This window comes from Equus asinus, chromosome 20 (assembly GCF_041296235.1).
Source record: "Equus asinus isolate D_3611 breed Donkey chromosome 20, EquAss-T2T_v2, whole genome shotgun sequence".
NCBI classification, from domain to species: Eukaryota; Metazoa; Chordata; class Mammalia; order Perissodactyla; family Equidae; genus Equus; species Equus asinus.
Window position 1 is genome coordinate 86,334,407 of NC_091809.1, and position 60,948 is coordinate 86,395,354.

Sequence of the window (60,948 nt, forward strand, 5' to 3'; positions counted from 1 at the left end):
CAGCCAATTACACTTATCTCCAACTAATCAAAGTAAGAGATATTATTGTATGCATTTCACTTTCAAACACAGGATTATGAATACACAGAGGAAATCATTATGCATGTCCGGGAAGGCTGTAACAAGATGATACTTGAACATGACTCTGAAATTGACTAGTTTATCATAAAGTGAAGAATGAAAAGAGAAGGGAAGCAGCATAAGAAAAGGTGAATATACAGATCGATGCACAGGATGTTCATGAATCATTTCCAGGGTAGGGTGACGGGGCATAGAGAGTGCATAAGCAGTGGTACAGGCAGATTTTCCTGATTATGAAGGGCCTTGATCACCATTTCACACTTAGACTCCATCCTTTACACAGGGGGCAGCCAACAGATGTCTTGAAGCTGGTAGGTTAGAACAATTATTCTAGTTTAGAATGATTACCTGTGGAGGTTTATTGGAGCAGTAAGTGACTGAAAAGACAGGATGCTAAAAGGCCAGTCATGTTCCAGGAATAGAAATGGACCTGAACGTAATATAGTCAATTAAACTAATATTTATTAGCATTGTTTTATTGAAGGGATTGTAGCATGCGCATTGCATGTAGCATTTTATATACTCTTCACGTAGAGAGTAGACATCCACCCTAGTAAGTGGGTATTATCTCCATTTCACACCTAAGGGAAGTGAGACTCGGAGAATATGAAGCACATGTCCAATTTCACAACCAGTAAATGATAAAAAAGAGTTTGAAATCTCTCTGACTTCACCATACAGAGTTTGCTCACCTGTGAAGACAGTCAAGGGACCTTTCGGAAGTAACGTCAACAGGGCTTGTGTGCCTGCGGTGAGGCACTCCTTATGCTCACAGTTAGGGAGCTAAGCTGGAAATGACTGGAATTGGACAATGAAAGGCATTACGCTGGAGTGGGGGTGTTGCAGTACTTGATATTTGGAAGATTCTTCTGCTGATTGAAATTAATGTGTAACTTCATCATTTATTTCCGAGTATACTTTTCTTTATTTGTTCACTTAATCATTCACAAGCACATTTCAAGCGGTGACCAATTTCAGGCATCATGCCATGTGCCTGTGTCCTAACTGGGCTTGTGATTTGAGAGAATGGTGGATATGTAAACAGAAGAGTTTTGTAAAATGTTCCAGGTGAAATGGTCTCAGAGGACACCTTCTGAGAAGACAGCCGTGTCCAATCCCATTTTCATTGGAATGAAGAGATGGAGACAGATTATAAAAAACTCTCTTCAAGTGGTTTCTGAGGATATTAAATGAAGGGGCATCTTAATGCATCTAGTTCAGTGGCTAAAATGTATCTTATGCTCATTGACGTTATTTCTTCCACTCCAGTCACCCTCTTGGTGCCCCAGATTTTTCTTTCTGGGGAGGAAAATGGACTCCTAGTTGTCACATCTGTCGAGATGCCCTGGCTGCCTCCCAAAGCACCCTCTAATGTCTGGCTCGGGGCAGGTGACCACAATTCCCTGCCATTCTTAGGACTCCTTTCATGTTTTTCAAGAGGGATCTGTAATCTAACTAAACATGTTTTCTGTTTTCTTATCTCTAGTCTGATTAAGGCACTTTCCATTTATTGGATCCTGTCTCTTTATTTACCACCCTTCTGTAACCTCCATCCAGCCCGTATACTCTCAACCTCCCTTCCCGGACCTCACTCTCCACATCTGCTATAACTAATCAGATTGGTGCCTGCCGTCTTCACCATTCTTTGTCCACACGTATCAATAGCCTCCAAGAATCCTGTCCCCTCTGGCCTGTCTGAGACATAACACTAGCCCAGTTCTCACCTTGATTCTGAAACCACGCCACCTGCAGATGTGTAATTCACTCACCAGTCTTAGACTGAGTTTTCAAGAACAGACATGAGATTGGTGATGAAAGTCAGCTTGCTGCAGGCCAGGAATTGGGCTATTTATCCTCTGTCGTGAGAGCCCTCGGGGGAACCACTTACACCGGGGCTCCAGGGACAGAGCTGTCTCCACCAGACTTGCCCTCTTCCCAAATTGGCTGAGTCTCTAAGACCATTTCCCCCCTCACTTCCTCCTGTTCCTTTTCTCCCTTGCTTCTCTCCAGAAGATCTCATACAAAAACCATCCACCACCTAAACTAGCCTTGCTACAGCCCTATTTTAATAGAAAGGGAATACAAATGCTTACAATTAATACAGACTCGTGGTTTCTAAAGTTTTATTTTTCATGAGAAGGGTCATGTTGAAATTATATGATCTCCGGGGCTCACATGAATTTCAAGTTCCAGAGTCATGAATCATGATGTTTAACTCTGTTATCTAAGGGTATATTAATGTACAAGCCTAACAGTTAGTAGAAGACATGTGAATCTGGATTCTCTTCTATTTCATTTGCCTGGCTTCTTTGGTTGCATTCAAGATTTTTTTCTTAATCTTAATTTTCAGTTTGATTTGGATGGGCCTAGGCAATACTTTCCTTGTTTTTATCCTCCTTTAAGTTCACTGAGACTTTCGAATCTGTAAATTTATTGTTTTTACCTCATTTAGATATATTCAGAAAGTGTTTCTTAGAAAACATTTTTCTGTCCCCTTCTCTCATTTCATTTTTTGAAACCCCAACAACATATATGCTAGACCTTTGACGTCATTGCATCAGTACCTGGGGGTCTTTTGCTTTATTATATTCTTTTTTCTTCTTCTTTAGCGAGATAATTCTATTGATAGATCTCATGGTCAATTTCTAGAAGCAGGATTACGTTGGTCAAAGGGTAAATGCATTTATAGTTTTGTTATATATTGAAAGAGTCCTTTCATAGAGGCTATACCAGTTTCATTACTGCCAGCAATGTATGGAAGTACTTTTTCCTCACAACCTGTCAGCAAAATATTTGTCAAACTTTTGAATGTTTGTTAATCTGATAGTTTGTCAAGTGTGGTTGACCATCTGCAAAAATGGCTGCCAGTAACTCTTCCCTCTGCTGCACACAAGCAAATTCTCCTATGAAGTGCAGTCTATTACCCATTCCCTTGCATCTCTGTGGCCTCATGACTTGCTTTGACCAATGGAACGACGTTGCAGTATTATATCCTCTGCCCGGTGGCTCTAGAGTGGAGTGAAGGCAGGAACAGTCAGAAGGTGATTATATAACCAAGAGGCAACATTGGGGTAGATTGGACATGGCAAATGAGGAATAGGAAACAAAATAATTACAAATAAAGCTATTGACATATTCATAATCTTAGGTTGCTGCCTCTTGGACTATAAAGTATTTCATTTTGGGCATTTAAAAAAATTTGTTATTGTAAAGAAAAAATAGAAACACAAATATAGAAAACAAAACAAAAAAAAAGCCAAACGGTTTGATGAATTATTATAAGGTCAACCTCACTTAGGTCAAGAAATAAAAGGGGCTGGCCTGGTGAGGTAGTGGTTAGTTTGCACTCTCCGCTTCTGTGGCCAGGTTTTCAGAGGTTGGGATCCCAGGCATGGACCTACACACTGCTCGTCAGGCCACACTGTAGCCGTGTCCCACATACAAAATAGAGGAAGATTGGCACAGATGTTAGCTCAGCGGCAATCTTCTTCACCAAAAAAAAAAGAAAGAAAGAAAGAAAGAAAGAAAATTTGTCAGCCACACCTGTAGTGATGTCCCAGTCACAATGCCCTTCTTTTTGGCATCACTAACTCTTGTAATTACATTTATATTCAAGTGTTTTAGCAATTTGCCACCAAATGCTGTTGGTTTTCGTCTTCAACAATGTTGTGAACATTTCATTCTCCTCTTAACTGAAACTGTCACTGTCTACTCAAGAAACCACTATATATCCAATATAGCAAAACTACATCTAAATCTAAAGCTCCCACTCCTTATAGTACACGGGCGAGCTATTAATTGAACAGATAATATTAGATTTTAGAAATAATATGCAGCCTATTATCTACTTTGGGTTTCTACTGAAGTTGGCAGTAGTAAAAGAGATATAATTTAAAAGCAAAGACATTTATAAGTTCAAAATACAATATAATTCTTTGTCATTAAAGAAAAAAGTGTTTTTAATTAATATACATAAAATGAGCAAAAAGAAATTATTTTAAAATGATGGGCTAGACAGTGTTATTTTCTTGTTGAATATCCTAAGAGAAATCATTTTTCCAGCCCTCCATTATAAGCTTTGATTGCTCATCTGCAAAATGGAGTCCTTGGTGGTAACTTCCTTGCAAAGCAATGTGAGCACTGAGTTACTTCCTCCATGCAAAGTACCTAGAACAAATCCCCCATATTTGGAGTGTTTTCATGACTATTAGTAGTCCTTGTCCTCATTTCCCATAAAATGCTTTTCTTGCTCATATCTCTTCCCTGGTGGACACCTAAAAATCACACAAACAGTATTTAGTGGAAAGGGCTGTAGAGACACTTCTCACAGAAAATACAGGCTAGTCAAAAACTTCACGCACAAGTTCTTACAGACCCAGGAGCCAAAACCAGCCCAGCTCTGCAACAGAAGCAGCCCCCGTGAAGAAATTTCTTTCCTCTTTTCTCCTCCACTGCAAGGAGCAGTTTAGCCAGACTGTCTTCCATGTCGTCCGTGTGCTGGAGGCACTGGCAGAGCTCACAGATGAGCAGAGCTCCAAGGGTGGCGTCCTCCGGGGTGTTTTGGATGTCCACGTTGATCATGTGCACAGGCTGGAAGGTCTCCTGCTCTCTGGCACATAGATCTTCCACCACTCTGTCATGGATGCTCTCCCCACAGGTAAAGATGACATCAAAGGCCTCGCGGCACTCTTGAAATCTTTCTGGCCGGGGCTTGATTCTCTCATTTCTTCCCAGGATGTGTAACATTCCATTCCTGGTATAGTGTTGTCTGTCTTTTCTGAGGAGGTCATTGTACATCTCTTTATATGTGGTTGAGAAATAGTAAGCCACGGGAAGATTGGGTGCCTCCCCTGGGAGCCTCACTCGAGATCCAGTTCTGAAAGACCAGACACTGAAGGCTTTTTTCTTGAGGATGCTGTGGGCTTCCATGTTCCTGTTCATGTTACTCACACATACCACAGCCACCTTGAGTGGGGATGAGGGCATGGTGGTGGGCCCTTGGGACTTCACTGAGACGTGTGTGCTTCAGTCACTTCAGGGGCTCTGAAGCCAGGGGAATGACCACCTGGCTACAGCTCTTCCAACTAGCAAAGTCCAAGAACAGGAATGGGGCTTAAACTGAATCACCTTCTCAGAGTGGGAGGAAACTTCCAGGAGTCTTGATTGATTGGATCATGATCAACGGAATGTAATCTAATCAGGAGCGTGTTGGAGGCGATTGAATCAACCAAACCACTAAATCGCAACAAGAGTGTGGCCACCTAATGGGAATGTTTGGAAATGTGGAGTTGGCCCTGTTGGTTCAGATGGTGAATGAGGGGTGATGTACATAGTGACCAAAACAACTACATTCACTGTAAGTAAGCTACTTGCTCTGCAACAAACTATTCATTAATTTGGGTGGAAAATCTGTTTAAAAATTTTGAACCTGCATCCAATGTAAGTATACGTATAATTACTAGTATTGTTGCATTTTAATACACATTTGGATTTTCTTGAAATGCAGTTGTGTAAATCATAGGAATATTGAATAAAGCTTTGCCCCCAAATTCACAAAATCTTTCAATAATACAAGCAAATCACATTCAGGACAATATCTTTGCTGAGAGTAAATGAGGAGTTACAACAACACAGCATTTTCTGCATTTGATATTCTTAAAATCATGATTCTCAAGGGAATTCAAGAATTGTTGCAAGCTTCTGCCTACATTTTGTGCCTTCAAGTACAGCTTTGTCTGAGCATTTCCATTCTGAAATACAATATATTTAAAATTATTTTAACTTTATGTGTCATGATTTATTATGTGAATGTTACAGACTTTAGAATTATGAACAGAATATCAAACAAAAAAGGATAAACATATGACTTTGTAATTATGCAGGGACAAAATCTATCTATGAGGCAACAGAATGTATTTTTCATGCTTCTCTTATGGGAGGTGACTGTTAATTGCAAATTTTCCTAAATGGTTATACACTCTAAGGCAGGGCTTCCCAAAGTGTGATCCCCACACCAGTAGCATCAGCATCAACTGGGAACTTGATAAACTTGCAAATTTGGACCCCAGCCCTGCTGAGTAGATACTCTGGGGATGGAGCCCGGAGATCTGTGTTTTATTTTATTTTTTTCATTTTCACTTTAAAAAAATTTAAAAAAATGTTTAAATTAAGATTCATAATACGTTACATCATTGTGAAATTTCAATTGTACGTTATTTCTTGTCTGTCACCACATAAGTGCTCTCCTTCACCCCCTGGGCCCCCCGCCTCCTTCCCCTGGTAACCACTGAACTATTTTCTTTGTCCATGTGTTTGTTTATATTCCACATATAAGTGAAATCATATGGTGTTTGTCTTTCTCTGTCTCGCTTATTTTGCTTAGCATAATACCTTCCAGGTCCGTCCATGTTGTTGCAAATGGGATGATTTTGTCTTTTTTTATGGCTGAGTAGTAGTCCCTTGTGTATACATACCACATCTTCCTTATCCAGTCATTGGTCGATGGGCACTTGGGTTGCTTCCATGTCTTGGCTATTGTGAATAGTGCTGCAATGAACATAGGGGTGCATATGTTACTTCGGATTGTTGATTTCAGGTTGTTTGGGTAGATACCCAGTAGTGGGATAGCTGGGTCATATGGTAGTTCTATTTTTGTTTTTTTGAGGAATCTCCATACTGTTTTCCATAGTGGCTGCACCATTTTGCATTTCTACTCAGAGATCTGTGTTTTAAAAAGCCCTCCAGATGACTCTGATGCACGCCAAAGTTTGAGAACAACTGCCATAAGGCAGAGGTTTCTGAAGATGTAAATCCCATCCTTACACTTGACTGTACATTAGAAGTACACTGGGAGTTGTTAAAAATCACTAGATTTAGGAAAAAAAATGTTACATTGAATCTGGGTCTCTGGTGGTGGGAACTAGATAGCAAAAGATCCTCAAACTACCTGGGTGTTTCTAATGTGCAACCGAATTTGAGAATCTTTACCCTAAAGCAGTGCTACTCAAAATACCTGCATTCAGATAACCTGAGGATCTTCTTAGCATGCAAATTCTGATTCATTAATCCAGACTGGGATCCAAGATTGAACATTTCCTACAAGCTCCCAGATGATGCCAAAGCAGCTAGGCCGAGAACTACATTCTGAGCCTAGAAGTTGTACAAAAAATAGCCGACACCAGGACAATTGAGGTCTGGGGGTAACTATGCTTCAGAATTAGATTATCTTACAGGAAATATCTTCCATCCCTCACTTTGCAAGCCTGAGATTCCCTCACATCTCTCTGCTCCTACTCTGCCCCATTACAGCCTAGGTCTCAGAGCAGATGGAGGTGTCCTTGGAAAACACAAATCTGATCAGGAGCCGTCCTTGCTGAAAGACTGCAATGGCTTCCCTTGTTTAAAGAAAAATGAGAAAGGTCCTAACTTGGCCTGTCAGAAAGACACTCTGGGATCTTTTGGTCCTCTTTAGCTCTTTTAAGTTTCCATTCTCCATCTAGCCTCAATGTCTTTGCACAGGCTGTGTGCTCTCCCTTCAAAGTTCTTCACCTCAACTCCATCCACAAACACATTGTAAATGGTCTACTCAGCCCTCAGATCGCAGCCTAAGGTCACTTCCCTCAAGGAAGCCGTTGCTCACCCCCAGGCTCAAACAGCTTTTCCTTTGAAATCCCAAAGTGCTCATGAAAGCCCGTTCACTTGTGTGATAATTTAATTATCTTTCTTTCTCACCTGATTGGAAGATCCTAACGTACTTTTGCTTGCCGTGTATCCTACTACCTGGTATAGTGTCCAGCCCACAGTAGTGGTCCAGTAAAATTTGTAGAATTAATTAATTAAAGGCAAAGACTTTAAGAGTTAAAAAAAATCCTAACTAGTTGAAGTAGCACATATGCTCTTTTTTAACAAATATTGGGAATAAATTGTCTAATAAAACTCACATACTTGAGTATCTCTATTGTTAAAAAAAAAACGAGAAAGAAATAACAGGCCCCAAATGGCCCCACGACAGCAAACCAAGACTTAACACAGTTTCAGCCCCTCCTATAATATGACCTTTAAATCGTCAGTCTGAAATTTCCGGAGCTGCAGTAGTGAAGTGATCTGCATGATAGAACCCCTGCCATTTCCTTCCCCCCCAAATAAGATGACTTGCCTGAAATAATCCTTTTCTTTTGTTAATAACTCCCTTGCCCCACCCTCCTCTCTATAAACGCCTTCCATTTTGTACAGTCCGTCAGAGCGCCTGTCTACTTGCTAGATGGGATGCTGCCTGATTCAGGGAGGACACCTTTTCATAGGAAACTGTATGGCCGGTTTTTAAGTAGAAAAGGTTAGGTCAGAGAGCCCTTCTTGCATCTGCTATTTTTCAAGGACATTCTTCTCAAAACAATCAATATTCCAAAGTGGCATATTTTGGGATGGCATGTCCTGAAGTCCTTCATATCTAAGCCCTTTCCTCGTTCTCCCCCTGCCTATCTCATAAGGACCATCTCTTGCCACTCCTCTTCCACACACTGCTTTCCTCACTTTGCCCTTCTCAGACTGGCCACTTCCTCTCCCAAGCCCTTGACCTGGCTCTCTCTTGCTGCTTGTCAATGTGCAGCACTGGAATCAGCTCCTGTAGGAGGAGTTCTCTCACTCCCAGCTGGGTGAAGTGCCTGTCCTTCATTGTTCTACATAATTTACAACAATGCATTTTAATTGCTTAACTTTTCTACTCTAGTTTATCTCTGGGAGAGGGGACTATGATTTCTATTTCTATATCCCCAGATCTTAGCTTACTCCTGTTAATTTATAACAGGCATAAATTAATGTTTGTTGAGTCACTCCTTTTATTTACAAACTTTTAGTTTAGTTTGTTTAGGATGTGTTTATTGAGAAATACATGCCTAATACATTTTAATCCTGAGAGTATTCTTATATAAATGACTTGAATCCTTTTATTCAAGTAGCTCATTCAATAGTCTGTGGTGTTGGTGGTGGCTAGTGTTGCTTCTAAGCAAGTTGGGGAGGGAGGGAAGTGGGATGACATTGGGGTTTGTGAGTGCTATTCAGGCTGCAATATGGAGTCAAAGACCCAGAGTAGGCAAAGGGGGAACACACAAGTGGGACAACTTTTTTTGGAGGGCGGGCAAGATTGGCCCTGAGCTAGCATCAGTTGCCAACCTTCCTCTTTTTGCTTGAGGAAGATTGTCACTGAGCTAACATCTGTGCCAATCCTCCTCCACTTCGTATGTGGGACACCATCACATCATGGCTTGATGAGCAGTATGTGGGTCTACGTCTGGGATCCAAACTCATGAACTCTGGGCCGCTGAAGCACAGCATGTGAACTTAACCATTACACCACCAGGCCAGCCCTGGGACAACTTGTTAAAGCAAAATTTTACTCACTGTTACTCAGGATGGCAACCTCACCATGAGCTCACATCTGTTTCCATGTTTGTCCTGCATTTGTGTTTCATAAAGGAGGCTTTGGGGGAGTTGTTTCAACTCCATCTCTATGGAACGTCTTTCCTGGGCACAATTATGTCAGTGACTTCTAAGGTAATAGTCTTGCCTTGGGCTCATGAGGTGCTTCCTGGTCACATTCCCTGTGTCTAGCGCAGACCCTATTCTACCGTCCACTGTAACATGCTGCTATAAAAGGAACTGGGGGAAATGCATGTTGTGGTTCCACCATTCAGGAACTGGCTGCAATAGGGTAGCTCCCTCGAGCATCATGAATTCTCCTTTTGCTGCCCAAGAGTCAATGTCACTCCAGAAAGATTATTCTTGGTCAAGAAGAGGAACCCCCCTCCAGGGTCCATGACCAGTGTTCTCCAAACAATCCCCCTTCCCTTTTCAGGGATCAACAGTGACCCATATTGCTCTCTCACAATTTACTGATGTAAGTCATGGACAAGTCAGGTGACAGCACATCAAAAACTGCCACTATTAATATAATTCTACTTTTCTAAATGCACAACTATGTGTGTTCTCTCCATATTTATGAATATATTCATATATATTTATTAGTTTACACAAATAAAAAAGATACAAAGAGAAAAGTATGGAAGAGTACCAAATTATTGATGAATCTAATGGTTGTATTTCAGGTGAGTTCCTTTTTTTCTCCTTTACTAGGGTATAATTGACAGAGCTTGTATATCTTTAAGATGTACAATGTGATGTTTTGATATATGAATACATTGTGAAATGATTACCACAATTGTGCTAATTAACATATTCATCATCTTTCATAGTTGCAATTTGTGTATCTGTGTGGTGAGAACACTTCAGATCAGATCTCTCAGCAAATTTCAAATATACAATACAGTATTATTAACTATAGCTACAATGCTATCCATTAGGGCTCCAGAAGTTATTCATCCTGCATAACTGAAACATTGTGTCCTTTGTATGTGATTGTCCCGGGGTGTCACACGACGTCTCAGAGGATGAGAACCTCGGTGAGGAATAGTTGAAAAAATTCCAGGACCAGAGCACTGTTCTCATTTTACCTATTATCAAAGATCAGGCTAGTGACGTGAAGGATACGTGAATTTGGAAATTTGTATGTCTGGCCACAGGTTCTGTGCAGGAGGTAGCTTGCTCCGTCAAACATGGCACTGCTCTCTCTGTTGCTTGTCCCTGGTGAACTTGCTCCAGAAACAGAATTCACTGAGCTATTTCCTAGTGTTTCAGCTTATTGCTAGTGTTTCCACCCACCACTCCCATAGACTACATCATGGATAGCCAGAGATGCTGGAAACTCTGTTCCTCTTCCAAAGTTATTTCTGCTTCGGAAACCACATGTGAGCCACCTGCTCTCGAATTTGTTTCGTCTTGATCCCATAAATCATTGGATTCATCATAGGTGGAACCAGAATGCAGACATTAGCCAACAAGATGTGGACATGAGGTGGAATGTAGTGTCCAAACCGCTGAGTAAGAGTTGTGAAGATTGCAGGCCCATAAAAGAGGATGATGATACAGACATGGGAGCCACACGTGTTGAGAGCTTTGTGGCGAGCATCTTGAGAAGGCATGTGGAAGACAGCAAGGAGAATCAGCACATAAGAAACAAAAATTAACAGGACATCTAAGACAATTGTTGACACTATGACAAAAAGTCCATACCAGATGTTCACTCGGATGTCATTACAAGCATATTTGGCCAAGCCAATGTGTTCACAAAAGGTATGTGGAATAATATTATTTTGGCAGAAAGTCAATCTTTTCAAAAGAAATATTATAGGGAAAATTGTACAATAACTCCTCAGAGATATGATAACACCAATTTTCCCAATCAGTGCATTTTTGAGAATAGTGGTGTATCTCAGTGGGTAGCATATGGCAATGTAGTGGTCAAACGCCATCACCAGCAAGATCCCTGACTCAGAGATGAAAGTGCAGTGGTTGATGAAGAACTGAGTGATGCAGCGATCCAGGGAGATCTCCCCAGCATGGAACCAGAAGATGGCCAAAGCCTGAGGTACTGTGCACGTGGAGAGGACAATGTCTGCTCCAGCCAGCATGCAGAGGAAGAGGTACATGGGTTCATGGAGGCTACTTTTTGTGAGAATAATGAAGATGAGCAGGCTGTTACCAAGCAGGGCGATGACATAGGAAACGAAGAAGGGGATGGAAATCCACATGTGCTGGTGCTCAAGACCCGGGCTTCCCAGCATGTGGAAGACTGTGTGGCTAACACCAGTGTGATTTATGGTAGTCATACCTGTGGAAATCACCAGAGACATCACTTCCTATTCACAGACAGAGATGAAAATACAGATTTTCCTTAATATTCTTTTTGAAGTCACAAAGATCTTTTGGCATATCTCACACCCTCCACCTACTTTGAACATCCAAATAATAAGAAACATAAAGGGTCAATAGGGCATGTTCTCTACTTCAATGAGTGATAGTCTAATTAAAAGATATCAATATCTACAGCTAATCAAATACACCATTATTATATGTATTTCTCTCACAAACAGAGGATTATGAATATACAAAGTAAATCATTACATGTCTCTCAGAAGGCAGTAAGAAGATGTTTCTTGAACTTGACCTTAGGGTGGGTATTTTATCACAAGAAGAAGAATGAAAAGAGGGGGAAGCTATAGAAGAAAACATGAGTATTCAAATCAAAGTATAGCATGTTCATGAACCAGTGTTTGGTCAGCTCCAGGTGGTTGCATGTTGGGAATACGGAAGAAAGCAGGGCAGGTGGTTCTACAGACAGGTTTGGCCTAATTGTTAGAAATGAGATTTGAAATTTCTCTGCCTTTACCACCTACAGTTTGCTCACTTGGGAAGAGAGTCAAGAGACCTTTAAGAGGTAACATTGACAGAGCTTGTGTGCCTGAGATGAGGCACTGCTAAGGGAACTAAGTTTATATATGACTGAATTTGGAAAATCAGGCATTATTGCTGAGAGGGGATGTGCATGATATTTCAAAGATTTTTCTGCACGTGGAATTTTTTCATTTAGTTCTTAGTGTACATTCATTCATTCATTAATTCAGTTTTAGAAAGGACTAATTATTTTTCAGGCACCATATTACAAACTGGGGATATAGAAAAAATAGGAATTTGCCTGAGTCCTGTGGGCTTATGGTTTGAGAGAAATTCAAATTTGTAAGCAGATAGGTTGAAGAATTGGAAGCAAATGTTAATTCCCCCTAATGAAGAGGTACTTAAAAATATCTAGCTCAGTAGCTAAGTTATATCTTCTGCTCATTAACAGTATTTCTTTACTCCAGTCACCCTCTTGTTGCCCCTGATTTTCCTTTCTGGAGAAGAAAATAAGCTCCAATTACCATCCTCCAGGTGCTGGGAGAAAGGGTTCTGCCATCAGAGTCACCTATCAAAGGAGTTCAGCCAGCTGGCCAAGGTCAGAGCAGTGTCTCCTGTAGAGTAAGGGCTGCTCTGTGAGAAAGTTCTTTCCAGTGAAGGGCAGCTGACCTCCTTTAGGAAAACCAGTGGGATGGCACCAGAGGGGTGTGAGGGCAGGTGTGTGCCCCACAGACCTGGCTGGGAAAGGAAAGGAGGAAAATGGCAAGAAGAGACCATGGAAGACACAATTGACAAATGCAGGGTTAGACACAATCAACAAAGGTAGGGCGAGAGAGGAGTGTAGATTATGAAAGCTGGTGATGGCCATGCATTTGGGGAAAGGAAGTAGCAGAGGAAATTTCATTAATTGGAGCCAGAGAGAGAAGCCAGGGAGCTCAGGCATTGAGGATTTACCTGTTTTATTGGTCTCCTCATCAAGTTAGACTGACTTTGGTCTGACACAAGTTCATCCTAAATGCCCCACTTAATACTCTGCCCCCACAGTTCTCTTTTCATACCTGGCTGAAATGGCGTGGTTCACTTCCCACACCCTGCGTTGGGAAGCTCGGCCCAGATCCTTGCCATTCTAAGGGATCTTCTCACAGTTTCTAAGAGGAGTCTGCTGTCTAAGTCAATATTTTTTCTGTTTTCTCATGTCCAGTCTAATTATTAGGACATTTGTTATATATTGGATTATTTCTCTTTATTTACCAACTTTCTTTAATCTCAGTTGCCTTTAACCTTTAACTCTCAACCTCCTTTCCCAGACCTCACCCTCCCCCTATGCTCTGACCAACCAGATTCGTGCCTCTGGTCTTTACCGCTCTTTGTCCACATGTGCCAATAGCTTCCAAGAGTCCTGTCCCCTCTGGCCTATCTGGGACCTGACACCAGCCCAGTCTTCACCTTGATCCTGGAACCGCCCCACCTGCAGATGTCTAATTCACTCATCAGCTTTTCCTGGGTCTTCAGGAAGCAATGTGAGATTGGAGATGAAATTGAGCTTGTTGCAGGCCAGGCAGTTGGGCCATTTATTCTCTTTCATGAGGGCCCTTGAGGGAAGCACTTACATCCGAGCCCCAGGGACACAGCTGTCTCCACCAGCCTCGCCCTCTTCCCTCATGGCCTGGATCCCAGACCCCTAAGTCCTTTTCCCCACCTCCCTGGCCTTCTCCTGACTCCTGCTCCTCCCCACATGCTCTGATCTCTATCCCACACCGAGTGTTCACATTTATGATGTTTCACTACAAAAACCCTCTCCCAGCTAATCCGGCCTTGCCACAGGCCTGTTTGAATACCTACGCTGGCATTAAATATTGAAGTAAATCACTGATTATTAAAGTTATTTTCAATCTGCAATATCAGTGCATGGAATTAGTATGTAAAGATGATTTTCAAATTTTTGTTCTTGATGCAAAGGATGATGTTGCAGTTATAGTCCTCCCTGGAGTGTCATAAGATTCATATTTTGGGGTCATAAAGAATGAGTTTTAACTCTTTCCTAAGGGTACATAAATGTCCATGCACGATTTGTAGAATACATGATTCTTGATATTTGTGACACATTTGCCAGCCTAGTTGATGATTCTGTTTAGTGCTTAGTCACCAAAAATCCACATTTATGGTTGCTGGAAAAAAAAATTCCCCTGCTTTCTTTATATTCCTTCATAAGTAATTTTTCCAGATTTTACTCATCCTGACTCTATATAGTGAACTGTTTTCACCTTGGACATGACTTTATATTCTCACTGATTTTAAAAGTAATCTTGTACATTATTTTAAAAATCAGATAATAAAGACAGAAGAATAAAGGAATCCCACTTAAAAAAAATGTGTTTTGGTATAAATATATACAGGTGTATTGTCCTGGCCAGTCCTCCATACTATATGCTCTTCTGAAAATCCTACTAGTTTTTCATTAATTAATTAGATTATATGAAATTAATGCATTTTACTTATTCATACGTCTTTGTCATAGAATTAGCCTATCCATCACTTCAGACTCGAGGCTTAGGAAGCCCGATGAGCAACTGTCAGGACAGGAGCAGGTGCAGATTCCAGAAGGGATCAGGATCGGTGGGGACCTATTGTGGTGACAGACTCAAGATAGAATCCTGGTTTTGTGCACTGCATTTCATTCACAATAGGTGGTATTTTTAAGTTTTATATTTTCTGTAAACTCTAAAATCTATTTTTAATATTTTCAAAAAGACCCATAAATGCCCAGAAATGCATTGCACCTTCTTGTAAAGATAAGCCCACCTCTCTTTTCTCCATGTCAACAGGTGTAAACGAACAGCCATAATTGTATGTGACCAGTGGACTCTTGATGACTCCTTGGCTGAAGCTAATATGTGAAAACCTTGTGCACCAAACAGTGGAGAAAAGGCTCTAAGCATTTAACATGACTATATGGATGAGGATTCTCCACACCCAGAGGGGCACCAAATATCATACATGTAAAAGCTAACCAACCGGTGTAAAATGTCAGTGATGGGAGATGAATTAGATATAGACATCCGCCGTGCACATTGTGCCTAAAAATAACAACAAACACTGTATTGTACATTTAAAAATCTTTTAAGAGGGTAGATCTCATGGTAAGTGTCTTACCACAATAAGATAAACTTTAAAAAAAAAATCACATAGAAGATGGCCTGGTGGCCTAATGGTTAAGTTCGCACACTCCACTTTGGCGGCCAGGTTCACAGGTTCAGATCCTCTGCATGACCTACAGACCATTCATCAAGCTGTGATGTGGTGGCACCCCATATACAAAAATAGAGGAAGATTGGCACAGATGTTAGCTCAGGACCAATCTTCCTCTCCAAAAAAAGGAAAAAATCACATAAAAGCTTTCCAAGCCAATGACGGTATGGCAGAAGGAGCTGAAATAGAGTGGGGCTGGAGAAGCCTCATGGTCAGAACAAGGATGTTGCAGTGTCAGGTCAGAGACCCACAATGGGAGAACTAAAATGGACAAGGTCTATTTCACAGATATCAGCAAGCATCGATGCTGATGGTCAGAAGCCACCCTGAATGCCACCACCGTGCAGATGTCCGTGTCATGAATGACTTCCTCCCCACATGTGCCGTGGCCCCATACAAGGCCCTGGAGCTAGAATCAGCCGTGGAGAGAAAGGAGGAGGGGATGCACCCTGAACTGATTGAGAAAATTCTGAATTGACAGGATTACATTACTCAAAAATGACTAGTTTCAGTTTTTGACATTAGGTAGGAAAAGGCCTGGATATAAAAACTATATATAATATGAACTATGTTCAGCCTAGTGTCTAAGCAAGCAGTTTGTGAGGTCAACTGCCCAAGTTCACATCCAGCCTCCAAATGACCAACCACAGAGCTACATTATGTAATCCCTCTATGCTTCAGTTTCCCAAGACGGAATCTGGGATAACAGAACCTACAGTAGTCCCCCCTTATCTGCAGTTTCTCTTTCTGCAGTTTCAGTTACCTGCAGTTAACTGATGTCCAGATATTAAATGGAAAATTCCAGAAATAAAGAATTTATAAGTTTTAAACTCCCTGCTGTTCTGAGTAGTGTGATGAAATGTGGAGCCATCCCCCTCCCTCCCGCCCAGGATGTGAATCATCCCTTTGTCCAGCTATCCACACTGCACATGCTACCTGCTGGTTAGCCCATTCGTTAGGAAAAGGAACAGTATGTATAGGATCCGGTACTATCTGTGTCAGGCATCCACTGGGTGTCTTGGGACATATTCCCCACAGATAAGCGGGGGCTACTGTACTGCTGAAGATTGTTGTTAGGGTTAAAAGTTAATACCTACAAAGTAATACATACATACAGGTTAACCTATAAAAATCAGGTAATAAATGTTAGCTATGTATATTGGTTCTGGAAAATAAAAATACATTTTTCACCCCAGGATTTTGATGTCTAAAAATACCATAGCTGTTAAGATGAGACCATAGTCCATAATTTTAAAAACCTGCGGTGCATTCTGCACCATAAAAATTTGTTGGCCAGAATTTTATCATGTTTCTAAGGTAAAAGTATGTGCAAAGTAGAAATAAACTCAGCAGAAAGGCCTCCCCCTTACCCTGTTCTCAATGCACTGATCTGGGCACAGGGAGAAAGACTCTGGTTGGCAAGAGGACACCAGGCTCCGTAGAAGGATAGACAATGAGCTCTGTTAGGCCCCCAGGAGAGCTGCTTAGAAACTGGGGAGTCCAATCATCTTGTTTTGGGCTTGCAGGAAAACCCAGCTGCCCATGGTAGACCTTTATGTGGAAGCTAAGGCAGACTTGGGAGTTATGGGGATACCTGCGGGCGACAACTTGTCCTTCAAGAACACGGGTTCAGTCACACCCATATCCCTGGGGCCAAAGAGCTGCAATGTCTTTCCAGGAGGGCAGGGGTTAGCCTGCTCTGTTCCCTGCTGCACCTCCAGTGCAGAGAACAGTGCCCACCACGTGGTGGGAGCTCGATAAACATTTGCTGAATGAATGCATGTATCCAGGTTGTGGATTTGAGGATCAATACATTAGAGGGAAGAAACAGGCTGTGATGGATATTAACTATCCTGGAGAAGAGTTTTTGGAATTTATCCTAAAGGCGAGAATTGAAGATTTTGAAGCAATACATACTATGATCACATCTTTATTTCAAAACTCAATTTTGACAGCCGTGTGAAAAAAAATACTGAAGGAGGGGAGATGGGAAGTAGAGAGAAAAAGAAACTAACTAATGCATTGATATATAAGGTCAGTTCATAAATTGCATTTATCATTTCTTGCTTAAGAAAAACAGTTCTGAGGTATGATAGGCTTCCTTAAAGGTTGCTATGTGACAGAGTCTATAAAGGTAAAGGCGTCTGTGAAGGAATATTATATTTATAGGCACAAGAGCCTCAATCAGGATTCAGAGTCCGAATACATCTGCTGGACTCAGTCTCCCCCTAATGACACCCGATATTGGTGTATATTTTCCAAGAGGTGATAAGTGCAAAGGGAGGGAGATTGTTAAAGCTTAAGTGTGAGCACCTGGACCATAAGATAAAGAGGAAGAGAAAGGACTAAGGGGCATCTGATCTGCAGCCCAATTCCAAGGAAACAAAGAGAAGTGAAGGTAGAAGATTACTCTTATGGTAGACTTGGTAAGATTTTGGAGCATTAACCTTAATGATGTGGGGCTACAGATGCTGAACACAGCCTGGCACAGTGAATGTAGTATCATTTGTTACCTTGCGACAACGTTGGGAGCAACCTGAGAAGGGCATTGTGGTAGTCATGGAAGTCCCTGTTTTTTGCAGTTACAGTCCCAAGGATCAGTAAAGGAGTAAAGAAGCATGGAGGAGAGCCAATACGGAGATCAGTTATCCAGCCGACCAAAATGGTTAGGGGGTCTAGAAGTTCAGTCTGCAAAACTAGCCCTTGAGAAACCATACAAATCGTGTCTCAGTGCCATCCTTTGATTCAAAGAAAGGATGAAGAATTTATTCTCTGGCTGAGGTTCCCCAGTAGAGTGTTAACTCTCCTAATTCTGGGTGTGCATGGGCACAGCCCCAGAAGGACATCTGTGGCGGTCTCAACAAAAAACCCCCGAAGTGGGAGGTTTGATGCCTCCGGAAAGGATAACCAAGAGGAAATTCATTTTGTGTCATATGGACACGCCTTGATTTGTTCTCACATAATCCGGTTAGGTAAATTTATGAACATTTTAAATACAAGATCTATTGTAGGAAGAACTATTTGTTCAGTTTAGTTGCTAAAGCTTAAAAGAACGTGGCTTAAGAGTTTGAAGATCATCCCCCAAATAGGAAAAAAATACTTCTCATCAAAATTAAATCAGTTCATTTATTTCTTTTCATTTGAGGATGTTTCTCCTTATTCATAATTCCAAGTTCTTAGCAATAATATAAAATTCATTTTCTTACTCGGGTTTTGAAGTCAGCCTTACAAAGTAGATAACAATCAATAAGTAAAGCCATCCATGAGTAAAAATGCAATATACTCCTTTTTCACTAGAAGAAACCTTTATAATTAATATACCTCTCAAAATGAACAAAAGAAAATTGTTTAAAAAAGTGATGGTCTATTCTTCTAATTTCAACACACCACTTTATTGTGTGATTAATGAAATCCAAGGAGCTCCCCAAAATTTATACCAGTGAAGAGTCATCCATGCTTACTTTCCTAGTGACTTCTAATTGTTTCATTCTGTTGTATTTCCAGAGGCAACACCCTCAGATATTGCAAGCAGTACACTTTAAATTAAAGTGTGCAGATGGAATAAAGTTTCCTAATCCACTGACCTTAAAATAGGGAGATCAACCTGAATAATTATCTGGGTGGGTCCAATGCAATTACCAAGGCCTTCTATATGCAGAAGGGAGGCAGAAGAGGAGATTAGAATGATGTAATGTGAGAAAGACTCAATCCGCCATGAGTGACTTTGAAAATGGAGGAAGGGGCCATGAGCCAAGGAATGTGAATGGTTTCTAGAAGATGGAAAAAAGCAAGGAAACTAATACTCCCCAGAGTCTTCAGAAAGAAGCCTGAAAAAATAGTTATGGCTTATACAATGTCCTTTACTTCAATGCATTGTTGAATACCCGTCAGCAAGTCACTCGTGCCACACTCCATTATAAGCTTTGGTTTGCCCATCTGCATAATGCAGTCATGGTGGTAACTTCCTTACAGGACTATGAGAGCACTGAATTACTTCTTCCAAATAACGTACCTAGAACAATGTCGCCCACATTTGAAATGTTTTCAGGACTGTTAGAAGTCCTTGTCCTCATTTCCTATAAAATGCTCTTCATGCTCATAGCTCTTCCTGGTGGACACCTAAAAATCAAACACACAGCATTTAGTGGAAAGGCCTTTAGAGACACTTCTCCCAGAAAATACAGGCTAGTCAAAAACTTCACGCACAAATTCTTACTGCTGAGGAGCCAAAACCAGCCCAGCTCTTCAGTAGAAGAAGACCATGTGAAGAAAGCTCTTTCCTCTTTTCTCCTCCACTGCAAGGAGCAGCTTAGCCAGACTGTCTTCCACGTCATCTGCGTGCTGGAGGCGCTGGCAGAGCTCACAGATGAGCAGAGCTCCAAGGGTGGCATCCTCCAGAGTGTCCACATCGATCATGTGCACAGGTTGGAAGGTCTCCTGCTCTCTGGTACACAGATCTTCCACCACTCGGTCATAGATGCTCTCCCCACAGGTAAAGATGACATCGAAGGCCTCAAGGCACTCTTGAAATCTTTCTGGCTGGGGCTTGATTCTCTCATTTCTTCTCAGGATGTGTAAGATTCCATTCCTGATATAGTGTTGTCTGTCTTTTCTGAGGAGGTCGTTGTACATCTCTTTGTATGTGGTTGAGAAATTGTAAACCACAGGAAGATTAGGTGCGTCTCCTGGGAGCCTCACTTGAGATCCAGCTCCGAAAGACCAGACACTGAAGCCTTTTTTCCTGAGGATTCTGTGGGCTTCCATGCTCCTGTTTATGTTACTCATGCATACCACAGCCACCTTGAGTGGGGATGAGGGCATGATGGTGGCCACTTGGGACTTGAGTGAGATATCTGGGCTTTGGTGGCTGCAGGAACTCTGAAGCAAGGGGAATGATCACCTGGCTACAGCTCTTCCAATTAGCAGTGTCAAAGAACAGAAGCCAGGTTTATCTTGAATCACCTTTTCAGGGTGAGAGGATACTTCTGGGATGTCTTGATTGATTGGATTTTTGACAACATACTCCCACCAGAGAACCTAATCTAATCATGAGACCAATCAGGTGATTAAATTATCTGAACCTCTAATTCTCAATAAAAGTGTGCCCTGTGGGAGCACTTCCAAAACTGGAGTTAGTTCTCATGGTTCAGTTTTTATGGGGCTTCTATTTTTAAAAAAATTATTTTACTGAGGTCATATCGGCTAACAACATTGTGTAAATTTCAATGTACATTACTATAGTTCAGTTTCTCTGTAGACTGCATTGTGTTCATCACCAATAGTCTAGTTTTTATTTGTCACCATACATATGTGCCCCTTTATCCCTTTGGCCTTCTAGCCCCTTCCCCTCTGGTAACCACTAATCTGTTTTTATCTGTGTGTTTGTTTATTTGTCTTCCACATATGACTTAAATCATAGGGTATTTGTCTTCCTTTGTCAGACTCATTTCACTTAGCGTAATACCCTCAAGTTCCATCCATGTTGTTGCAAATGGCACGATTTTGTCTTTTTTATGGCTGAATAGTATTCTACATCTTCCTTATCCATTCATCATTTGATGGGCATGTGGGTTGCTTCCATGTCTTGGCTATTGTGAATAATGCTGCAGTGAACATATGGGTGCATGTATCTTTTTGAATTATTGATTTCATGTTCTTTGGATAAATACCCAAAAGTGGCATAGCTGCATCATATGGTATTTCTAATTTTTTGAGAAAATTCCATACTGTTTTCCGTAGTGGCTGCACTAGTTTGCATTCCCTGCAGCAGTGTATGAGGGTTCCCTTTTCTCCACATCTTCTCCAACACTTGTTATTTCTTGTCTTGTTTATAGCTGTTTTGACAGGTGTAAGGTGATATCTCATTGTAGTTTTGATTTGCATTTCTCTAATGATTAGTGATGTTCAACAACCTTTCATGTGTCTGTTGGCCATCTGTATATCTTCTTTAGAAAAATGTCTGTTCATATCCTCTGCCCACTTTTTGATTGGGTTGTTCATTGTTTTGTTGTTGAGTTGTACAAGTTCTTTATATATTTTGGAAATTAACCCCTTGTTGAATATATGGTTTGCAAATATTTTCTCTCATTGGTGTTTTGTCTTTTCGTTATGCTGATGGTTTTCTTTCCCACTAAGAAGCTTTTTAGTCTGATGTAGTCCCATTTCTTTATTTTCTCTTTTGTTTCTCTTTCCTGAGTAGACGTGGTATTTGAAAAGATGCTGCTAAGACCAACGTCAAAGAACATACTGCCTATGTTTTCTTCTAGGAGTTTTATGGTTTCAGGTCTTACATGCAAGTCCATTTTGAGTTAATTTTTGTGCATGATGTAAGATAATGGCCTATGTCCATTCTTTTGCATGTGGCTGTCCAGTTTTCCCAACATTGTTTATTGAAGAGACTTTCCTTCCTTTATTGTATGTTTTTGTCTTCTTTGTCCATAGATGTGTGGTTTTATTTCTGGGTTCTCAATTCTGTATCACTGATCTGTGTGTCTGTTTTTGTGCCAGTACCATGCTGTTTTGATGACTGTAGCTTTGTAGTATATTTTGAATTCAGGAAGTGTGATACCTCCAACTTTGTTCTTTTTTCTCAAGATTGCTGTGGCAGTTCAGGGTCTTTTTTTGTTCCATATAAATTTTAGGATTTTTTGTTCTATTTCTGTGAAGAATGTCACTGGGACTTTGATAGGGATTGCATTGAATCTGTAGATTGCCTTAGGTAATATAGACATTTTAACTATGTTTGTTTTTCCAATCCATGAGCATGGAATATCTTTCCATTTCTTTGTGTCTTCTTTGATTTCTTTCAATAATGTGTCATTGTTTTCAGTGTAGAGATTTTTCACCTCCTTGATTAAATTTATTCCTAGGTATTTATTCTTTTTGTTGTGATTGTTAGTGGGATTGTATTCTTGATTTCTCTTTTTGTTAGTTCATTATTAGTGTATAGGAATGCAACTGATTTTTGTATGCTGATTTTGTACCATGCAACTTTACTGTTTCTGTTAATTATTTCAAATAGTTTTTTTGTTGAATTCTTTAGGGCTTTATATATATAGAATCATGTTATCTGCAAATAGTGAGAATTTCACTTCTTCCTTTCCAATTTGGATCCCATTCATTACATTTTCTTGCCTAATTGCACTGGCTAAAACATCTGGTACTACGTTAAATAAGAGTGGTGAGAGTGGGCATCCTTGTCTTGTTCCTGTTCTCCAAAGAACAGCCTTCAATTTTTCACCATTGATTATGATGTTGGCTGTGGGTTTTTCATATATGCCCTTTATTCTGTTGCAGTACTTTCCTTCTACACCAATTTTATTCAGAGTTTTTGTCATAAATGGATGTTGGATCTTGTCAAATGCTTTCTCTGCATCTATTGAGATGGTCACTGGATTTTTATTTCTCATTTTGTTAATGTGGTGTATCACATTGATTGATTTGTGAATATTGAACTATCTCTGCATCCCTGGAATAAATCTGGCTTGATCTTGGTGTATGATCCTTTTAGTGTATTGTTGTATTTTATTAGCTAATACTTTGTTGAGGATTTTTGCATCTATGTTCATCAGTGATTCTGGCCTGTAATTTTCCTTTTTTGTGTTGTCCTTTTTTGGTTTTGGTATCAGGGCAATGTTGGCCTCATAAAATGAGTTAGGAAGCATCCTGTCTTCGTCAAGTTTTGGAAGAAGAAAATTTCTTAAGAAGGAAGGTATTAAATTTTCTTTGAATATTTGGTAGAATTAACCAGAGAAGCCATCTGGCCTGGACTTTTGTTTTTTGGGAGGCTTTTGATTACTGTTTCAATCTCTTTGCTTGTGATTGGTCTATTCAGATTCTCCATTTCTTCTTGATTCAGTCTCGGGGGGATGCATACTTCTAAGAATTTATCCATTTCTTCTAGGTTATCCAATTTGTTGGCAAGTAGCTTTTCATAGTATTCTCTTATAATCCTTTGTATTTCTGTGTTGTCTATTGCAATTTCCCCTCTTGCAGTTCTGATTTTATTTGAGTCTTCTCTCTTTTTTTCTTAGTGAATCTGGCTAAGGGCTTGTCAATTTTGTTTATCTTGTCAAAGAAGCAGCTCTTATTTTCATTGATCCTTTCTATTGGTTTTTACGTCTTTTTTTCTGCTCTGATTTTTTATGATTTACTTCCTTCGACTGACTTTGTACTTTGTTTGTTCTTCTTTTTCTAATTCTTTTAAGTATAGTGTAAGATTGTTTATTTGAGATTTTTCTTGTTTTTTAAAGTAGGCCTGTATTGCTGTAAACTTACCTCTTAGTACTGTTTTGCTGCATCCCATAAGTTTTTGTATGTTGTGTTTTCATTTTCATTTTTTTGATTTTTCTTTGGATTTTAGAGGGTTAGATGTTCTCTTTAGACATTTTTTGATTTCTCTTTGCATTTCTTTACTGATCCAGTAGTTGTTCAGTAGCTTGTTGTTTGGTCTCCACATATTTATGACTTTTCTGGTTTTTTTCTTATATTTGATTTCTAGTTTCATAGCACTGTGGTCAGAAAAGATGCTTCATATGACTTCAATCTTCTTAAATTTACTGAGGCTTGCTTTGTTTCCCAACATATGGTCTATCTTTGAGAGTGTTCCATGGGCACTTGAGAAGGATGTGTATTCTGCTGTTTTTGGATGGAATGTCCTCCATATATATCTATAAAGTCCATCTAGTCTAGTATTTCATTTAAGGCCATTGTTTCCTTGTTTACTTTCAGTCTGGATGATTTGTCCTTTGATGTAAGTGGGGTGTTAAAGTCCCCTACTATTATTGTGTTGCTGTCAATTTCTCCCTTTAGGTCTGTTAATAGTTGCCTCATATACTTTGGTGCTCCTGTGTTAGGTTCATATATATTAGTAAGTGTTGTGTCTTCTCGGTGGAATGTTTCTTTTATCATTATATAAGTCCATCTTTGCCTCTTGTTATCTTTTTTGTCTTGACGTCTGTTTTGTCTAATATAAGTATGGCTACACTCACTTTTTTTGGTTGTTATTTGCTGGAGTGTCATCTTCCATCCCTTCACCCTGAGCCTATGTTTGTCTTTGCAGCTGAGAGGGGTCTCCTGGAGGCAGCATATTGTTAGGTCTTGTTTTTTAATCCATCTGGCCACTCTGTGTCTTTTGATTGGTGAATTCAATCCATTTACATTTAGAGTGATTATTGATATATGAAGACTTAATACTGCCATTTTATCTTGTTTTCTAGTTGTTCTAAATTTGTATTGTTTCATTTTCCTTGTACTTATGTTTTCCATTTCAGTTTCATGGTTTTCTGTGATGCTTTACTGTTTTCTCTTTATTTATGGTTTGTGACTGATTTTTTGTTTTGTGGTTACCATGAGGTTTGTATAAAAGATCTCATACATGAGGTAGACCTTTTGCTGTTAGCCTCTTATCTCCACTAACCTATGCAGGTTCCATCCTTTTCCTCTCCCCCTTCTATATTTTTGTTGCCCCAAATTATTCTTTTTAGTGTTGTGAGTTTGTGACCAAATTGAAGTGGTTGTAGTCATTTTTGTGGCTTCTTTCCCTTTATTCTTTATGTTATAATTAAGTATTTACTAACCTAGTCTGATATAGAGCTGCAATTTTCTGGTTCTGTCTATTTATGTCCTTGCTCAAAGCTTTGTTATCCTTTGCCTTTTTGTTTCAGGTAGGAGGGCTCCTTTCACCATTCCTTGTAAAGCAGGTCTAGTGGTGATGATCTCCCTCAGCTTTTGTTTGTCTGGGACAGCTTTTATTTCTCTGTCATGTCAGAAGGATAATTTTTGCTGGTCAGAGTATTCTTGGCTGCTTCCAGCGTCACCTGGGTCTCAGATTCCCCCACTGGTTCTCTGCAGGCTCTCCACTGGCTTGAGTGCTACTGCCCCATGCACCACCTGTGCTGCTGCTCTTGGGTTGTCTGGAGGTGCTGGCCTCACTGCTGCCAGGGGTTCTGAGTTCACAGGTGTTGCTGTTGCTACTGGGAGCCTGAGGACTTGTATGCAGCTCCTACTGCTGGTGGAGCTGGTGTCACAGATGCCACCACTGGGAATTGGGTCACTGATTCTGCTGTGGTTCCTGAAGCTTTTGGTCACAGGTTCCACCTGCCGCTATCCAGGGTCAGGGTACAGGAGCCAAACAGGGAACAATTGTTGCTGCTGCTTGCTCCTGCAGCCTCTGGTCTCTGGTGCGAGCCACTGTGTTATGAAAAATCAGGTCAGGGTTCCCCACCCCTGCGATGAAAATCTGAGTTTTGTAAACTGTCTCCAGTGTTGGAAAGACCTGGCCACTGCTGGGGGATGTGGGGTGGCTCATGCTGGATCCTCTGGGATATGGGCATGGAGCAAGCCACATCTATTTTTTCTGCTCCTGCCACATCACTCACAGTTGCGTGAGCTGCAGTTCCTGGTGCCTCTGCTTCTGAAGTGACCACTCACTGGTGTGTGTGCCTTATCCTGGATCAGGCTGCTGGGGGAGGGGGAGAGGACTGCTCCCCTAGTTCTGTTGCCTCATGAAGGTCCAGTCCTCCCACCTTCAGATGTAAAATGCATGGATCTCTTATGCAACCTGTGTGCTGTGTAGGGAATCCTCTGTTGGTCCATGGATGTCTGATTGGTTGTAACTTATAGGGGAGAGACAAAAGGAATAACTCACTCTGCCATGATGCTGACATCACCCCTTTTTTTCTTGTCGAATTTTTTTGATAGCTACACATTGCCACGGGCACTATGATTTTGTGTTTCCATCTATGGAAGTAAAGTCATCATTTTTCTTGAAAAAATGATTTATGGAGGAATTTCTCAAAATCGAAATTTATTATTTAAATTTTAATTTAATTCACAATGGTATCCTAATTTAACAAATTTCCATTTAATTATTTTCAGTCTAGTGTGCAAACATAAACAATTCTGGTACTTATAATGTGTATTTTATTAACATTTGTATGTATTCAATCTGTCCAGGAAACAATCAAACGTAAATTTAAAAAAGTTCAAGATCCTAGCTTACATGAAAAAAGAACATAGAACACAGAAAAAGATTTATGGATAATTGTATTTGTGACAACTTCATTAACAGTGGGCAATGATTTGAAGATAAATGTGTACTATTTAACACTTTTCTTTTTCATTTAATGCTCTATAAGTGTCCATAGAAATCTTCCTCATTATTTTACACTTGTATACTATGCTATTACGTATATATGCCACAGTTTATTCAAATAGTCTCTCATGTATGGGCTTTTAGGTTGTTTCCAATATTTTGCAATTATACTACCTTACATTGAAGAAACTGGTATATACATATCTTTGCACTTTGAGATGTTTAATGTCAAGTTTAGTTTATAGAAGTAAAATTACTTTGGTGAAGGATAAATACATTTTTGGTTTTGTTAGATGTTGAAAGAGTCTCTCTATAGAGGTCTTACCATTTTTTTATTACTTCAAACAATAGATGAGAATGACTTTTTCCTCACAATCTTACCAGCAGAATATGCTGTCAATATTTTGAAAATTTGTCATTCTGAGTTTGTCAAATGTAGTTCACTATCCGCAAAAATGGCTAACAATAATTCTTCCCTCTGTTGAACACATGTCTTTTCCCACATCATGAGATGCAGTCCATTAACAATCCTCTTGAGTCTTGGATGGTCTTATGACTTTCTTTGACTAACAGAATAAGGTTAAAGTGATGTGTGAATTTCGGGGCATATGCTTTAAGAGGACTTGCAGCTCTCATTTTTGCCCTTTTGGAGACCAGCAGCCATTTAAAGAAGTTTAAGCTGGACAAATGAATGATAAGAGAGCATTTGGGGAGAGATCATTTTGAGGAAAATAAAGACATAACATCTAGTCATATGTTTTATGTTTATTTTGCATAATTTTTTGTGAATTGCCTTTTACCCACTTTTTTTTTTAAAGATTGGCACCTGAGCTAACATCTGTTGCCAATCTTTTTTTCCCTTTTCTTATTCTTCTTCTCCTCAAAACCCCCCAGTACATAGTTGTATATTCTAGTTGTGAGTGCCTCTGGTTGTGCTATGTGGGACGCCGCCTCAGCATGGCCTGATAAGCAGTGCCATGTTCATGCCCAGGATCCAAACCGGTGAAACCCTGGGCTGCCAAAGCGGAGTGCATGAACTTAATGACTCTGCCACAGGGCTGGCCCCTGCCCATTTTTCAATCAGATTTTCAGTTGTTGTTTTCTTATTTTTAAAAACAGCTTTGTGGAGATATAATTAACATAGCATACAATTCACCTATTTAAAATGTACAATTCAATAATTTCTACATATTCACAGACATGTGCAGTCATCACCATAATCAACTTTGGCACATTTTCCTTACCGTAAAAATAAACCTCATTCCTTTCAGCTATATATAACCCCCTATGCATCTATCAATCCTAGCCCTAAGAAATGACTAGTCTACTTTCTATCACTATAGATTTGCCTGGTCTGGCCATGTCATATAAATGGGATCATATAATAGAGAAAAATGAGTGAAACCAAAAGCTGGTTATTTGAGAAATCAATAAAATCAATAAAGTTTTACTTCATGTTTTCTCACTCTTTGCCCTATTGACTTCTGAGCTGGATAATTGTTTGAGGGGCTTCCTTGAATATTGTAAGATATTTAGTAGCATCTTTCACTTCTACTGACTAGACGGCAGTAGTCTTGCACCCTGCCCAGTTAGGACAACCAAAAATGTCTCTAGACATTGCCAAATGTCCCCCAAAAGGCACAAAGCATCCCTGTTTGAGATTCAATCTAGCCAGACATATTAGGGAAAGTAGACAGAAGACACAAATAGGCAATACCAGGAGTGAGAGAGGTGACATCACGGCAGATTCTAGAGATATTTAAAAAAGGATAACAAGGGGTTTTTATGAACAACTTTATGACAATAAATTTGACAACTTAGATGAAATGGACAAATTCCTTGAAAAACACAAATTACTAAAACTCAAGAAGAAATGGATATTCTGCATAGCCCCATATTTATTAAGTAAATTGAACTTTTACTTAAAATGTTACCTACAAGGAAGACTCCAGGCACAGATCCATTAACTGCTGTATCCCACCAAACATTTATGGGAGAAATAATGCCAATTTTATACAAACTCTTCCAGAGAATTGAAGAAGAGGGACTAATTCTCACTTCGTTCTACGAAACCAGCCTAACTCTGATACCAAAATGAGACAGACATATTGCATGAAAAGAAAACCATGGATCGATAACTTTCATGAACATAGATGCAAAAATTCTAAACATAATATTAGAAAATCAAATTTAACTGATATCAAAATGTTCATGAGCAAGTGGAGTTTAACCCAGGAATTCAGGTTTTTTTTAACATTTGATAATCAATCAGTGTAACTCACCATTTTGACAAAATAAAGAAAAATCATATGAAGCTCTCAGTTGGCACAGAAAAAGCATTTGACAAAGATCTAGCATTGATTCATGTTAAAAACTCTTAGCAGACTAGAAATGGAGGGAACTTTTCCAGCCTGACTAAAGACATCTAATAAAAATTATAATTAGCATCATAATAAATGGCTTAAGGTTGAATACTTTTTTCCTTGAGATGAAGAACAAGATAAGCATGGATACCCTCACTGCTTTTTAACATTTCACTGAAAGTTCTAGCCAGAGCAATAAAGCAAGAAACAACTAAAAGGCATCCATACTGGAAAAGAAGAACTATAATTATCTTTATTTGTCAAAGATATGATAATCTATTAGAAAATTATAGACAGTAGAAATCTAGTAGAAAATTTGATAGAACTTAGGAGAAAAAATATTAGAACTAAGAATTAAATTTAGTGAGGCTGCAGGATACAAGATCAATACATATACGAAAAACAACTGTAGTTTTTGGTATTAGAAAAAGATCAGAAATTGAAATTAAACAATACATTTACACAAAAATTTGCACAAACTTTTTAAATACTTAGAGATAAATCTGACAAAATTTGTCTGAAAAACAGAAAACACAAAATACCAATATCAAGAATGAGACTTATACAAAGAAAACTGTAAAACGTTGCTGAGATAACTAAAGAAAATGTAAGTAAATGGAGTGACGTTATGTTCATAGGTGGCAAGACTCAAGATTGTTGGGATCTCATTTCTCCCCCAAATGATCTATAGATTCAATGCAATATCAATCAACCTATAAGACTTTTCTTAAAAATGAAAAGCTGATTCAAAAATTTGTATGGAAGAACAAAGTACCCATAACAGCCAAAACAACTTTGAAAAAGGAGAATAAATTTAGAAGACTAACACTACCTGATTAAAGACGTTATTAAGCTACAATAATCAAGACAGTGTGTCATTGGGTTAAAAAAGATAAATAAGTCAACAGAAGAGAATAGAGTTCACATTTATATGGAAAAATGGTTTTTTGTCAAGTTTCAAAGGCAATTTAGTAGATAAATTTCAACACATTTACTAGAGCAATACACAGGCAAAAAAAAAGACTTCATCAAAATTAAAATGTTTACTGCTTAAAGTATATTGTTAAGAGAATAAAAAGATGGGCCCTGGACTGGGGAAAACATTTGCAAAGTATATTATTGATAAAGGAGTTATATTCAGGAAACATAAAGAACTCTCAAAACTTAATAAAAAAACAACCAACCCAATTAAAAGAAAAATTGGACTTTCAGTTCCAGACAAGATGGAGTAAATTCATTTCTCCCTATTCCTCTTACCAAGTACAGCTGAAAAACCCTGGATATAATGTACAGAGAAATATTTTCTAAGAATAGATGCCAATTAAATAAATGGATGCCTGTTTTAAGTAATGGAGAGTGTTTATTAAAGTAGGTGTAATACTTCTTGAAAAAGGCACAGGGATTTCTCGGGAGGGAATATGAGGTTAGGAGTGACAGCCTTAGAGTATGGAAAACCACAAATATGCACACATAAAATTTGAAGATAGAGATCAAATAACTGGGGAGCTGTCAGAGGACAAGGTGTCAAGACAAAAAGGTAGTAGGAAGTAGGCTTAATGACTTGGCCCATGTGGGACTGTGGGCAAGTTGGTAGAGTCCAAACCCAAGGGCAATGGGGCCATGGAATATAAGTGACCTCCTGAGAACTCATGAAAATAATCACTTCTGTAGTCTAATCTTCAACTCTCTAAGTTTCCACCAGTCACTGATTCCATTTCTGCTTCAAAAGACTTGGTCTGAAGTTGAGGACTGATTTTATCATATGTGAGGTAAGATTCTAGGAGTAGGGGAGAGTAGAGCTAGATATTAGAATTCCTCACAGGCTCAAGGTAATGGACCTAATTTGGAACGTTGGAATATCAGTATCTTTGATTGGAGTCTTGTGAACAGACTGTAGAGGAGACTAATGGCTAACATTTGGGATGATAGGGCAGAAATAGATGGTAGGTTCTCAGAGGACGTTTTAAATCTCATTTGGATTTAGGAAGCTGAGTACTCAAAGGAAAGCCTTGTTTTGGCCATTGATCTTAAATTTGCTCTTTCACTGGCCTTCCTTCCCTCTCACCCTCCTGTTTGCCTTTCCTTCTGTGCTATGCTGTAGGCACACATTGATGAAATGACATGGCCCATCTATCCAAGAATTCACAGCTTGTTAGAGATGCTTGATAGATAAGATAGATAGATTAATGAGATATGTTTTTTATATTTAGAAAATTGTCACTTAGGGGAGATGGATCAGGTAGGCAAAACACTGCTACACTTGGCAGGGTCTAAGTAGTTCCATGTGAGAGGGATAAGGAAAGTGCTCAGGAGCACAAAGCAGGGAGATGTCTGGGGCAGGTTTAGAAAACTTCTTTAGGAAGGAGGCATGCAGTAGATTCTTTCAGGCAAAATAGAATTCAATGAGCAGTTGTTCTAGGCAACTGTTTCCAAAGGCCATTCCCCAACTCCTCGACTTTACCCTATGGATCCAACCAAAACAAGTCTCCATGGCTGTTCCTTTTCTCAAAGCCTCCATCGGCTTCTGAAGGCTGTTTTCCATCCAAATTGTGATCGTGTTTGATCTCTGGCTGTATTCTTCTTGCCTTCACCTGTTCTTTTGTCATTAGGTCTATGGCACACACACTGTGCCCTCATTCTTTTTGGTGCCAATTTTCCATTTCCTCTAGGAATATGACATTCCTTGGAAAAGTGTATTTTCTTCAGCATCTGTGTGACCATGAAATAAAAAGGAAGCAATTGTCCATTGCAGGAAACATCTCCATCAGACCGTCTATGCCTGCTCCAATGCCAGCTTTCCTAGACATTCTTCTCAAGAGAGAGGAGGCAGTTCAGTTGAGCCAGTCTGTGTTCTCTAAGGAAGTAATCTGGTGCCTAAAGAGAAGAAGGATATTTTGGCTCCAGAAATTAAAATGGAGAAAGAGAGAGGGAGGGAGAAAGAGGGAGAGAGCGAGAAGGGACCTTATAGTTATGAGCTGCAAATTTATTTTAGGTGAAGAGCTAGGTACTTTACTAAGATAACTTGTTTTTAATTTTGTTTTTGTGAATATTATACATATAAATAGTTAAAAAACGCTCAAAAGTCCTACCAGGCTTACAATAAAAATAAAGGTTCCCTGCTCCATCCCACCTCTGATTCTGGCTCCTCCGAAACAACCACTTTAACACTTATAGCTGTTTTTTTGGTATTTAACTTGATATAGATAATCAGCATGTTTACATTGTTATTTCTTGATTTATATATATTCTATATCATTATTTTATATGTCACTCAGTGACTTTCTTGTATGGAAGGTGGGCATTTAGCTTTCCTACAAGTAAATCTACCCCACTCCCACATTCAGACACACACAACCTTCTCTTTTCTTGATTGGCTTAATACATAGAGTCATATCATGATTTTAAGATGCATATTTATGTTTATATTATTACTATGATTACAATAACTGAGTTATACAGTGACATATGATCACATTTCTTTTTTTGTTCAAATTTTTCTCTTCCCTGAAGTAATTGTCTATTTTTTTTGTTTGCTTAGTTATGTGCCTTACTTTCCACCAGAAATATAAATTACATCTTAAAACAAGCTTTTCCTTTTTTCCTTTGAGAATTTCCTTTAGGTGTCCTCTATGTCCTTGATCCAGTCTAAACTCAGGATACACTAGGATTCTTCACCTCGTCACCCTTCACTGTCGTTGAAGGAATTCCCTCCCTCCCTCCCATCTGTACTCTCTCCTGTATTGCATCACTTTGTTTTAGCTGCTTTGTTGGGGTCTATGTCTCTCTATTTTTGGGTCATTTCCTCATTTTTGTGGTGCTTATCTTCCAGTAGTTTCCTGTGAAAGGGTTAATGGAAGGTAAATCTTTTGAGGTCTCTGAAGGTCTTATGTAGCTTTTTCCACTCTTAGAAATTTTTGACTTATTTTGCTGTAAAATTCTGGACTGAAGTAATTCGACAGGAAGTCTCTCCTTAAACAAATCCCATGCCTACACATGGAACCTCTGGTCACTTTTTAGTGCCTCCTTCATCAGCTGGAATGAATTGGAAGATCTGGATATAGGGTTATGTGAGCCAGCATTACTAGACAAAGGTAGAAGTTCACTGGGGTTTCATTTTGTTCAATATGTAGCCTTTCATTTAATCCCTTGCTTTTAGTATAGTCCCCTTGCCCCAGCCATTCCTAGAGTCTCCAGAATTTTCTAGGCTTAACCTCACCAGAGAGTAATCCTCCAGTATTCTTCTGGATAAGGAAAGTGGCGCCTGGATAGACAGTTTGGGAAAGAGGATGCAGGAATCTAACTGCTCTTTATATGGATTTTCAACCAATAATCCTTTTCTAAAAATCCCATCCTTATCCTTATTTAGAGAAGTAACTTATACCTCTAATTCTTGAGACTATCTGGATTCTGCAATGAATATCACCTTGATTCTTGTTTTCAATTAGAAGCTTTTAGTTTTATTCCATCTGCTTCGTCAAAAGTCCTCCATCTGCTTTTAAGCTTTCAAGATCTTGCCATTTCTTCTCTGCTATAATCTCCTCTTCTGCTTTCTGTTTATAATATTTTTGTTATTTTACTGACATTTTAGCAGGGTATTAGGAGGAAACAGTGGTAAATACAGGCATTTAATTCTATATATTTAATCACAAAACTCAAGGAAACACTTATATATAATCTGTATTTCTCTTTGTCTCTATTAGGTGAAATTAAAGTCCACGTCAGCCTGCCTCAGGAGTGGCTAGCTTCAACCACACTGGTGTTAACCACCTAGTCTTCTATCTGCTGGGCATTCCAGGCCAAGGAGACCTACACATGTGGATTTCCATCCCCATCTTCATGTCCTATGTCTTTACCCTGCTTGGAAATAGTCTGCTCATCTTCATTATCCTTATCAAAAGCAGCCTCCATGAACCTATGTATCTTTTCCTCTGTATGCTGGCAGGAGTTGACATTGTCTTTGTCACAACCACAGAACCTAAGGCATTGGCCATTTTCTGGTGCAATGATAGGGAAATCTCTCTTAATAGCTGCATTGCCCAGCTCTACTTTCAGCACTCCTCCTTCATTTCAGAGTCAGGCATCTTGCTGGTTATGGCATTTGACCGCTACATTGCAATATGTTACTCATTGAGGTACACCATGATACTCACCACTCTCTGACAGGAAAAATTGGAGTGGCTGTTTTCTTAAGAGCACATTGTGCAATTTTTCCCATGATATTTCTTCTGAAGAGGCTGACTTTCTGCAGAAATAACATCCTTCCACATACATTCTGTGAACACATTGGCTTGGCCAAATATGCCTGTGATGACATCCAAGTAAACCTCTGGTATGGGTTTTTTGTCTTGATGTCAACAGTGATGCTAGATATTTTCCTCATTTTTGTTTCCTATGTTCTGATTCTCCATGCTGTCTTCCATATCCCCTCCAAAGATGCCCGCCACAAAGCTCTCAACACATGTGGCTCCCATGTCTGTGTCATCATCCTCTTTTATGGGCCTGGGATCTTCTCAGTTCTTACTCAGCAGTTTGGACACCACATCCCACCACACGTCCATATCCTGCTGGCCAATGTCAGCATGCTTGCTCCACCTATGCTGAATCCCATCATTTACGGGGTCAAGACAAAACAGATACGGGACCAAGTGGTTTACATGCTGTTTCCAAAGCAGAAATGACTTTGGGGATGGCAGAGACTGGTTTCTCAGAAATTTTGGTCCTCCATGAGACGTGCTTTGTCAGCAGTGAACAAGAGAAGTAGAACCGAGGCACTAGGAAAATGGCTCATTGAGTATGGACCTCTGGAGCAACTTACCTGAGGCTTTGAGGCTTGCCTCTCTAATTCATCTGAAAGCAGTGCCTGTGGGTTGATGGAGATACTTACAGCTTATTATTTGGGGAATGACAGGTTGCTGTCTAGTAGCCATGTCTACTCTGTAATATTCAACTCAACTTTGGGAATAGTCAATGTAATATTAAGTCTTGTTTAGATAAATACTAAGTTTTCTGTTTTGAACTATGTCAAGCCCTTAGACATTTCACCACAACCCTGGACACCCATGTAAAACCTGTATTCCTTCACTTCCTTTCTCAAAGTGTGATGGGCAGAATGATGGGCACCATTAAGGGAGCTAACTCCTAACTTTTGACTTTTTGGGAGTTGTTTCTCAAAGATCATCCCCCTCCACATGGTACACAAAAAATTCAGACTTCCTTTCCAGTAGTGATTTCCACACCACTTTCATGAAATCTGTGCTTCAGTCTCAAGGAACTGTATATCTCTAATTTCTCCATGTTCAGTCATGTTTTTAAGTGTCTTGGTACGTTTTGCCTAAGCGATCCATTTGCCTGCAATGACCTCTGAAATGAATTTCCATCATTCATCTTTCAAGGCCTAGCTTGGTGTCCCCTGCTCAGTGAGGTCATTGTAACCATCTCATCTTAAGATTAGGTACTTCTTCCTCTACAAGATTATACCATATTGATGCTGCTTCTTTTGAAGACATTTACTTTTTAAAATATAAGTATTCCATAGAGCAATGATAAGAAGAAAATTAAAGTTGCATACAATCCCGCCACGTAGAGAAATTTACTGTTATCATTTTGGTGTATAATCTTCCAGATTTTATGCATAACTATAACTCTAACAACTATAACAATACACACATTCACAGCTTATGCATGCTTCTGTATTCAATATTATCACATAGACTCATAATGTGTCCATTTTTACATGACAAAACATTTAGAATTCTATAATATTTTTATTGGCTATATATTATATCATTTAATTGTTTATCAATGAAGCATGCATTAAAAAATTCTTTTTACACTAGTTGAGGTAGTGTTTATCCTTTTATTTACTTATTATTATTTTTTTTTTGAGGAAGATTAGCCCTGAGCTAACATCTGCTGCCAATCCTCCTCTTTTTTTACTGAGGAAGACTGACCCTGAGCTAACATCTGTACCTGTCTTCCTCTGCCTTATATGTGGGACGCCTACCACAGCATGGTGTGCCAAGGGGTGCCATGTCCGTGCCTGTGATCTGAACCGGCAAACCGCAGGCCGCTGAAGCAGAACATGCAAATTTAACCACTGCACCACTAGGCAGGCTCCCTTTTATTTTTTAATACTTATGTTTTCCTAGTCATTAACAATATAAATGCTATGCTAGGGAAACTTTTGTGCATAAGATTTGTCTGATTTTTGTGCATTTATCTTTGCATGATTTTAGCCTCAAGCAGAGTTCCTCTGGCACATTGGAAATTTGCATCTAGAGCAGTTATTATTAATTTCACTCTTGTCAGAAATACATGAAAGTGCCAAAATTTATTACACCCTTATTAGCATTTAGTAAGTAGTTTTATTTTTAAAAATTTGCTGTGTGATAGGGTAAAATCATTTTTTCATTATCCTTTAATTTGAATGTAGTTAGTTAATAGACACACTGGACAACTTTTATTGTGCTTATTGTATATTGTATTTCTTTGTGGATTAGTAGTAACAATCATTTATTGAACCTGTGCAAAACTTATTTCATACCTTATCTTATTTAATCTTCACATCAGACTTGTTATTGTTTCCATTATTTCCATTTTACAGACATGTAATTTGAGGCTCAGAGAAGTACATAAAATCCCCCAAGGTATTAATATTTATTGAAGGTATTTTCTCAGGTTGTTTAAATTATAATTTCTGTAATTTTCTTTGGTTGGTTTGGCTGGCTTTTGTTTTACCTAAAGAAATATATAAAATATTTTCAAATTCATCATTCTTTTCCTTTGTGAGTTTTACTGTTTTAATCTTAGGCTATTTTCTTCAATTTAAGATTTGATTATTATTCTTAGATTTTCTTCTAGTTATTTTATGGTATAGTTTTTTTATATTTAATTTTCAAGAACACATGATAATAAACAAAGCCAGGCAAAGTAAAGAAAACAAACTTCAACGACCAATATCAGAAAACTGAGACATAATTGTTAAATTTTAGCATATTTTTCAGTTTTTATATGATTACATCTTTCCACACATGTGATAGTTATATTTTTTCTGCAACATTATAAAATATGATGTTTGTCATGCAATAAAAAGTGGTGCAAATTTCCTAATCTGTAGTATGAGTTAAGGAATAGGTAAAACAAGCTTGTTAGTTGTACTGTTCAAACCTTCTATATAACGCAAATTTAAAAATTATTTTGCAATTATTGGGAAAGGAGTTAAATTTCTCACAGTGATTATCTGCCAGTTTCTTGTGATTCTTATAACTTTTTTCCCTGGAAGAGTTCATCTCCTAAACATGGCGATTTTGAGATTGTTTGTTTATTCTTTAGTTAAATATGAATATAGCTGTGAAAGTTTTCTACAGGTTAGTGTTTTCTTAGTAAACCAGTTCATATCCTTTACTTCCAAGCATTTTGTGCCAATATCGTTTAGGTTGATGTCCTCTAAGCCACACAAAATTGGATTTTTTGTTTCCATAATAGCTGATAATCTTCGAATTTTAACTGGTAAGTGTAGTCCAGCTACATTTCTTATGAATTTAAGATGTTCTTTTTAAAAATTCTATCTTCTGTCTATACTGCAAGACATTTAACACCAGTTTACATTCTGACCAGCAGTTTTATGAGGGTTCCCTTTTCTCCACATTCTCTCCAACACTTGTTATTTCTTGTCTTTTTCATGATAGCCCTTCTGGTGGGATTGAGTTGATATCTTGTGGTTTTGATTTACATTTCTCTAATAATTAGTGATGTCGAACATCTTTTCATGTTCCCTTGGGCCATCTGTATATCTTTTTTGGAAAAATGTCTGTTCAGATACTCTTCTCATTTTTAAATTGGGTTGTTGGTTTTTTGTTGTTGAGTTTTATGGGTTCTTTTTAATTTTAGATATTAACCTCTTACAGAATGAATAATTTGAAAATATTTTCTCCCAATAAGAAGGTTGTCTTTTTGTTTTGTTGATGGTTTCCTTTGCTGTGCATAAGCTTTTTAATAAAAATTATATGATTGTCTTAATAGATGCAGAGAAGCACTTGACAAAATTCAGCATCCATTTATGATAAAGATCTCAATATAATGAAAGGAAATACCTTGACATAATAAAGGCTATATATGACAAACCTACAGTCAACATCACACTTAACAGTGAAAACCTGAAAGCTATCCTTCTAAGAACAAGAACAACACAAGAATGCCCACCCTTTCACTCCTATTCAACATAGTATTGGAAATCCCAGCTAGAGCAATAAGGCAAGGAAAAGAAATAAAACATATATAGATTGGAAAGGAAGAAATATAACTGTCAATAATTTGCAGATGACATGATTTTATATATAAAAAACCCTAAAGAATCCAACAAAAAGCTATTAGAAATAATAAATGAATACAGTATAGTTGCAGGGTACAAAATCAACATACAAAAATCAGTTCCATTTTTATACACTAAAAACAAAACAGCAGAAAGAGAAATTAAGAATACAATCCCATTTACAATATCAACAAAAAGAATAAAATATCTAGAGAGAAATTTAACCAAAGACGTGAAAGATTTATACACTGAAAACTAGAAAACATTGAAAGAAATTGAAAACACAAAGAAATGGAAAGATATTCTTTGCTCATGGGTTGGAAGAATTAATTAACACTGTTAAAATGCCCATACTTCCTAAAACAATCTACAGATTCAATGCAATCCCTATCAAAGTCCCAATGACATTTTTCATGGAAATAGAACAAAGAATCCTAAAATTTATATGGAACAATGAAAGACCCTGAATAGCCAAAGCAATCCTGAGAAAAAAGAACAAAGCTGGAGGTATCACACTCCCTGATTTAAAAATATGCTACAAACCTATAGTAATCAAAACAGCATGGTACTGGTAGAAAAACAGACACAAAGATCAATGGGACAGAATTGAGAGCCCAGAAATAAACCCACACATCTATGCACAGCTAATTTTCGACAAAGGGGTGAAGAACATGGAATGGAAAAAGTGGCTTCAACAAATGGTGTTGGGAAAACTTGACAGACATGCAAAATAATGAAAGTAGACCATTATCTTATACCATACACAAAAATTAATTCAAAAGGGATTAAAGACTTGAAGGTAAGGCCTGAAACCATAAAACTCCTAGAAGAAAACATAGGCAGTACAATCTTTGACATGGATCTTAGAAATATCCTTTTGGATATGTTTCCTCAGGCAAGGGAAACAAAAGAAAAAATGAACAAAAAAGATTAAATTTAAAAAAATTAATAGATTTTTTTTAGAGCAGTTTTAGGTTTATTGAAAAATTGAGTGGAAAATACAGAGAATTTCCATATACATCCTTCCCCCTTCCATCCTCCCTTGCTCAGAGAATTTTCCCTATTATTAGCATCTTGCATTAGTGTGGTACATTAGTTACATTTAATGAACCAATACTGATACATTATTATTAACAAAATCCCATAGTTTACATTAGGGTACACTCTTCGTGTTGTACACTTCTATGGGTTTTGAGAAATGTCTAATGACATGTATCCACCATTATAGTATCACATGGAGTGTTTTCAATGCCCTATAAATCCCCATGTGCCCCCTATTTATCCCTCCTTGCTCTCCCTGAACTCCTGGATACCACTGATTGTTTTACTGTCTCCGCAGTTTTCCCTTTTCCAGAATATCATAAGGTTGGAATCACATGGTATGTAGCCTCTATAGACTACCTTCTTTAACTTGCTATTAAGCATTCAAGGTTCCTTCATGCCTTTTTGTGATTGATATCACATTTCTTTCTATTGTTGAATGATATTTCATTGTATGGATGTGCCAGAGTTTGTTTATCCATTCACCTGTTCAAAGACATTTTGGTTGCTTCCAAGTTTTGGCAATTATGAATAAAGCTTCTATAAACATTCATGTACAGGTTTCTGCATAGATGTAAGTTTTCAACTCCTTTGGGTAAATACTAAGGAACATGATTGCTGGATCATACGGTAAGAGTATGTTTAACTTTGTAAGGAACTGCCAAATTGTTTTTGAAAGTGGCTGTACCATTTTACATTCCCATCAGCAATGAACAAAGAGTCCTGTTGATCCACATCCTTACCAGCATTTGGTGTTGTCAGGGTATTGGATTTTAGCCATTCTAGTAGGTGGGTAACCTCATTGTTGTTTTAATTTGCAATTCCTTAATGAAATATGATGATGTTGAATATCTTTTAATATGGTTATTTATCTTAATGGGTTCTCCACACCTGGACAGCTATTGATTAATTTCTGAGCTTGTGCTTTCCCAGACAGTACAGATACTGCAAAGTTTAGCTCTAAATAATGCTTTGCTGACCCATGGTTGTGAGTGCTCAGGCTGGTCTTTCTTAGATGGTGTCTGGAAAACAAATGGAGGGATTAGTCCTTCGCAGGAGAGACTGTTCCTCCAACAAGAAGGAAAGAGTAGTGGGTAGGAAAGATGCAGATACGTTTTTAAATTTAGTCTTTAATTTGAGTGGGTTTCTAGCTGATTGATTCTGATTTAGGAGGCAAGCTTTTCTGACAAGAGTAAGGAGAGAGTTCTGGAATCAAGGATGGAGGTCTGAATAGAGTGTATATATGAAGCTTTAATTAGGTGGAGCGGGAGAGTGAGCTGATTTGAGCAAATGTGTAAGTTTGCTGGGCTCTGTTAATAGTTTAGGTTGGTAATCATCTTAGTGGTACCATTCTGCTCTCCAGATGACTACCCAACTATGATTACTGATTTGGTTCATAATAATGTTGAGATGGAATAGAGAGAGCGAGTGAGATTAGGAGGAAATGGAATCAAGAGCACAAGGTGAAGAATTAACTTTCCACAGGGACATTGAAGTCTCTATGATACCAGCGTTAAAGACTCGCATGCATTGGTTTGTGGGGGAATCTAAAAGACCTTCAGACAGCACTGAGGAGTAGGAGAAGGTAGATAACATGAGTCTCAAAGCAGCATTAGCTTTTACAATAAAGTGAATGAGCATTAGTCTGGAAAAATCCTAGGAAATAGTTTGAAGTAAAATGGCCCCCAAATGGGTTTATATCTTTAAAATATCAATGGCTTTCACAAGTTCTAAATATATAGCACCAAAATGTTAATGGACAAAAATACTTAACTAGAGGATTTTGCTTTTTATTTTTTCCTTATTGTCTATTTTTCACTCTGTACCATAAATTCCACAAAGGTACTTGTCTTGTTCCCCTCCTTTGAAAAATGCCTGGCGCAGAGTAGGTTTCCCATGAAAAAAATAACTTCACACAAAAAAAGAATTATAATCATTAAATTGTGATAAATTTACATCAATAATAAAAAATACTATATGGAAATTGAAACACTGCCATAACAATTTCCTTCTTTTGCATATCAAATATTTAAATAAAATAATCCAGAATACATACAGAAGTTTATTATGTGTTCATCACAAATTCTTTTTTTTATTGGGTAACATTGGTTCGTAACATTATGTAAATTTTACAACTTCTGTATAGCCTGCATCATATGTTCACCACCAAAAGTCTAGTTTCCATCCATCACCATATACATGTGCCCCTTTACCCTTTTTGACCTCCTGCTGCCCACTTCCCCTCTGGTGACCACCAATCTGTTCTCCATACGTATACATTTGTTTGTTATTTTCCACATATGAGTGAAATTATAAGGTAATTGGCTTTCTTTGTCTGAATTATTTTGCTTAGCCTAATACCCTCAAGGTCCATCTATGTTGTTGCAAATGGCAAGATTTTGTCTTTTTTATGACTGAGTAGTATTCTATTTTCTATGTATACCACATCTTCTTTATTCATTCATCCATTGATGAGCACTTAGGTTGGTTCCAGGTCTTAGCTATTATGAATAAAGCTGCAATGAACATAGGGGTGCATACATCTTTTCAAATTAGTATTTTTGTGTTCTTTGGATAAATACTCAGAAGTGGAATAGCTGGATCACATACTATTTCTAATTTTTTGAGGAATCTCCATACTGTTTTCCATAGTGGCTGGGTCAATTTACATTCCCATCAGCAGTGTATGAGGGTTCCCTTTTCTCCACATCCTCTCCAACACTTGTTATTTCTTGACTTTTTAATAATAGCCATTCTGAAGGATATTAGGTCATAGCTCATTGTAGTTTTGATTTGCATTTCCCTAATAATTAGTGATGTTGAACATCTTTTCAATCACAGAATATTTTTAACAGAGAAAAGTGGGAGCCGTATATTCAATAATAGTAGAATGGTTAAACACATTGTAGTACATCAAAAAGGTGAAATATTTTGTCACTCAATTTCTTCAGGAAATATTTGTAGAGTACTATGTGTGTGGTATTGTGTCAAACTAAAGACCAATGCAGCTGCATGAAAGCAGCTATGTGGTTTACAGAACATTTGTTACCATTGAAAATTCCTTTGTTATGACATTAAAGAGCATACCACATGTATAATATGATCTCAACAATATAAAAATCCATAAATAGGGGAGTAAAAAGCTTGGAGGGTTATCAATGAAAATTTTCCATTGATAATTCCTGGATGATGGAATCAAAGCATTAGTTCAATATATGAAACAATATAAATAAATTTTCAGTGGATTTGATTTTGTTCAACATTTTATTATTTTTATTATTTTTTATTTTTTATGAGGAACATTGCCCCTGAGCTGACATTCATGCCAATCTTCCTGTATTTTGTATGTGGGATGCTGCCACAGCATGGCTTGATGAGTGATGTGTAGGTCTGCCCTGGGATCTGAACCGGTGAAGACTGGGCTGCTGAAGTGGAGCATGTGAACTTAACCACTATGCCACCGGGAGATTCCCCACTCAACATTTTATTATGGTGCTGTCAACAGACACTTGCTACATGTTGGTTGAATGGGTGGTGAATGAATAAATGAATGTTTGAGAGAATCTATGGGATTCCAGCTCCTAAAGTGCTTCTGTGCCTTCTGGAAGTCAGGGCTAAAGAGGATGAACTGGAATAAGTTCTGAGGCCTTGATCAAGGTGCCTAACCATATTCCCATCCTCTGCCCTCACCTCTCCCCTCTAAAACCTCTCTCCCACCTCCTTTTCTCTGTCAAGCTCACATAACCTCTCAGGCACACTTTTCACAGGGGGCTTCTGGTGTTCAGACAAGGAAGAGTTAAGGGATTTACAGTGATTTCACTGGCAGCAGAGGAGATCCTAGGGGAGAAGAAAGGTACACGAATAAGCCCATGGTCCCCAAAGATGCTCAGATAAAAAAATAATTTGCCCTGCATTTCCTCCTCTGGCTTGGTCCCCTGACCACCGCACATAGTCTGCTGGGTGTAGAAACACTCTCCCATCCAGGAAGGGGCATGGCTCCAGTCTGGTTCCTGATGGCTGAGATGGACAACGTGGGGTAAGGAGACATGAAGGTTGGTACTGACCAGGATAGTCTCGTGCCTCTGTGGGCCCTTCTGCCCAGGGCATGAAAGGTGGGGTCTGACTGTGTGTGGGGACAAAGAAGGTGGGAAACACTGAGTTTATTGATGAGAGACACGGGAAAAAATAATGGATTGCTTCCATCATTTGGTCACCCAATAGAGGCCATTTTTGGCATTCTCCATCCCATGAGGGGAGAGTCATAGAGGACAGAACAAAATGTTTCTCCAGAAGCTTTGTGGCATGGTGGAAATACTTGTGGAAAGAGAAGCAAGAAATCTTCTTAACTCACTTCCTCTGTGACTTGGGAAAATTGCCTTTCCTTCTGTGGCCTTTGTAAGTAATAAGTTGTGTGGCAAGATTAATTCTAATGCAGAGGCTTGCAAAATTTTTTTGTAAAGGGCAAGAGTAAATATTTTAAGCTTCTAGCATGGTCTCTACTGCAACTACTCAATTCTGTCCCATTAGAACAGTCATAGACAATAAGTGAATAACTAGACATGGCTATGTTCCAATAAAATTTTATTTACAAAAGCAAGCAGTAAGCAGGATTTGGCTCACAGGCTGCAGTTTGATGACACCTGGTATAAAGTGCCAACCAGCATTGATATTTTGTGTCTCTGACTCATGCGTGGGCAAATCAAGAGTGGAACTGGTGAAGCATGGGTGTTGCCCTATGAACTGCATTTCTGTGAGAGTCCCTTCCGGCATAGGCAAGGGACCGTAAGGCTGGAGGCAGGAGTAAGAGTGGAATGACCTCTGGAAACTCAACCTCCCTGAGGAAACTGATTTAATGAGAGGAGAGTCAGTGTGCTGAATGAAGATAGGCCAATTTATGACTTAGATAAGTCATAACTTATCTCTGTGAGAGTGAGTTTGACCAGGTAATGACTGTGTCTGAATTTGGATAGGTATAGATGTGAGGGCAAGTTTAAAAGTATGTGTGTGTGTGCATGTATTCATAGTGAAGGGCTGTTTGTGTGAATAGTGAAAATGTGTGTTAGTGCGTAAGTCTTCACTAAAATTTGTCTGAGTGAAGGTGTGTGTGGTGACTGTATAAATGAGTATGTGGGATAACATGCATCTGAATGGAAGTTTGTGTATGTTTGTGGATTTGTAGCAGGCTGCGCTGGAAGTGAATTCAGGTAGGTCTCACTGTAAAGCCCATATCATTTTTCCTGTATTACATGGTCTTAGACATTGTGGAATAAATAGGAGAATTAGAAGGGAGTGGGGAGGAAGCCAAAGAAATATGGTTTAGGTAGTCAACATAAGAAAATAGAAGTTTTTAAAGCTAATGGAAGCTTTGCCCTTACTAATCTTGGATTCAAATATCAGCTTAGCTACTAACAGGTTGTTTGACTTTGGGCAATTACTTATCTGAGTCAGTTTTTTTTTGCATGAACTAATGTCACTTCAATTTCATAGGTTTTGTGTGATGATTAGAAATAATGAATATATCTAACACTCAGTATTTAATGGTTGCTATTATCAAAGAAGTATTAATAATAGAAATTGGAGATTACTAATGATAAGAAGTTAAAAGTAACATTAGATTTGGCAACTGTGATATGATAGACTATTTTAGAGAAGGAAGCTTTACTGCCATATTGGGGTTATAAGTCAAATGGCATTGGGTAAAGATTAAGAGGGTGGTGAGAGGATAGATGAAGAGAGAGCACATCCTTCCTTTTGTGAACCCAAGGTGAAACGGGAAGACACAGTTGAGCACATTTATACACTAAGGAAAAGGAGCCAACAGAGAGGAAGAGTTTGAAATTACTAGAGTGACACATTAACGGGGAGAGGTACTCACAGGGAAGAGAAGGTTAGGGTCTAGGGCACAGATGGAGGGCTAAGCCTTGAATAGGAAGGAGAGGGAAAAGATGAGGCAAATATAAATAAATTGGTAGGTGGCAGAGTGAGGGTAGGGAGATTAAGGGAAAGAACAATAGATGATTTTTTTGTTCTTCTCCTTGAGCCAGGAGTCAGGAAATCACAATCACCTGATGATGGGGACCAAGGTGGAGTAGGGCAGCCATGCAGTGATTCAAAGGATGGTATGGGCAGCCAAATTCTAGCTCCACCATTTACTAGCCAGGCGACTTTGCATGGGGGAACTATTTAAACTCTTGAAGCTCTGTTGGCTCATCTATCAGTAAAATGGGGGAAATGACCTGTTATCTCACACTGTGGTGACTGAGGTAGCGTCCATGCAGTCCTTAGCACAGAGCCCTCCTGACTGATCTCTGTCTCCATTCTCCAACCCTCCTCCTCCCTTCCCTACCCGTCTTCCACAACACTGCAAGAGGGAGCTACCTAAAATGCTAACTTTACCATGCCATTCTCTTATTACAAATCCGTCAGTGTCTCTTCTTGCTCAACATAAATTTTAAACTCCCCAGAGTAGCGCTCAAAGACCTCAGTGATTTGGCCCCTCCCTTACTGCCTGGCATTATTTTCTACCATGTCCTCTTTGCTGTGGTAACCCTGAATCATCATAATTTTCCTCCAAACTCTGTGTCCTTTCAATCTCTGTGACTTTTCTCATGGTCTTCCCTCTTCACATAACTTTACATGGCAAGCTATTACTTATTCTTCGAGGTTCAACTCAGGGTGGCACTTTGAGAAAACTTTTTCTGAATTCCTAGGAAGCTCACCGTGTTTCCACAGCTCCCTGTGTTTAAATTTTTCTCCTCATTATCTGTGTTATATAGATAGATATTTTGCTTAATTTTCTGTCTCCTCCCAAGTAGGTCCTCCAGAAGCCATGGGAGGTGCTCAGTGAGGTTTGTTAAATTGCTAGTCAGCTCAGTTACCATTTTCCTTTTGAGATGCAGATCACATTCTGATGGTCAAAGTGGAACCTGCAGGATCGGTTATTCACAGCTCTTAACTGCTTACAACAACCCAAGACTAAGATCTATGGTGTTAAAGAGCTGGAACAACTCTTTTACAGATGATCTAATCCACCTTCTCCCCAACTTAAGTTTTAAAGTGATAAGAGAGAGACCCAGAGCAAGGAAGTAATTTTACTGAGATCACATAGCAAGTAGGTGAATGGCAAGATGTTCTAACCCATGTTTCCTGACTTCCTGACCAGGATGCTATCACTGCTCATCCAGTAGAAAAACCTCCCCTACTCCAACTCTATTCACCTTTTTTGGAAGAGAGAAGAGGTGATTGCCAAATCCTATACACCAACACTCAGGTGTTTTGTTCTGGGCATGGCAACCCCCAACCACACTGGTACCAGTCACTCGCTCTTCATTCTTCTGGGCATTCCTGGCCTGGAAGACCAGCATACATGGATCTCTCTCCCATTCTTTATTTCCTACCTTGTTGCTGTCCTTGGGAATAGCCTCCTTGTCTTCATCATCATCACTGAACGCAGCCTCCATGAACCCATGTACCTCTTTCTCTGCATGCTGGCTGTGGCTGACCTGATCCTGTCTACTACCACTGTGCCCAAAGCCCTGGCCATATTCTGGTTCCAAGCTGGGGAGATCTCCCTTGATGGCTGTGTCACCCAAATCTTCTTCATCCATGCCACCTTCATTGCTGAATCAGGGATTCTGTTGGCCATGGCATTTGACCGCTATGTGGCCATCTGTGACCCACTGCACTATAGCACAGTGCTCAGTCATACAGTAATCATAAAAGTTGGCTTGGCTGTGGTCCTGAGAAGCTTCTCTGTGATACTCCCAGATGTGTTCTTGGTGAAGAGACTGCCTTTCTGCCGTAGCAATGTGCTACCACATACCTACTGTGAGCACATGGCTGTTGCCAAGTTTGCTTGTGCTGATATTCGTGTCAATGTCTGGTATGGCTTGTCTGTCCTTCTCTCTACTGTAGTGCTAGATGCCCTGCTCATCTTGGTTTCCTACACCCTCATCCTCAATGCAGTCTTCCGCCTTCCATCCCGAGGAGCTCGGCAAAAGGCCCTGGGCACGTGTGGCTCCCACCTTGGGGTCATTTCCATGTTCTACTTGCCTGGCATTTTTACTATAATTACCCAGCGGTTTGGGCAACATGTTCCTCTCCATACTCACATTCTATTGGCCAATGTCTGCATGTTAGCCCCCCCCATGCTGAACCCCATCATTTATGGGGTCAAGACCAGGCAGATTCGAGAACGTGTGGTGAGTACTTTGTCTTCATATTGGAAACACTGCTGAGTTTGTGTGACTGATCAGGTGGTATGTTTACCAATGTAGGCTCTCACATTTTCTTTGCCCACTTTGTAGATTTATGAACTAAGGGTTCTGCTGACTGTGAACAAAGTGATTTGTCATGATTTTGACAGACTGCCATGTTACCTTGAGAAAAGTAGTATTTAGAAAAGAGTTTTTGGATCAGAATTAGATTTGAATCCTGGCTTCACCAAAAATGATGTGTTTGACCTTGGGGAAGTTACTTATTCTCTTAGAGACTCTTCTTAGCACATGTATAGGGTCCCTATCATCAAACCAGGCTAAATCATATTGAACAATGAGAATTATTTCCTATAATGAACTTATCTGGGACGTTGTAGTTAAAACAGCTAGAAAGAATATATGTTAATTTAATCATATATGCAATCGATAGTAAAAAGAAAACCGCTTTGTATTAGAAATGGGACCAATGGAACAGAATATAGAGAGCACAGAAATAAACTCACGCATATAAGGTCAACTAATCTTTGATGAGGGTGTCAAAGAATACAAAATGATAGTCTTTTGTCCACATGCAAAAGAAATTGGATTCATCTTACACCATATATAAAAATTAACTAGAAATGAATTAATGACTTAATAAGACCTGAAACTGTAAAACTCCTAGAAGAAAACACAGGGAAAAGCTCCTTGACATTTGTCTTGGTAATGATTCTTTTGGATATCACACCAAAAGCACAAGTAATAAAAGCAAAATAAACAAGTGGGACTACAGCAAACTAAAAAGCTTCTGCACAGCAAAGGAAATCATCAACAAAACGAAAAGGCAACCTATGGAATGGGAGAAAATATTTGCAAATCATACATTTGGTAAGGGGTTAATATCCAAAAAATATAAGGAACCTATACGACTCAATAGCAAAAAACAAAACAAAACAAAACAAAAACCTGATTAAAAAATGGGCAAAGGACCTGAAGAGACATTTTTCAAAAATGACATACAAATGGCCAACAGGTATATGAAAAGGTTCTTAACATCGCTAATTATGAAGGAAATGCAAATCAAAACCACAGTGAGATATTACCTCACACCTGTTAGAATGGCTATTATCAAAAAGACAACTAAGTGCCGGCAAGGATGTGGAGGAAAGTGAACCCTTCTGCACTATTGGTGGGAATGTAAATTGATGCAGCAACTATAGAAGACAGCATAAAGTTTCCTCAAAAAATTAAAAATTGAACTACCATATGATCCAGCAATCCCACTTTGGGATATATATTCAAAGGAATTGATATCAGAATCTTGAAGAGGAAGATATCTGTGCTTCCATGTACATTGCAGCATTATTCACAATAATCAAGACATGGAAACAACTTAAGTGTCCATCGACAGTAAATGGATAAAGAAAATGTGATGTATATAATGGAATACTATTTAGCCACAAACAAGAAGGAAATCCTGCCACTTGTGACAACATGGGTGAACCTTGGGGGCGTTATGATAAATGAAATAAGTCAGAGAAAGACAAATACTGTTGCCTGGAGGCAAGGGGCAGGAGGTGGGGGAAATGGGTGAAGGTGGTCAAAGGGTACAAACTTCCAGTTATAAGATGAATAAGTTCTGGGAATGTAATGTACAATGCGATGACTATAGTTAGTAATACTGTATTGTATATTTGAAAGTCACTAAGAGAGTAGATCTTCTAAGTTCTCACCCCCCCCAGCTCACACACACATATAACTGTAAGGTGATGGATGTGTTAACTAACCTTATTGTGGTGATCATTTTACAATATATAGGTACATCAAATCATTATATTGTACACCTTAAACTTACGAAATGTTATGTCAATTATATCTCAATAAAGCTGTGAGAAAGAAAGAAAATTTGGTACATATGTACAACAGAATATTATTCAGTTATAAAAAGAAGGACATTATACTAAGTGCAATAAGCCAGACGCAGAAAGACAAACAGTGCATGATTGCTCATATATGTGGAATCTAAAGAAGTCTACTGCATGGGAGTAGAGAGTAGAATGGTGGTTGGCAAGGACACAGGGGTGGGGGAAATAGGAAGATGTTGGTCAAAGGGTACAAACTTTCAGTTATAAGATGAGTAAGTCCTGAGGATCTAATGTACAGTACAGTGACTACAGTTAGTAATATTATATCGTATACTTGGAATTTGGTAAGAGTTGATCTTAAGTGTTCTCACCACACACACAAAAGGTAACTATGTGAGGTGATGGATGTGCTAATTAGCTTGATTGTGGCAATCATTTCACAAACTATATATATATATATATATATTTAAACTACATCTTACATATATATCATTTTTATTTGTCAATTATACGCAATAAAGCTGAAAACAATTTAAAACATAAAAGTTTCATAAATTAAAAAAAGGGGGCTCACCATAATCTTTAAATTTCTTGATTATACCTTTATCATATGGCTGCAATAAAACTAAAAAAATATAAACAGGATCTTGAATATGCATGACAGAGTAAGCAGTGAATAAATATAACTTCTTTTTGCCTTAGCTTGTTTATCTTTAAAGTTTTAGTATATTAATTTCTGCCTCTTCTAATTCAAAAGAAGTTTTGGAATCAAAGATGACAAAATTCAACAGGCCTTATTTGCATTTTAAAGGATAATATTATTTGAAATTGGAATTGGTGCTGGCAGAGTCTTCCCTCATTTCTCAGGAGAATTTTTGTGTGACAGGCAGAGTGGTCCTAAATCATCTGTTAGAAATTACCGGTGGGGATAAAAGTTGAGATACTGTGAAATCTCCACTACTTAACTTCTTTTGGTAGAGACCAAGGGGATGGTAATTTGTCATCTGCGTAATGTGCACCCTCAAGTATCAGGGTAACCCGACATGCCAAGGTATTCGGATTTTGAGAAGTGAGAGCATTTAAGTTTATACGTACTGAGGGCAACCTGAGATTCTATTTTAAATAAGGAATCAGGGTTCCTGGAAAGATATGGCTCTTCCACACCCTACTATTGCTCAGGTGTAGAGCTTCATTGTTCCAATCTTAAAAGCTTAAACTCAAGAAAGCGTTTGCTGTCACCAAGTGATGCTGTTACCTTAGTCCTGGCCTTCATACCAATCAGGGTTCAACTGGAGAAGCAGAACTAGCAGGAGGTAAATATTAAGAGATTTATTGCAAGGAATACGGTTACACAATTGTAGGGGCTGGCGAGGCAAGTCCTAAATCTGAGGCAGGCCATCAGGAAGGGCAAGCTGCAACTCTCGGGCAGGAGCTGAAGCAGCTATTCACAGGTGGAAGCCTCAGGTCTGCTCTTAGAGCCCTTCCCTGGATTGTCCTAGATAAGCTGGGTGGGCCTAATTCAATCTCCCTTACTTAAAGTCTAATGATTATAGACTTTAATAACATCTACAAAATACCTCACAGTAACATCTAGATGGGTGTGTGATTGAAAACCTGGGGGCTTATACCTTTGCCAGGTTGACACATCAGAATATCATCACACCATTTAGATTGATATGCTCTTTAACCAACTCTACTATCAACAAGATACAATTGGGAGATAATGGTGGGAATAGGGGAGGCACAGCAGGCTGGATATTTAACATGGCAATCTAAGGCATGCATAATTCAGCCTTTATTTAAAAAGTATGGCTGTTTTTCTATAGGCAGTGTGGAGCCACTTATGATCGGATGTGCGTATGGTGGAAAGATACTCCCAGATGTGTACGAGAACAAGGACTGAACGGGATAGATTGAGGCCCAATTTATTTAGGAAGTCCTTCTGCAAACCATGCAAGATATATAATGGAGATCTGAGCAAAGGCCTAGCGATGGAGAGGAGAAAACAAAACTTGAGTCACATGAAGAAGATAGAAACATGTTTTGGTTGGTCTGGATGAGTTTGAGCCAAATATAAGTAGTTTGCTTCATGGAGGGAATCATAAAGCAAACCAGGGCAGGAATATTGATGTTGAAGGTCTTTTGACACAGGCTTTCAGTGACCTCCTTGCCAAAGTCTGCTTGCTGGTATCCTGACACCTCTGGAGAGACAAAGGTGGTTCAGAATCCAGGGGCAAATGAGGCAGGGTCAGGGGTTGAGAAGGGTGTCGGTATCCAGAGAGAGCTCTCAACAGTAAGTGGATCCCTACCAATCCAACCTTAGTGGACAGAGGGTTAGAGGGGCTGCATTTTTTCCTCCATCGTTGAAACCAGGATTAAAGAAGGGCCGCAGAGATCCAGTGAAGGCACATTCAGAGAAGGTGTAGATGAGGGAGCCATGGTCAGTAATGTTGTAGAAGGAGACAGTGGCGGCCTCATAGTCCAGGAAGATCCCAACTTGGCATGGAGGCACCTGAAGGTGGAGGGGAGTCTGGGGGTAGGTGCCAGCCTCATATTTTTGTTTGTTCCATAGCCAAATTGCCCAGAAACCATTCTCTGGGCTAAGCACAAAGTGCCCCTTCCTCTGCACAGAGTCTCTACAAACCCCCAGGTCCCAGGCCTCCTTTCCCGTCACATCTACCTCCCAGTAAAATTTTCCAGAGTGGAAGTGCTGGGCACCCAGGACCATGGGATAAGTATCAAATCTCTCCTCATTTTCAGGCATTTTCTCCTGGGTGTTTCCAAGCCTCACGTTTCTCCGATCCTTTGAAAGGACGAGCCACGGATTGGCTGTGTGTGAGTCCAGAGTGATGTGTACTGCAGAGAGAAGACCACAGTCAGGCCAGGACAGTGTGAGGAGTCAGTAACCCTGTGTCTGTGGGGGCATGGGGATGACTCTCAACCTCTCTATGTAAGGAAATGACCCCCTAGCCAGCTCCAGCCCTTGCCCTGACCTTTGGGGGTACTACCTTCCCTATCTCCATCCTTGTCCCACCTGTTCTAACCTGCCATCTCTTCCCAACCCTGGGACATACTCTGCACCTTTGTTATCCCTTTTTGCTCCCCAGCAGGCCAGTCCCACACTCCTGGCGCTTGCCTTACCTCCATACGACCTCAGCATCCTCTTCAGCCCTGGCACGCAGCACACAGTCCTCAGTTCTGGGGAGGCAATGTCCAGCTTTTTCAGGTCCCAGGACTCACTCCTGGGGGAAAATAGAGTTAGAGATCCATCCCCAACTCCCACCCCGTCCTCCCTGAAACCTAACACTATAACCTCCCTTGTGGATGACTGATAATTTAATTCAATGCAAATTTACCAACACCTCCTATATTAGGATCCCTGGGGGTGGGAGGCAAAAGGAGGTGGGATTTAGTTCCTATCCAGGCCTTCCTGGCTACATGGGCCTCTGCAGCATGTGGATAGTCTGTATCTCCTCTCCAAGCCTGAGGTCACCACACAAGCACTTCCCATTTCATTTTACAGGCAAGGCATCTGAGATAGGCTGAATCACTTCTGTAAGGGACCTCAAGGAGTCTTGCCCATGCCATGGGTCTTACTCATGACTCTTTATGGGAGGTCTGTCACTGGTTAGATTCTTTTTAAAGGAGTCCCAGCAGGCTGTAGACTCAGATCTTCCCAGAATTTGTCTGTTTGTCATGGCTTCACTTTGTGAAGATGTTATAGTCCAATTACTTTGGGCAACTCACCAACTGAGATGTCCATTCATTAGCCTTCTGAGACCAGAAAATATTTTATGGAGGACTGGGTCTTTGAGAGTAAGAAGTATGGGGAAAGCCTCAGTGCCTGTTTTTCTAACTCAATAACCTTTCTCACAGGTATCCATGCTTCCTGCCACCCCTCCTCTAACAAAGAAAACCCCTCCTTACCTTTCCAGGACACTTTTCACCTCCTGAGGAGAAGAGAGACAGAGAGTAAGTTCTGGAGTCACTGGTTTACCATTGACACTTCAGGCCTGTGGGTGATGCAATGCCACCCTCAGGTCCACAGGACACTGCTCTACCCCGCTCCTCTGGGCCAAGGCCCAAAAGACATTCTGACCAACTTGGAGCAGAAGGGATGTGTGGATGCTTGTGGGGTAACCAGAAACCCAGCATGGGGTGTGACCTATACTAGGGGAAGGATGATCAGGTTAAGGACTCTTAACTCAGAAAACAAATTAGGAAAACTAGATTCTTGGGGAGAGGCAGCAGAAGAGAGTAGAAAGAGGCAAATAGCTCAGCCTGGCTGAGGCCCAGAGACAGTCACAGGGAAAGAATGGCCGAGTCAGGATGCACAGAAATTGCTCTCTCCCATTTGTGGGCTTGAGTGGTTTGGGGAGGAAAGGCTGGTTAGTTCAAGTTCTGTCCTGTGCTGTAGTTGATGTTGCCCCGTAATGTAGGTGAAATCAAATCATTTGAGAATATTCTGTTTCAGGGGTCAGGAGCCCTTACATGGGAACTGGCAGGCTCCTAGGCCCAGTCAAAAGTACACTAGAAAGCTCGGCTCCATGTTAGGCACAAGCAAGATTTAGACAATGGGAAGGAGAGAGCCTGCCAAATCAAGCCAATCCAGTCAAGCTTTGCATAAACCAGAAAGACAATGGCTTCATGACCACCTCTGACTGGGAGAAAGTGAAAAGGTGTGGGAAAAGGAGAACGATAGGGTATTACAGTAGAGGGGACTTTTGAGACTGTCTAGTCCATAATTTCCCCAAGTGAGGCAAACACGAGTGGATGTGAGATGTCAAGTAGAACAAACATTGATGAATTTTTAAAAAATAGGTATGTACTTATTTTAATCTTAGCTATACCTCTTACTATTTGGGTGAACTTGGTCAGGTTATTTAGCTTTAGTCTCTCACTAAAGTCTCAACATGTCTGTGCCTTGGTTTTCTCATTTATGAAGTGAGGATGATGGCAGCACCCATCTCATGGCATGAGGGATTAATGCCTGGCACGTAATATGTGCTATTTAAGAATTTGTAGTTATTATTATTGTTATGAAATAAATCAGAAAAAATATCAGTGACATAACACATGATTTCTTGGCTACTATTGCTTAGGGCAAATTTCCTTTTAAAATAAATTTATTCAGGTAAAAGAGTGAGACAATTTAAAGAAAAGGAACATGCTAAAGTCATTTGAGTAGTTCATAGAAGTAGCAGAAATTGTAAAGATGACACATTTATGACTCAAGTTTGGGAAACCCTTATTATTTAGCCCACTCCCTGCTCCTTGTTTCACAAATGGAGGAATTAGGTCTGGGAAAGGAAAATAACCTAGGGCGACGGAGAGAATTGGTGGCAGGGCTGGGGCTGGGCTACCGTCTGTTAATTTTCAGTTCAGTGTTTCTAGTTACATCATGTTTACGAAAATCTTCCCATGGCCCAACACTCACCTAAGAGCCTTCATGGATTCTCTCATTTCATCCTTATAAAAATCCTTCGAGATATGTAATTTATAACATCCATGTAACATATGAGAAATCTGATACTCAGATTAAGGGACTTTCTCAAGGTCACAAAGCCAGTACATGTTGGAACAGGCACTTCCTAGGGATGTCCTTTTCTTTTAACTGCCCTATGGAATATTCTCTCCTAAATCTGTACCTGTCCATGCCTTGAATGCAAACCACTCATGGGTCCAAATTCCAGTTTGATTTATTTAAGAAAATTCCAGCGACTGGATTTCTATTTGCTCTGATGGTAGCCCCAGAGAGCTCTGGCTTTTTTCAGATACTCCTTGAATCTCAGAGCGGGGACTGTCCCCAGGTCTCACCTGCAGCAGCTCCAGCGCTGAGCCCCGACTCCTCCTCTCCAGCTCCGAGATCAGCTCCTGCAAGGCCTGGCTCTGCTGGGCCAGCTTGGCCTCCGTCTCCCCAAGGACTCTCAGCTGTTCCCTCTCATCCTTCTCCAGTTTCTGCAATTGCCTTTGTTCCTCTTCCGCCAGGAAGTTTTTCTGCTGCATAAACTCTGCGTGAATCCTCAGTTTGTGCATCTCAACCTTCCTCTTCAGTGTCAATGGAAAGAGAGAGGTGGTTTTTATCAAAATCTCACAAGCTTCAGGAATGGAGGTGTCCATACCTATTTCTATTCCCTGTACACTCAACATTCTAGCTCTTTCTGGGAATAAATACACACACACAATTTTACCAGGGAGGTAGGCGGGTGAGGCTTCTGGGCCTAGGAGGGGAATGGGATTGGTGGGGGGCACTCTGTAGTTGCCCCACAACCACAGCTATGCTATCAGAGACTTTCCTTAACCTCTTTCAAAAGCCATTCACTGCCCAGATGTGCCCCTTTGTCTCATATCTCAGTGAGTTACTGAGAGAGTAACACCTGTCCTCACCCGCAACCACCTCACAAAGACAGGCTCACAAAACTGTTCCTAAGTCCTGGGGAAAGGGGGTCTTGGGATATTCTTTACTGACCTCTCCTGCTAGTGACTAGAGGGTCACCTGATGACAAAGGATGACCCCTTTTGCCACCATGGCCTGACTCATCCTGCCCCAGTTCCAAATCTTCCTCTTCTTGTATCTATCGGCCATGAGCTCCTTCCACTCTTTTCTAATCCCTGACCTACCCCACCTCCAAATAACTGGAGCAGAACAAGCTTTAGCTCCCCATTTAACTTTGGACCAGTGATCTGGACACAATCAAGTAACCACCTGGGCAGGCTGGTTTCCTAGCTCAGGCCTTGGTGGTTCCCTTACGTCTGTTCCTCACAGCCCTTGTCATTTCCTGACAGGCATAGCTTTGGGCCTCTCTCCTGGGATACTTCTGTCCCAGATGGCGAGGCACTGGTGCTGTCATCCCCTAAGACTGGGCTCAAGGAGCAGGAGCTTTAGCGTACGGCTTGTCCCTCAGCACCTTCTCCTGAGAGTCTCCATCTTTGTGTCAGATTGGGATCTCTTTGAGCTCCATCCTTTTCATTCCCTTCTATCAAGAGACCTAGAGGATGGCTGGTTCTTGGACAGTGAGATATACTGACTCTATCACTCCTCACACAGGCAGAGCTAACATTAGGGCTTTCTTGAGTCCAGGACCCTGGTCCCTGCCCAGGCTTCTAAGATTCCCTTCAGGATGTGACTCTTGCCTTCCAATCTGCTCTCTTTGTTGCAACATCCACTTCTAACTTCTCAGCCAACTCCTGCTTTGTTCCCAGTTTTCCTAATGCCAGCTGGAGCTTCTCCTACAGAGAAAGATAGCAAGTTAATGCCAATCAGACCAAGAAGTAGGATAGGGGGGCACGAGGTAGGGGAAGATTATCCTAGTTCTTAGAAAAGCCTGAGTGCAAAGGAGGAGGGAGGGGTGGAGTCTGATTGGGGTAGGAATCCTGTGGATGGGGAGATTTTGGAAAAAGCCTGATGTTGCTTACAAAATAGAGCTACACTGTTGGGGTGGGGGCACTACTCATTCCTAATTAACCAGGAGGCCACAAGGAAACATGAAGCTTGCAGCATTTTCCCGAAGCACATCCCCTGTTCCTGGGGAATGAGAAGGTTGTGCTGAGCCTTCATTTTCCCCCTTAAATTAGACATGGAAGGCAGGAGACTCCCTCCCTTTCTCTAACCCCTCAACTCTACAGATGACTCTCTCCCATCCCTGGCTCTGGGGAACGAAGCACTCATCAGGGCCCCATCTCCTTTCTACCTGTTTATGCCTCCATGTTAAGGCCTTACCTGGTACTCCTGAGCAGCCTCCTCAATAGGAACCGTGGAGTGGTCACGGTGTTTCCGGGACTGGGAACACACCAAGCAAAGGACCTTCCCATCTTCCTCACAGTATAGGTGAAGTCTCTCCCCATGCACCTCACACCTCTCCCCCTGTGTGCCCTCCTTGGCACTCTGGCTGATTTTTCTAAGGCTGTCCACCATGTTGGCTAGCTGCCGATTGGGCCGGAGGTTCCTGAGCATGAAGTTGTGCCGGCACACAGGACAGGTGCTGCCCACATTTTTCCCGACCTCAGAGATGCATTCGTGGCAGAAGCTGTGGCCACATTCAATGCTCATAGGCTCCACTGTGGGATCCAGGCAGATAGGGCACGTGACCTCCTCCCACATCATTTCCAAAGGCATTGCAGAGGCCATAGCGGTAACGTTCCTATTAAGCAGCACTGTGGAGACCTAATGGTGGCCTAGAGGGGAAGGAGAAATGTAAAGGAGGGGATGAGAAGGGTTGTGTGAGGAAGACAAAATAACTCAAAGGAAAACATGAGGGAGAGTGAACTGGAGGGGCTGAAAACAAGAAAAGACAAGAACATTAACCTGAATAACAAGAGCTTCTCGTCCATAGTCTGGGCCATTGACCCAGTCAGGCAGAAGGGGAAAGTGACTCCCCCAAAGAGACAGTGAAAATTGTTGGGAACCTCAGAGATAAAGATGTTTACAATTTTTCTTTCATCATGTCCATCTCTGCTTAAACCCTCAGTACCCAGGCTTTTCCTGTCCATCTTCTCCCATCTCAGGCTGCTGGTACTCCACTTTGCAGAGAAGTTAATCATAATAATAGCGACCATTTACCATGCACCTTCCTTGTGCCAGAGAAGGGGCTTGGCATATATCTTCATTAATCTTTGCAATGATCACAGGAGCTAAATATATGTTATATGAATATATATATATAAATATTTATATTCTTATATATTCTTATAAGTATACACTCATGCATCGCTTAACGACAGGAATATGTTCTAAGAAATGTACTCTTAGGCTATTTCTTCATTTTGCAATCAGAGTGTACTTACACAAACCTAGATGGTATAGCCTACTACACACCTAAGCTACATGGTACTTACCTTATGGGACCACCATCATATATGCAGTCCATCGTTGACCAAAACATTGTGTGTATATATATATACACACACATGTATATGCGTATGTGAGTATACACACACATGAATGTGGTAGAGCACTTCCTGGGCTCTTTCTCAGCTACTCCCAACCTGGTACCTGTCTTCCTTTCCTCCAGGGCAGAGACCCATACTTTTTTTTTTTTTTTTGAGGAAGATTAGCCCTGAGCTAACTGCTGTCAATCCTCCTCTTTTTGCTGAGGAAGCCTGGCCCTGAGCTAACATCCGTGCCCATCTTCCTCTACTTTATATATGGGACGCCTACCACAGCATGGCTTGCCACACAGTGCCCCGTGCACACTTAACCACTGCGCCACCGGGCGGCCTGAGATCCATACATTTCTAACATCCTGAACAGCCCTGCCCCTCTCACCTCCAGAGGGGGACTTTTAGGGATAGGAGTCTCAAGGACTGCAGACCTGCCCCACACTGTGCTACCCTGGACCATCCTCTGAGCTAGGTTCCCATCCTGTGTTCTCACAGTTTCAACCAGCAATTCGCCCCTCATCCCAGCTCAGGCGCCAGCAGCAGGGCAGACCTACTTTTTCCTCGGTGACTTTGGAAGTCATGTTCCCAGCCCAGCTCCTCGCAGAGAGCTGGCCAGCACAGGAAGAACTGCTGGGCCTGGGTTGAGAGCGACGGCGAAGGGAAAACTGAGACGGAAGCCTCTAGGGGTGGGGACTGGTTGGGAGGGGCTCTTCAGATCTGGGGCAGGGGAGAAATGGCCCCCAGGGAGGGCTGGGGGACCTCAGTCTAGCTCCGTTCACTCACCTTTTCAGGGCACTCGGCAGCTGGCAGCCGGTTCCTTATTTCACTTTCGATTTCCTGTCAGAGGCGAGTCTGAAAGGAGCGAGGCAGAAGGGGAGGAGAGTGGGAGGAGCAATGGGAGGGAGGTAAACAGAAGGCAGCGGGGGAGGGAGGGGCGGAGGAGGAAGAAGGAAGAGTCGGGGCAGCAGGTGTTAGAAGCTTCTGACGCCCCAGGCTAGCGTTTCTTGGAGGCTGGCACTGACCGACAGCTCCGCAGCATTTCGTCCTTGCTTTGCGTTCCCTCCCATGTCCTCATTATCTAATACAGTAAAATATCCTCTCTGCTAGGTGGAGGAGTCGCACTGCTCAGACGCTGGTCATCACCCCACACCTACGTGCTGTGCCCACCTGTGGGAGCTGCTCTTAAGGAGGTTTGGGTAGAGAGAAACTTGCCTGTAGCTCGCCCTCACATGCCACCGTCTGCTTCCTACTTCCAGAAACAGTTCCTGTTCAGGAGACTTGATATTCTTTTAACATCAGGGAGTGAGAGGTTTATTCCGCGTGACCCCAAGGCAGGTGTCACAGCAGTGAGTGATAGGAAGGGAAGTGACGTTTACTGAGCACCAACTCTGCACTTGTCACTGAGCTAGGGATTTCAGCAGGTTATTATTATGATTATTTTTTTTAAAGTTGTGGTAAAATATACATAAAATTTACCATCTTAACTATTTTTCAGTGTATAGTTCAGTGGCATTAAATACATTCATATTGTTGTGAGACCATCACCACTCCCTCATTCACAGAACTTTTTTTGTCTTGCCAAACTGAAACCCTGTTACCCATTAAACAATAACTCCTCATCCCCGCCGCGCGCGCCACCCCCCAACTTTGCTCTTGGCGCCACCACTCCGTTTTCTGTCTCTAGGAATTTGACTACTGTAGGTGCCTCATGTAAGTAGAATCCTACAGTATTTGTCCTTTTGTAACTGGCTTATTTCACTCAACATAAGATCCTCAAGATTCATCCATATTGTAGCATGTGGCAGGATTTCCTTCCTTTTTAAGGCTGAATAATATTCCATTGTATGTATATACAGTTTGTTTATCCATTCATCTCTCGATGGACACTTGGGTGGCTTCCACGTTTTGGCTATTGTGAATGATGCTGCCATGTCAAGTTATATTATTTAAGCCACACAACAATTTAGCAATTTAGGGGTTATTAAATTCATATTACAGGACAGGACACTGAGGCTGGAGTGACATGACTTGCTTGAAGTGACATAGTTAGCACAGGTGCATGAGAGTTAAAGACCCAGGGAAGACCTTCATTTTAGTGACAGCCCAGAGATAACAGGCTGCACTGTTGGTTCAACAGAGGCTGTAGGCACAGCTGGTAGGCATGTGGTCATAAGACGTAGAGGAGGAAAGAAAAAAGGGGAAGGCTGAGAAGACTAGAGGAATTCTCAATTCCTTCCAACTCAGACATTGTCTTTCTTTTTGTCTCTGTATAGCTTAAAGTAAAAACATCAGTTGAACTTTGCTTGATATTTTCTATACGTTTAGGGAACCTAAAAACACTTTATGTTTCTTTGAAAAATCTCCAGTTCTGTTTTTAAGAGAATTTGCTTAGTGAAAGGCTGCCGCTGTACTAAGATTTGTTTCCAGGAACGTAGTGCCAGAAAGCAAAGAGGAAACAGAAAAAAAAAAAAGGGAAGAAGAGACCTGTACGTGAATTTGCAGACACTCTGAAAATGACTCTTCTTCACATCACTGCAGACCCTCTGTTGTTGCCTGCAGGCATGGAGTAAGCCACTGTCGGGAG

General features: G+C 40.2%; 5 protein-coding genes and 1 pseudogene across 8 annotated transcripts; 2 read left to right on the forward strand and 4 right to left on the reverse strand.

Moving 5' to 3' along the window:
• Positions 1 to 4,434: 4,434 nt before the first annotated feature.
• Positions 4,435 to 5,067, reverse strand: LOC106831618 (RNA polymerase II subunit A C-terminal domain phosphatase SSU72 like protein 3-like). The gene has a single exon (XM_044753072.2). The coding sequence runs from the start codon at positions 5,065 to 5,067 to the stop codon at positions 4,435 to 4,437; it is 633 nt and encodes a 210-aa protein (XP_044609007.2).
• Positions 5,068 to 10,856: 5,789 nt separating this feature from the next.
• LOC106831715 (olfactory receptor 52B4-like) lies at positions 10,857 to 11,801 on the reverse strand. The gene has a single exon (XM_014842124.3). The coding sequence runs from the start codon at positions 11,799 to 11,801 to the stop codon at positions 10,857 to 10,859; it is 945 nt and encodes a 314-aa protein (XP_014697610.3).
• An 8,059-nt stretch (positions 11,802 to 19,860) lies between these two features.
• Positions 19,861 to 20,436, reverse strand: LOC106831716 (RNA polymerase II subunit A C-terminal domain phosphatase SSU72 like protein 3-like). Its single transcript, XM_044751942.2, has one exon. The coding sequence runs from the start codon at positions 20,434 to 20,436 to the stop codon at positions 19,861 to 19,863; it is 576 nt and encodes a 191-aa protein (XP_044607877.1).
• Positions 20,437 to 24,964: 4,528 nt separating this feature from the next.
• On the forward strand, positions 24,965 to 34,751 carry LOC106831617 (olfactory receptor 52B4-like; annotated as a pseudogene).
• Positions 34,752 to 46,581: 11,830 nt separating this feature from the next.
• LOC106831714 (olfactory receptor 52B4-like) lies at positions 46,582 to 47,807 on the forward strand. The gene has a single exon (XM_070490871.1). The coding sequence runs from the start codon at positions 46,711 to 46,713 to the stop codon at positions 47,659 to 47,661; it is 951 nt and encodes a 316-aa protein (XP_070346972.1). The 5' UTR covers positions 46,582 to 46,710; the 3' UTR covers positions 47,662 to 47,807.
• A 2,155-nt stretch (positions 47,808 to 49,962) lies between these two features.
• TRIM21 (tripartite motif containing 21) lies at positions 49,963 to 59,709 on the reverse strand. 4 transcript variants are annotated; one of them, XM_014841946.3, is made up of 7 exons: positions 59,148 to 59,709; positions 57,205 to 57,659; positions 56,619 to 56,714; positions 55,302 to 55,532; positions 53,412 to 53,434; positions 52,626 to 52,726; positions 49,963 to 52,340 (listed from the first exon to the last, which is right to left on the reverse strand). In XM_014841946.3, the coding sequence occupies exons 2-7, from the start codon at positions 57,610 to 57,612 to the stop codon at positions 51,790 to 51,792; spliced, it is 1,410 nt and encodes a 469-aa protein (XP_014697432.3). In that variant the 5' UTR covers positions 57,613 to 57,659; positions 59,148 to 59,709; the 3' UTR covers positions 49,963 to 51,789. The 4 variants fall into 4 exon arrangements, with proteins under 4 accessions (XP_014697432.3, XP_014697433.3, XP_070346970.1 ...); XM_014841947.3 differs by having other exon boundaries at positions 58,919 to 59,162; XM_070490869.1 differs by lacking the exon at positions 59,148 to 59,709 and adding an exon at positions 58,320 to 58,340.
• Positions 59,710 to 60,948: the final 1,239 nt, after the last annotated feature.

Excerpts from the sequence above, each read along its gene's own strand:
- TRIM21 (XM_014841946.3), bottom strand. The coding sequence starts at position 57,612 with ATGGCCTCTGCAATGCCTTTGGAAATGATGTGGGAGGAGGTCACGTGC. Across the intron at positions 55,533-56,618 it reads CAAAGAGAGCAGATTGGAAG|AGGAAGGTTGAGATGCACAA; the intron begins GCAAGAGTCACA and ends TTGACACTGAAG. Across the intron at positions 53,435-55,301 it reads CAGCGCTGGAGCTGCTGCAG|GAGGTGAAAAGTGTCCTGGA; the intron begins GTGAGACCTGGG and ends TCTTCTCCTCAG.
- LOC106831716 (XM_044751942.2), bottom strand. The coding sequence starts at position 20,436 with ATGCCCTCATCCCCACTCAAGGTGGCTGTGGTATGCATGAGTAACATA.
- LOC106831714 (XM_070490871.1), top strand. The coding sequence starts at position 46,711 with ATGGCAACCCCCAACCACACTGGTACCAGTCACTCGCTCTTCATTCTT.
- LOC106831715 (XM_014842124.3), bottom strand. The coding sequence starts at position 11,801 with ATGACTACCATAAATCACACTGGTGTTAGCCACACAGTCTTCCACATG.
- LOC106831618 (XM_044753072.2), bottom strand. The coding sequence starts at position 5,067 with ATGCCCTCATCCCCACTCAAGGTGGCTGTGGTATGTGTGAGTAACATG.